We start from the raw sequence: 72,089 nt of genomic DNA on the forward strand, positions 1-72,089 counted from the left end.
GAAGGAATATATTGTTTGAATGATAACCTGCCTTTAATAACACAAAAGACTTATCACTACATATTTTTTAAAATGGTGAAAAATACGTAAAAAATTTGGCATTTAAATTTTGAAACACATCTCGAATTTTCCACGGCCTATGGAGTTTTCTGGTTGTTTATCATTATCCGCAAATTTTTGTGTATCTGTTGTGAGTCATATATTTGCTATAAAAAAAATCTGTTCGTTTTATTGTATTTTTCGACCAGTACTCAGATATGGCACTCTTCTTCACTTGAGGCATCAACAAACTTAATGCTAAAAATGAGTAAGCCCCATCAATCATTGTGTTTACCTACCATTTTGTTTTGAGCCTTGTTACAGCATTCTGGTCTCTTGAACAAAATGCACAATATCTATTGGTTTTATTTGCAATTATTTGTACTAGGCCAGCATCAAAATATTTTGTGAAATAATCGTATTCCTCAGCATCATCAGCCACATCAAACATATCACTAACTCCCGCACCTACACTGTCAAATTTATATGTTTCCGGTTGAAATTCGTCACAGTATCTTCAATGAAAACTTACATTATCCTGGTCACTACTATCACTAGATTCGATTACATTTTTCGTCTATGTTGCTATTTCCTATATTTTCCTCGCCACTTTCAAAATTGTTAGATAATAAGCTTCCAGTAGTACTAGTACCATTGCTATCTTTGTCATTATTATCTTTAACTGCAAATCTTACCTGTTTGTTTGCAGACGTTGATGGTTGATCCATGATAGTTATATAAAACCACTATTCCTGAAGAACAAAAACACACACACAATCTTGATGCAGCAACCTTGTTAGAACATACAAAATCTTGAAAATTTACTATTGGGGTTTACATAGCCCAGCCCCACTTACACAAGGTGCCGATGGATATAAACCAACCAAACTTATTTCAAAAGAATAAAAATGCACATAAATCTCAGAGCAGCAACCTTATTATAGTTCAACGGCCTCATCCGTGACCCTGAGCGCAAGCCCGCACGTGCCATTCGGATCAAATTATTCTCAAAATAAGGTTGAAGGATTGAGACTTTTCTTTGAGCATATAAATTCTCTCTCCGGAGAAACGACTTTCACACGACCTTTCATGTCACAGCAAGTAATAACTTAAGTTTTGGACGAGTCTGTGTTTTGGCAGAATGCAGCCAACGTTGTGTTTGATACGGAAGAACTCTAGAACTGTTACAAAATGTATTATTGGACAGAGCCCAGCCATACTTATGTGAGATGTTGATGGACATAAACCACTGGATGCCCTGACAGGATTCCATTTTTTATATTGCTGATGATGCAAAAATGCAAAGAGATAGAATGTTTACATTGTATTATTTATTAAAAATAATCAGAAAGCAAAACAAAATTGATGATTTTTTGGTTACGATCATATAATTAGTTATATATTATGTTATAATTAGCCCTTTTTTTAGTCAAATTGGTATTTATAAATATGAATAATAAATTATTGTTGTTTTATAATCACTTATTAATGACAAAATGTCACACAACCGGTTTAAAACTGTAAACGTTTATATATGATTGCTGGAATGTGCGGCAGACTAGATAAATTGCTTATATATGACCACCATAGTTAAAGGGTTAAATGGAAAATTTATATTTGTAAAACAAACAAACATATAATGTTTTTAGAATCTAAACAACATAACTTACATGATGAATACTCCTTAAATGTCTTCCTAAATTTGATTTTGATGAAAATGCCTTTTCACAGAACTGGCATGTATGAGGAGCCATACCTAAAGTAAAACAGGTAGAAATGACAAAACATGTTAACAAAAAACAGAAGTTACAAGTCAATAAATGCAAAACTATAATTTAAGACAACAGGAGACATAAATCTCTATTTATAACTGGTATTCAACACATTAAATTGAAAAATGAAATAAAAACTATCAAAACTTAAAGCCCTGCACACAAACATAATATTCATGACTCATAAAATATCTATTAAATATGTAAAAAAAAAAAAATTCTAAGAATGAACAAATTCAAAAAATACATTTAAAAAAGAGAGATCAGGAAATTTCTAAAAATATTAATAAGGTATTTCATATTTAATCTCCCTATACACTATTTTCATAACGTGCCCATTAAAGTAATAAAAAAAAGCAACAAAGATAAAAAATATATTTTAGTATATATATATATTATATATACAGTGCATGGACTTTAAATCTAATAGTAAATTATTTGTACACTTAATTCTTTTAGAGGGCCAATGAATTCAAAATCAGATATATATTTTTAATGGATAAATTTATCCCAAAATGTATAATTTCACAATTTTAATACTTCTAATATAAAAAATTAAAGACAATTTTTCATATATAAAAATAAAATAGTTTGATTATAAATAATTACTGATCTAAATGCAACTTAAATCCAATAATTTGCAGATGTAATCCTCATTCATAAATTTTATCAAACACATCCTTAAATTAAAATATTAAACATCTGAAATTTATCTAAATTAACCAATTTAGGTTCATAATCACTGAGCATACATCAAAAGACCCAAGCAAACATCAACAGATATATTGACACAATAAAGTGTGTATTTAAAAATTAAATGAGCTTACATAAAACAAAATTCATCTACCTAGATTTACAACTATCAGAAAACAGCTACAATTGTTGACGAAAAACAGTGTACAGATTTATTCTTTATCAACCTTAGGTCGAAAACTATTGCGAACATCAATAAAAAGAAATTGAAAGCAAATGCATAAATTTACCATAAACAGAAGAAATTAAGTAAACGTACTGCCTTTTTCAATAAAATGTGTTGAGATAATCTTCCCTTCAATTACTCCTGGAAGATTTCACAGATAGCCCAGGGGGGGCCCAAGAGCGATGCGCAGTGCAGGGAGAAAGTTATGCCACATACGCATGACGTCATGTGGGTGACATCGTTAGTTCTTGGCGTTTGTTTACTTTCGTTGCATCAACAGTTTGATTTGATTTGTGTTGTTAATTTGCTATTATACCTAGGCGGAAGTGGCAAATTGTGCTATAGCGTTGTGTCAGAATTATACACGTTAATACGTTTTTTGGCGGAAAACACTCTTTACAACCAGATAAAATAACTATTCTTTAATGAATTTATGTAGTTTTCATACATAACTGTGATGTAATTTTACATTTATTTTTCATTTTACTGCTATTTTACATTTAAATTGAAAAATTTTTCATTTTAAATCATTTTTTATCATAATCTTCATTTTGTGTATGAGACTTACATCGTAGTGAGATATTTAAACTCATGTCATGTTTACCAATACTGAGTACCTGAATGATTAGTTAATAAATTCGCGTATCCAACTTCAGTCTGGGTTAAGCTTTGCGAACTAAGTAAACTGATACATGCATCACCGTGAGGAAAGAACAATTTCTCGACCTCGCTATGATGCAAACATCGAATGAGTGAGTGACATATTTCTTTCAGTGTTATTTAACTGATGCATACAGGTATGTGTGATGTAATTTAATTGATATAACTTACACATGCTTGAACCTGAAGGAAAACAAATCTGTGTATAATGCTAGAATAAAAATAGCGAAAGAGTAAGTAAGATATTCTGTTCAGTGTTATTTAACTGCTGCATAAGTTTTAATTTTAATTCCATATAACTTGTTTTTAATTATAAGAGAAAGAAAAATAATTCAATATTGAACACATATTTCGAGTATAACAAAAGTATTTTAAGAAACAACCTTATAAAAATACATTAGTAATTAAAAATATTTAATTTGTGTACAGTCTGAATTTAAATTAAGATGTGGTGGTGTATTTAATTATGGCAAAGCACACTAGGGCTATCTGCGTAATAGGTGTTATGCCTTTGTGGAGGACTTTCTCAGGGAAACTGGCTCGTATACACGTTACACATGAGGAAAACCACGAAAACGCCCATGCAGCCAGCCCGTTCGCGGGATTCGGACCGAACTACCAGTGTTCAGCGACTTTACCGCTCGGCCGCTGGTGGGCCGAAACTAAGATGTAGGGCAAGTTTATTATTATTATTATTGTGCGTATATGTGTAAGAAAATGTATTTTTATTGTTCCATTTTTAATGTATGGAAGGAAGAATAGGATGCCAATATCGAAGATTATTTACTAAAGCAAATAATCACGTCAGGATAAATGTTATATAGAAATCTTGGGAGTGTAAAGGATTATAAGAGTACTTTTAGATTATACTGAAAATATATGCACTTCTGCTAAAATCTGAAGTGAATCAGTATGAAGTGACTTTTCACTTTAAAAAGAATGTGATAAGTATACTATTTAAAAGTATAATGACGGATATTAAGAAATTTGTAGAATTTTATGGTATTTAAATATGAATTTGTTAAGTCAAATCTTTTTATGTATATTTTTGCTTGAGATATGTAATTTAAACTGAAAATCACGATCATATATTTCTCATGGAATGTCAAAGTTCATTTGTATTAAAAAAAAGTGCATGAGCAATGAAAATAAACAGAATAATACTTTTTGATTATGTTTTTACGTCTTAGCACTTATGCCATCATGTGTTCTGTTCAACAAGATTTATTTAGTGCAAAGAATACTACGAAAAAATATTCAAAAATACCTTGCTTTGCAATATTTATTTCCCTTAATTAACTTAAATATCGTTTTTCATTTTCTAATGCTTTCCTTTACGAAAAGAATTTAATGTTTACAATTATTTTCAGCATTCGTACGAATTCTGTGCATAAAATAAACATTTTCTTTAACAAAATACTTAATCGGAAAGTATATACCCGGTATTTCCGGTGTATCTACCACATATAAAATGATCATTTTGCTTTAGTTTACATTTTTTCCATTACCAAAATCATGTAGCAGACGCGTCGGCCGATGCGTCTTGTCTCCCGGGTGACGTCACTACCAGCAACCAATGGCACGCTTTTTCCGTTCCTGGCTTAACCTTAGTATATTAAAGAACCTTGAGATAGCCTTTTTCGAAATCGAACCTCCGTATTTTTTGGCAGGAAAATGAAACTCCTTTGGCGCAATCTATGGCGAAATTTTAGACAGGGGGAAGCGTAATGGCAGACCGCACATTGAGTTGAACAGAGTTAAGCGAATTTCGCTTACTGCGCATGCTTGATGGTGTACCTTTGGCGCGGGTAAGGCACCTATATACCAGGCTGAATCATCAGGCATTCGTGATCCCAAGTGGGAGATTTAATGGCGGCTGTGTAGTTACGGTGCAACAATTTTTTGTGTTTTTTTGTGTAAAATGGGCGGATGTGCAGCTATTAATTGTTCAAATCATTCACGGAAAGGTCATACATTGGTAAAATTTCCTAAAAATGAAGAAAGAATAAAAGTATGGGTAAATAATTGCAGAAGAGACAGTTGGAAACCTGGTCCAGGCGCTGAACTTTGTTTAGTAAGTATAATGTTAATTACGCCTTCATTTAGAGTTTATATCTTCTCTGATGTTTATAATGTGCAAGTAAAGTGAAATTCTTGTGTACAATAACCTGAGTATCTGCTAATTTCTGTAATAATAGCTATAATTAAATTAGTCTAGGGTTAATGTACCCGTCGCCAATCATCGCCAATGTGGATGTTTTGAATGTGGAAAAGAAATTTCTCTTCTAATATAAAGCGCAGATTTTGTTTTCCTGTGCTAATTGTGGAATTTATACTAATGTAACATGAAAATCATTAGCATATTGAAATTTATTAAAAAATAGATAATAATTTGGAAAGTCAAGATAAAATCTGAATGTTTGCTAAAGATATATGTAACATTATACTATAGTTGCAATATCGTTGGAATGATATATAATTTTTTTCTTTATTTTATAATCACTGTTGTTAAAAAGTTAGATGAGTTGTTTATGCACGGTGCCCACTACTGTTTCTTGGTTAAAATAACTTCCAGAATTTTGACATTGACATCTGATGTCAGTAGAATAAATTGAATAGTATGAGACAAAATATATATAATCTAATCAATAATTGCAAGTACCATATAGTTATAATCACAGTATTATACAATTTGGCAATGGAGTAAAGATTTAGAAATGAATGCAGAACATTCAAATAAGCACAGAAAACTTGTGAAACTGCATGTGTATTTTTCAAAAATAATTGTAGTGTTTTTAATGCATGTGTAGTGTTTTTAATGCATGTGTAGTGTTTAATGCATGCATAACAATCAAATAAATCTGCCTGTAATGATGAATTTCAAAGGCCAAGCCAAAATCCTTTCATGAATTTGATACTTCTAAAGAATGTGATCTCGTCAAATTAAAGCCTCATGACATTGATAAACAGTTATTACTGATCTGTGTTACAAAACAGATTTTTATACATGATAAATAATATTTTCTGAAGCGTTATTTTGTGTTGTCATCTCTAAATAAAAAATTGCCTACAAATTCAGAAAGCTACTGAACTACGTTCTAGAGTTTTTAATAACTTTAATTGGATATGTCTGTGCAGATGTAATTAAAAAAATTGTCGTTTAAACTGGCCTTGATGCTTTTTAAAATGCATGTTGGCACTGTGCTCCGAAATTAGGGCTATGTTTTGAATGATTAGAGAATTAAAAATTAAATATTTCAATTAGAGCAATAAACATTACTACAATTATAACAAGAATCATAGTCTGATCTAATTATAAATGTATTTATCGGCCTAGTATCTTAAAAGTTGGGTGAAGTGAACTCTTATTTTCTTATCTATTGTAAGAGCACTATAGCAAGAAATATAAAGTTTTATTTTAGTTGTTTTTAATGTTATAGCAAAACACTACTTCATTTAATTTTTGGATAATGTTCTAAAGAACACTTTAAATTATAGGCAAAAAATAAATATTGGATAATTAAATTCTGCCCAAGCTTACAAGATGCTGCTGCTGATATGTTAGACATGGTTTGTTTATTGTTTCAGTTTTTTATAATACTGGGCCTAATTTAATTACCTGCATATTTATTTATTGCCTATCCTTACTTACAGTTCATGCTTGCTGCCTTTGGCACAACCTCACTGTGTGGTTTGTTTTTTGTACTTTTATTTATTTTGTATACTTTTTTTTTATTACTTTATATATTTACAGGATCATTTTGAGGAATCTCAATTTGAGTCACTATGCAAAGATAGAAAAAAACTAAGAAAAACTGCAGTACCAACACTCTTTAGCATTCCAAATCCACCACCTTCTGTAACTGACAAGAGGATAAGAGAAGTAAGATGTCCTAAGCCAAATACTGAAGTGGTAAATTATTTAATATTCTCCAAAAAAATTGTTGAAAAAATCATTGTTATTACAAATATATTAATTCATCCAACCATTGTTTAAAAAAATAATCACAGCATAACATGTTTACTATTTCTTTTTGAATTTAGGAAACTCTACCTGCTTCAAATGAAGAGTTGTTAAAAAAAATAGAATTCCTTGAGTAACAGCTTCAAGAAAAAGATGCAAAATTGACATCATTTTTGTCCGATGAGCAAGTAGGAGCCCTTGCTGTGCAGTCAAAAAGGAACTGGTCAGAAAAGTCCATTATAAAAGGACTGAAGATGCGATTTGCTTTGGGCAAACATGGATATAATTACCTCAGAAGTACTGGATATCCAGCACCATCGTACAGTACCTTGAACAGGAGGATTAGGGAAATAAAAATAAATTTCGGCATTTTAGAAAATTTGTTTTTTTTTCCTCAAGACAAAAGTTCATTGATTGGATGCTCTTGATAGGAACTGCTGCCTTTTAGTTGACGAAATGGAAATAGCTTCATATCAAGATTTTGATACATCGTCTAAGTCATTCATTGGAAATGTTACGTTAGGAAAACCTGCAGTTGCTAAGCATTACACTATTGTAATGCTTAGAGGCCTTAAAACATCATGGAAACAGATTGTTGCCAATGAATTAACAGGGCCTTCAACATCAGGTTCTGACATGAAAGATCTAATTCATAGAACTGTAGTAGCAGCTACAGAAATAGGTTTAACTGTAAGAGCCTCTGTTTCATATATGGGAAGCAATAACAGAGCAATGTGGTCGTCATTGGATGTATCTGTCTCTAGGACAGATAGGAAGACAAATTACAATATTGGAGGACCTGATGTTTTCATTCACAGTATTGCAGATGTACCACATCTCATTAAAAACATGAGAAATGCATTTCTTTCAAGTAGTATTGCAGGTGTACCACATCTCATTAAAAACATGAGAAATGCATTTCTTTCAAGTATTATAATATTACCAGAGGAATTTCGCCGGCAGCATGCTTTGCCATCGAGGATAGTATCTTCAGTGTATGTGAAACGACTCTGGTCAAGTGAGATAGAATCAGATGCTGCCCTGAGATCTCTACATCACTTGAACAGAGTTCATCTCTTCCCAACACACTTTTCCTCGATGAATGTGGCATCTGCTGTGCAATTGTTTTCTGTAAAAACAGCTGCTGCTATTGAAAAAGCAGTTATTTTACACCAAGTTGCCTTACCCGCGCCAAAGGTACACCATCAAGCATGCGCAGTAAGCGAAATTCGCTTAACTCTGTTCAACTCAATGTGCGGTCTGCCATTACGCTTCCCCCTGTCTAAAATTTCGCCATAGATTGCGCCAAAGGAGTTTCATTTTCCCGCCAAAAAATACGGAGGTTCGATTTCGAAAAAGGCTATCTCAAGGTTCTTTAATATACTAAGGTTAGGCCAGGAACGGAAAAAGCGTGCCATTGGTTGCTGGTAGTGACGTCACCCGGGAGACAAGACGCATCGGCCGACGCGTCTGCTACATGATTTTGGTAATGGAAAAAATGTAAACTAAAGCAAAATGATCATTTTATATGTGGTAGATACACCGGAAATACCGGGTATATACTTTCCGATTAAGTATTTTGTTAAAGAAAATGTTTATTTTATGCACAGAATTCGTACGAATGCTGAAAATAATTGTAAACATTAAATTCTTTTCGTAAAGGAAAGCATTAGAAAATGAAAAACGATATTTAAGTTAATTAAGGGAAATAAATATTGCAAAACAAGGTATTTTTGAATATTTTTTCGTAGTATTCTTTGCACTAAATAAATCTTGTTGAACAGAACACATGATGGCATAAGTGCTAAGACGTAAAAACATAATCAAAAAGTATTATTCTGTTTATTTTCATTGCTCATGCACTTTTTTTTAATACAAATGAACTTTGACATTCCATGAGAAATATATGATCGTGATTTTCAGTTTAAATTACATATCTCAAGCAAAAATATACATAAAAAGATTTGACTTAACAAATTCATATTTAAATACCATAAAATTCTACAAATTTCTTAATATCCGTCATTATACTTTTAAATAGTATACTTATCACATTCTTTTTAAAGTGAAAAGTCACTTCATACTGATTCACTTCAGATTTTAGCAGAAGTGCATATATTTTCAGTATAATCTAAAAGTACTCTTATAATCCTTTACACTCCCAAGATTTCTATATAACATTTATCCTGACGTGATTATTTGCTTTAGTAAATAATCTTCGATATTGGCATCCTATTCTTCCTTCCATACATTAAAAATAGAACAATAAAAATACATTTTCTTACACATATACGCACAATAATAATAATAATAAACTTGCCCTACATCTTAGTTTCGGCCCACCAGCGGCCGAGCGGTAAAGTCGCTGAACACTGGTAGTTCGGTCCGAATCCCGCGAACGGGCTGGCTGCATGGGCGTTTTCGTGGTTTTCCTCATGTGTAACGTGTATACGAGCCAGTTTCCCTGAGAAAGTCCTCCACAAAGGCATAACACCTATTACGCAGATAGCCCTAGTGTGCTTTGCCATAATTAAATACACCACCACATCTTAATTTAAATTCAGACTGTACACAAATTAAATATTTTTAATTACTAATGTATTTTTATAAGGTTGTTTCTTAAAATACTTTTGTTATACTCGAAATATGTGTTCAATATTGAATTATTTTTCTTTCTCTTATAATTAAAAACAAGTTATATGGAATTAAAATTAAAACTTATGCAGCAGTTAAATAACACTGAACAGAATATCTTACTTACTCTTTCGCTATTTTTATTCTAGCATTATACACAGATTTGTTTTCCTTCAGGTTCAAGCATGTGTAAGTTATATCAATTAAATTACATCACACATACCTGTATGCATCAGTTAAATAACACTGAAAGAAATATGTCACTCACTCATTCGATGTTTGCATCATAGCGAGGTCGAGAAATTGTTCTTTCCTCACGGTGATGCATGTATCAGTTTACTTAGTTCGCAAAGCTTAACCCAGACTGAAGTTGGATACGCGAATTTATTAACTAATCATTCAGGTACTCAGTATTGGTAAACATGACATGAGTTTAAATATCTCACTACGATGTAAGTCTCATACACAAAATGAAGATTATGATAAAAAATGATTTAAAATGAAAAATTTTTCAATTTAAATGTAAAATAGCAGTAAAATGAAAAATAAATGTAAAATTACATCACAGTTATGTATGAAAACTACATAAATTCATTAAAGAATAGTTATTTTATCTGGTTGTAAAGAGTGTTTTCCGCCAAAAAACGTATTAACGTGTATAATTCTGACACAACGCTATAGCACAATTTGCCACTTCCGCCTAGGTATAATAGCAAATTAACAACACAAATCAAATCAAACTGTTGATGCAACGAAAGTAAACAAACGCCAAGAACTAACGATGTCACCCACATGACGTCATGCGTATGTGGCATAACTTTCTCCCTGCACTGCGCATCGCTCTTGGGCCCCCCCTGGGCTATCTGTGAAATCTTCCAGGAGTAATTGAAGGGAAGATTATCTCAACACATTTTATTGAAAAAGGCAGTACGTTTACTTAATTTCTTCTGTTTATGGTAAATTTATGCATTTGCTTTCAATTTCTTTTTATTGATGTTCGCAATAGTTTTCGACCTAAGGTTGATAAAGAATAAATCTGTACACTGTTTTTCGTCAACAATTGTAGCTGTTTTCTGATAGTTGTAAATCTAGGTAGATGAATTTTGTTTTATGTAAGCTCATTTAATTTTTAAATACACACTTTATTGTGTCAATATATCTGTTGATGTATGCTTGGGTCTTTTGATGTATGCTCAGTGATTATGAACCTAAATTGGTTAATTTAGATAAATTTCAGATGTTTAATATTTTAATTTAAGGATGTGTTTGATAAAATTTATGAATGAGGATTACATCTGCAAATTATTGGATTTAAGTTGCATTTAGATCAGTAATTATTTATAATCAAACTATTTTATTTTTATATATGAAAAATTGTCTTTAATTTTTTATATTAGAAGTATTAAAATTGTGAAATTATACATTTTGGGATAAATTTATCCATTAAAAATATATATCTGATTTTGAATTCATTGGCCCTCTAAAAGAATTAAGTGTACAAATAATTTACTATTAGATTTAAAGTCCATGCACTGTATATATAATATATATATATACTAAAATATATTTTTTATCTTTGTTGCTTTTTTTTATTACTTTAATGGGCACGTTATGAAAATAGTGTATAGGGAGATTAAATATGAAATACCTTATTAATATTTTTAGAAATTTCCTGATCTCTCTTTTTTAAATGTATTTTTTGAATTTGTTCATTCTTAGAATTTTTTTTTTTTACATATTTAATAGATATTTTATGAGTCATGAATATTATGTTTGTGTGCAGGGCTTTAAGTTTTGATAGTTTTTATTTCATTTTTCAATTTAATGTGTTGAATACCAGTTATAAATAGAGATTTATGTCTCCTGTTGTCTTAAATTATAGTTTTGCATTTATGGACTTGTAACTTCTGTTTTTTGTTAACATGTTTTGTCATTTCTACCTGTTTTACTTTAGGTATGGCTCCTCATACATGCCAGTTCTGTGAAAAGGCATTTTCATCAAAATCAAATTTAGGAAGACATTTAAGGAGTATTCATCATGTAAGTTATGTTGTTTAGATTCTAAAAACATTATATGTTTGTTTGTTTTACAAATATAAATTTTCCATTTAACCCTTTAACTATGGTGGTCATATATAAGCAATTTATCTAGTCTGCCGCACATTCCAGCAATCATATATAAACGTTTACAGTTTTAAACCGGTTGTGTGACATTTTGTCATTAATAAGTGATTATAAAACAACAATAATTTATTATTCATATTTATAAATACCAATTTGACTAAAAAAAGGGCTAATTATAACATAATATATAACTAATTATATGATCGTAACCAAAAAATCATCAATTTTGTTTTGCTTTCTGATTATTTTTAATAAATAATACAATGTAAACATTCTATCTCTTTGCATTTTTGCATCATCAGCAATATAAAAAATGGAATCCTGTCAGGGCATCCAGTGGTTTATGTCCATCAACATCTCACATAAGTATGGCTGGGCTCTGTCCAATAATACATTTTGTAACAGTTCTAGAGTTCTTCCGTATCAAACACAACGTTGGCTGCATTCTGCCAAAACACAGACTCGTCCAAAACTTAAGTTATTACTTGCTGTGACATGAAAGGTCGTGTGAAAGTCGTTTCTCCGGAGAGAGAATTTATATGCTCAAAGAAAAGTCTCAATCCTTCAACCTTATTTTGAGAATAATTTGATCCGAATGGCACGTGCGGGCTTGCGCTCAGGGTCACGGATGAGGCCGTTGAACTATAATAAGGTTGCTGCTCTGAGATTTATGTGCATTTTTATTCTTTTGAAATAAGTTTGGTTGGTTTATATCCATCGGCACCTTGTGTAAGTGGGGCTGGGCTATGTAAACCCCAATAGTAAATTTTCAAGATTTTGTATGTTCTAACAAGGTTGCTGCATCAAGATTGTGTGTGTGTTTTTGTTCTTCAGGAATAGTGGTTTTATATAACTATCATGGATCAACCATCAACGTCTGCAAACAAACAGGTAAGATTTGCAGTTAAAGATAATAATGACAAAGATAGCAATGGTACTAGTACTACTGGAAGCTTATTATCTAACAATTTTGAAAGTGGCGAGGAAAATATAGGAAATAGCAACATAGACGAAAAATGTAATCGAATCTAGTGATAGTAGTGACCAGGATAATGTAAGTTTTCATTGAAGATACTGTGACGAATTTCAACCGGAAACATATAAATTTGACAGTGTAGGTGTGGGAGTTAGTGATATGTTTGATGTGGCTGATGATGCTGAGGAATACGATTATTTCACGAATCACCGAAGTCCCGACGAGTCCGGATTAACGACTTTTGACTGTAATACTAAAGCTGTGCCCTGTGCTTTACTTCGCTAATGCATTCTCATTAGATTTACATTTTAATTGCCAAAATTAAAAGTATTTAAAAGGTAGCTGTTGTCATTGATGATAGATTAATTGACTTGTCAAGGGAAACAAACCAAGTCTTCAGTACATAAACAATATATTTTTTATTCTGGGGGGTGAACATTGTTATTAATGGTGATATAATCAAATAAATAACAAAGAATCTGCAAGTGAAACATATTTTACCATTTCTTTGAATTTAGATATTTTTCCGAATATTCCAAGCATTTAAAAGAAATATATTTCACAATATTTTACATATTTTGTAACTGTGAATGTATTCGTAGTTCCGGAAGTTCTGAATATTTGCAGAAACACATATTTCTATCTATGATTTAGCTGGCTTAGTAAGTTAAGAAATAAATTTTTCTTTAATATTAACAAATGATTTTATATTAATAAGAAATTGGTACATTTGTAATTCCCCCCAAAAATTCTTTAAGACTGGCAAATACGTACATAAATTTGATTCCCCCCCAGTATGTGTGACGAGTACGTTCCATTAGACTTAGTGATTATTTTGTAACAGCTCTACTTATTGCCAAAATTGGATCTTTATGCATATATATATATATATAATGCATACTGTGGAAATTATTTTGATTAATTGATAGATGGCGCTAGCGTTGCGTGTTAACGCGATGCGACGTGCCTTCTGAATTTCCATAGACTCTCCACCTGCAGTTCGATAGATGGATGTCTGATGGTTCGCACACTATTTGATTAGGAACTCTTCGGTTCCTATTTGATTTCGATTTTCGATTATGAAAGCATATACATTTATTTGTCAACTGAACCACCATGTTTGATCTATGATCTGTAAATATTGTACATATTAAAAGTTACATTTAAAAAGTGATTGATGTCGATTTATAGATCTTAGAATAGTTTGAAACAGCTGGTGCATTAGGCCGTCAGGAATTGGATTTAGCACGTTGCAAGTGTGCGAAGTCTGCAAAAAAGGTAAGGCTAAACTTTCTGATTTGTAGAGTAACTATGGCGGAAGAGTCTGTTGTTAAATTAAAATCGAAACGCAAAGTTATCAGGACCACCATGTCCAAGGTTCTAAAAAAAATCGAATCGGAGTTGAATAAAGAAGAAATTGATACGTGTACATTAGAAGAAAATTTAGATCAATTAATCATGAAATCAAAAGCTCTGAGTGAGTTAGATGTTCAGATAGAGCGTGACTGGAAATCAGAGGCAGAAGAGTTTGAAGCAGAAATTCTATCTTGTATCGAATACGAAGAGAAAATTCAGTTATGGCAATTCAGAGCAAATAAAAAATTGAAAGAATTGAATAAAGTAACAAATTCGGATAATGAAAACTCTCTTAACGAAACTAATTCTAAAATCGAAAGCAATAAATGTACGTGTCTGCCAAAATTAACCATCGCTAAATTCTATGGAGATTACACCCAGTGGACAAGTTTTTGGAACTCTTTGAAGGTAGCAATCCATGATAATGAATCTTTAACAAAGATTGAAAAATTTAATTATTTAAAATCGTACTTATGCGGCAACGCCGCAAACGCGATAGAAGGCTTTTGCATTTCGGAACCAAATTACGATGAAGTTGTCGAAATACTTAAAAACAGGTTTGGCAGAAAAGATATAATTATAAACTCACACATGCAAAAACTCCTGAATCTTACCCCAGTAACAAAATCCAGTGACACTGTAAAACTTCGCAAACTTTGTGACACTATCTAAACTCAAATACGCAGCTTGAAATCATTAGAAGTCACACCGGATAAATACAGTTATATGTTGATTCCAGCCATAATGAAAACTCTGCCGTCTGATATAACCTTAGAATTCAATCGTAAAACGGATTCGTCATCCTTTTTTAATGTTGACGAATTATTGCACTTTGTTCGTTTAGAATTGGAAAGTCGCGAGAGAAGCCATCTTTTGCTCTCCACTCATAAATCAGAAAGCACTTCCTGTGTTTATAAAGAGAAGGGTGGGAAGGGGAGTATCGTTCATTCCACTTACCAGCTCTTGGCGCCGGTTAAAGAAAACAAAAATACTAATTGCTGTCTGTTTTGTAATACATCCAAACATGTTACTGAAGACTGTGAATCACTGACAGTTGATGAGAAGAGAAATTTATTACGTAAACATTCCCGTTGTTACCTTTGCCTGAAATTAAACCACCGCCTAAAGCAGTGTCGAAGCGATCTCGTCTGCTCCAAGTGCAAAGGTCGACATAACCGTTCAATATGCTTTCGCGCTGAGAAAGAACGAAATGAAAAAAATAAAAGTATAGAAGATTCGCATGTTCTTTCAGCATTCTCACGCAGCAAAATTAAAACTATTTCACTTCAAACTTGTTGCGTAACACTTCGAACAACTACGCAGTCGGTTTTAATTAGAGCTCTACTGGATTCAGGTAGTATGCGTTCCTTCCTAAGAAAAGAAATCGCGGATAAATTGAAGCTTCCTGTTATTCGAACAGAGACTCTTTCGGTATTTACGTTTGGAAATAAAACACCCATTAGAAAAACATTTGACGTTGTTAAGATAAAATTACAGAACAAGGAAACACCGAATTTGAAAATCGAAATTGAAGCTCTCGTGACTGAACAAATTTCAAGTTCTGATTTACCACCTCCTAATCTGGATAGACACATTTTAGGCAAACAGTTAGAAGGTTTACAACTCGCAGACTCTTGGGATTGCAAAGAAAAAATTACTCTTGTGATAGGAGCTGATCATTATTATGATGTAGTAACTGGAAAACTTAAGCGTTTAAACAAACATTTAGTAGCTGCTGAAACGTTATTCGGTTGGTCTCTGCTAGGTTACACTAAAGGTACAACACACACGTCCACAGCCTTTAATATCTTAGTTGAGGAAGATATAATATCTGATCAGATAAAGAAATTTTGGGAGCTTGAAAGTTTAGGTATAAAACCTGAAAATGAATTATCCGACCTATTAGACAATACCATAATGGAAAATTTCGAAACGGAAATTTTATACAGAAATTCTCGTTACAAGGTTAGGCTGCCATGGAAGTCTGATAGAAAATATGAGTTACATGACAATAAAGCGATTGCGCTAAAACGATTTGAGAAACTTGTAAAGCAATTTCAGAATAACCCTGAACTCTTTTATTCGTATCAAACAGTTCTACAAGATTATTTACAACAAAACATCATTGAACCAGTTCCAGACATTGTTGATAGTGAATCTCAAATCACATTTTATTTGCCTCACAGAGAAATCGTTCGTAGTGATCGAACTACTAGTAAACTACGTATCGTATTCGACGCGTCTTCACATGGACCTGGTGAAATCTCGTTAAATGACTGCTTGCATATTGGTCCAAATTTGTATCCTGACATTCTTGAACTTCTGTTGGCCTTCAGGCTTCATCCTGTAGCATTTACAAGTGACATAAAGCAGGCTTTTCTTCAGATAGAAGTAGATGAGAAGGACAGAGATGTAACGCGTTTTCTGTTTACTAAAAACCCATTTGATGATCCACAAAATTTTATAACTTATCGGTTCACACGTGTGTTATTTGGCGTAAATAGCAGCAGTCCATTTTTACTGGCTGCAACCATTAAACACCATTTGAAACAATATGAGAAAACCTACCCTGCCACTTGCGAATTTCTAAATGATCAGATTTATGTAGATGACATCATTGGAGGACACCAAAACGTTGAACTTGCTTTCAATACCAGTTTAGAATGCGTCAGCATTTTTAGAGATGCTAGTATGATTCTACATAAATGGCACACCAATTCTCAAGAACTGCGCGAATTATGGATTAAAGAAGGCACTGAATCCGAGGAATCTCCTCATGTTTCGGAAGCTAGAAATCCTCCATTGAAAGTGTTAGGAGTCGCTTGGGACAACCAAAGTGACATAAATTACTTTGATGTAAAAAATTTGATAACATTTCTATCAAAACAAGTTAATACTAATCGTTTTCTCCTACAAGCAATAGGACGAATTTTTGATCCTATAGGTCTATTATCACCGTTTGTACTTAGAGTCAAAATCTTATTGCAGCAAATTTGGACACTTGCTTTAGATTGGGATGATGAACTACCAGAAAATTTATGTTCTGTATGGAAAACATGGTGCAAAGAAGTTTCCAATTTGTGCGAAATCGGTATTCCACGATATTATTTTTCTGCAATCGGTAATAGTGATGTGGAACGAATTGAACTGCATTGTTTTTCTGACGCTAGTAAAAAGGCGTATGGTACAGTAGCGTATCTGCGTATAATTTCTAGCAATGAACAAATATTTATGGTTTTTGTTGCTTCAAAGACTAGAGTAGCGCCGTTAAAACCACTCACCTTACCTAGGTTGGAACTAATGGGAGCTCTTTTATCAGCCAAATTAGGCACTAGCATCACTAAAATTTTGAAGTTACAACTTTTTTGTTTTTTCTGGACTGATTCGAAAATCACACTTTTCTGGATAAAAGACTGTGCAAAGAAATTTAAGCTTTTCGTTAAAAATCGTATTCAGGAAATACAAAATTTAACATCCCCAGAAAATTGGCATTATTGCCCCGGTAAATGTAATCCCGCTGATTTGGCTTCGAGAGGAGCTAAACTTCCAGATTTGAAAAACAATCCTATCTGGTTTCAAGGACCAGAATGGCTTAGAATGTCGTCTGAGTTGTGGCCTTGACAGAATGAAGAGAAACCTGTCACTGAAGAAGAATTAGAATACCGCAAAAATATTAATGATATTTATGAATTTGTATGCACGGCAGTTGAAGAAAGGGTAATAGACATCTCAAAATATAGTAATTTAAGAAAATTGTTGAGAATAACTGGTTGGATGAAACGATTCATTGGTAAAATTAGGAAAACAAACCATTTGACAGGTCCATTAACGACTGAAGAAATAGTAGATGCCGAAAATTATTGGATTCGATCTGAACAAGAACGTTTTTATTCCAAAGAAATCGAGTCTCTGAAGAGAGCGAATAAAGTCGAAAAGAAATCATCCTTATATCTTTTTAACCCATTTTTAGACCAGAACGGGATACTTAGAGCGGGTGGAAGATTAGAACATTCTAGTTTGTCACATGATGAAAAACATCCGGCAATTCCGGTCAAGAGACTCCTGGCTAACAAATTTGATAGTAGAAAGTGCACATGTTAAAATGATGCATGGAGGAGTAGCAACGATCTTAGCTGAAATTCGAAGTCGCTTTTGGATTCCAAAAGGACGTCAGTTTATCAAGAAAATAATAAACAAGTGTCTTATTTGTAAAAGATATTCATTGAAGTCTGCTGACCAGACCACTTCTCAACTTCCAGAAGACAGAATCAATGAGACACCACCATTCTACGTATCTGGCATAGATTTTGCTGGACTGATTTACGTAAAAAACATCGAAGGAAGTCAAAAAGCCTATGTAACATTATTTACATGCGCTATCACTAGAGCCATACATCTGGAACTTGTACCGAATCTCTCTACAGATTCTTTCTTGATGGCATTCAAAAGATTCACATCTAGGAGAGGCAATTGTCGAGTAATTTATTCGGACAACGCAAAAACTTTTAAAAAGGGAAAAAAAGAACTCGAATATTTCTCTAAACTATTGTCGAATGAGAAATTCCAAGATTTTCTGTCGAATGAAAGAATCAGTTGGAAGTTTATAATAGAACGAGGGGCTTGGTGGGGAGGCTTCTACGAGAGATTAGTAAAATCAGTGAAAGAGTGCTTACGAAAAATTCTCGGTAAAGCTTTACTAACGTTTGAAGAACTGTCAACAGTTTTAGCACAAGTGGAAGCTGTTTTGAATTCTCGTCCTTTGACATATGTGTACAATGACCACAAGGAACCATTGCCACTGAAGCCAGTCAATTTTTTGATCTTTGGAAACAAAGATTCTACATTACCTATCAACTTTAATTCCATTGTTAAAGATGGCTCTACCAAGTTCTCTCTGACTAAAAGAAAGATTTATCAAGATTTAATGGTTAGGCAATTGTGGACTAAATGGAAAAAACAATATTTGATGGATCTTTGGACTGCTCATCAATTAAAAAATCCTAACGTTTATGATGATCTAAAAGTTGATGATCTTGTATTAATTGAAGGCAACAATAAGTGCAAACTTTTGTGGAATTGTGGTAGAGTGATAAACATTTTTCGTGGTCGTGACAACAAAGTTCGTTCTTGTGAACTAAAAACTGCTGATGGAACAATAATAAAACGACCAGTTTAATTATTATATCCTTTGGAACTTTAAAAACATTTTTTTTATTGTTTAATAATATGAATAAGATTGAATATGTTTTTTATGCAATTGTTTATTTTACTAGTTTAATTTCATATGCTTAGATTAAGAATAGTTTAGATTTACTAAAGTAGTGTCAAATTGTATTTGATGATAACATACCTTTTCTCTTAATTTTTAGAATTTAGTATAGTGATTATAATTTGAATATATTTTCTATTCATTTAATATACTTATCAATTGTTTTATAATTATATGTTAAAATACTTATTGGTATAAATTTGATTGCTGTTAGGTTGATGTGAACTCTTGACAGAGTTCAGGTGGGGAGTGTGTGGAAATTATTTTGATTAATTGATAGATGGCGCTAGCGTTGCGTGTTAACGCGATGCGACGTGCCTTCTGAATTTCCATAGACTCTCCACCGGCAGTTCGATAGATGGATGTCTGATGGTTCGCACACTATTTGATTAGGAACTCTTCGGTTCCTATTTGATTTCGATTTTCGATTATGAAAGCATATACATTTATTTGTCAACTGAACCACCATGTTTGATCTATGATCTGTAAATATTGTACATATTAAAAGTTACATTTAAAAAGTGATTGATGTCGATTTATAGATCTTAGAATATTTTGAAACACATACAACATACATGCAAAGTTATGATAGCTGTTAATATATCATAATTGACTAGACATTACGAATACTGTTTCTCTTTCAAGACAACTTCTGTATTTATTTAGAATTTCCATGAATTTCGGTCTTGACGAGTCTTTGACTCGAGGGTCTTTACTCCTACATTATTTCCCCTACTGGGGCAGTCTTGGTACGCATAAATTTTCCTTAAAAAAAGAGCATGTTAACATCTTTAAGAACAGGAGGAAGGCGAGTGTGTCACCATCTATTGATGGTGGAAGTAATAAGCGTCTTGGAGTTTAATAAGCAGGACAAACGTAGTAGAGGTTACCGCAATTGTGAGGATGAAAGTGAAATTGTTGCATAAGAGAAAATGAGTATATCAAGTGTGGTGAACGTAGCGAAGTGGTGAGGAGAGTAATATTATCCATATGGTCACTGGAGGTGAAATTAAAATTGTTTGCAGGTCACGTGGTGCGATATATACAAGTCCTTTGCGGTTTAAGGTTCTGCTGAGGATCGAACCCTGAATGCTATGAGTAGCGAAGTAGTGAGGGGTGACCGCTCGGCTATGAAGCTCTTATTTATTTAGAAAAAATTCTACTGATAAAATACTACACACAGAAATATTTTTAAAATGGTGTTTAAGAATACTGTTGATTTTTCAGAGACACAGTAACAATTTAACTGGTTATAACCTTAACAGAGCAGAGATGTCAAACAGAAAAAGAAATGCTCAAATGCCAAATTAAAATATTTGATCATAAAACAAATGTAATTACAGTTAACTTATTTTCGAACTTGAAGATTGATTATCAAGTATAAGTTAATGTTTAATAAAAGAATTTCATGAAAACAAATTAAATTGGAAGTACAATGGAAATAGTAGATTTTATTTTACCAAAATAGCTTAGTACAATGATTTTGTCAATGTATTCGTTATGTTTATTTATGGGAAATTAACAGAATGTAACCTATGTTATGAATATAAAGGTAATTTTTATTTTTAACTCTTGCTAATTAAATATAAAACATTTACAAAAGTTTGAATATTTGGTGTAAAATTTGATTTTTCATTATTAAGATTAAATGCCCTTTCCACCGATTAGTTTTCTTGATTTAATAAATCTCCTTTTGGTCTTTCTTACACCTTATACGAGTTTCACCCACTTTGGTAATGTATACTGTGTGAGAACTCTGGAAAACTTAAGCGACTTCTCGTTATGTTTTGGAAATTACAACAGAGGTTTGAAATATGTGTTAAAAAACCCTTTTATAGACTCAAACAAATTAACAGAGTGCACAGCATGTTCATACAGAATCAGCCAGCATTTATGGCGTAAATCAAAAGTAACGAAATTAATTCAACTAAGTAAATTTTAGTTAGTCCGAAGGCTACACAGAAAGAAACTGCACAAATTATCTCAGACTTAATATTGTAGTATGATATTCAAATAGATTCTCCCATCTAAAACCTCTTCCTTTCAATACTACTGCTTTCTACCTCATTCGAATACACTCAAAATTAGCATTCTGGCAGGAAAATGGAAAGAAAGAAAGAAAAGCTAATTATCATAAAATAGCTGGTTAATAAAAATGAATGAGAACTCTACAACCTCAATTCACTATTTTAATTTAGCCATTTTCATTTTAATGCAGCCTTTATATCGAAGTATGCATTTGTTTTGGTGTCAATAAACTTAATTCTTTCATTTTTTACCCGATTATGTAACATCACATGCAACAGCTGTAAATATGAAAAACACATGCATATATCCAGCAGCATGTTAATTTCTTTTGAATATATGGTGTCTGTCATCTACAAAAGAAAACTGTAAATTCAGAATACAAGATGTAAACATAGGTCTCCTGTTGGATAATATAAGAAAGTCACACTTTCTGGTATTACTATTATATTTTATTATTTGTAGGACCTAAGGTCCTACAAATAATAAAAAATAATAATTAAAAATTAAACACTGTGTAGAGAGTAAAAAGCATAATGCAGAAACTTGTTGAAAAATTAACATGTATATCACTTTGCCCGAGTGTTATGGTCAGAATTCCATTCTGTATAATAATATATGCATTCGACATTATTAGGTATTGCTAATTAAATTAATATTTAAATACTTCAATGAAATATTAAGAAAATGAGAAAAATTATGAATACTACTTACTATATGATATGATTTTTTTCAAAGTGAGCTAATTAATAAACAAAGAGCAAAATATGTAGTTCCATATTCTTTACACTGAAGTCTACTTCATGCTTATTATATCATCATTAGTTATGAGGGCAGAATATTTGTGGTCTTCACCTTGCAAAATGATGAGGAACATTTTAATAATATAGGAAAATTTCATCTAATGGCCAGTAGCTGAAGTGAATGAAATGAGTATTTTAAATTCACTAGAAATTTAGGGTCGTGTAATGTTTAAATATTTCAAGTTTTGGAAGAAACTATTTAAAATGTCTTTTTTTTGGGGGGGGTTGCTTTAACTGCTTTTGGGCTACAGATTTCAGCCATATAATCTCATAAATAGCATTTAAAGATTAATTTTTTAACCCAGGCAGATCATATTTCCTCATATGAAATTATTGTTCAAAATTTATTCACTGCCTTACTTATTCATTACACACAATATATTCATATACAAATTAATCATATATTAATACAATATTCAAATACTAATATTTAAATCCTTAAAAAATGTTCCTCTATTAAAAGGAAAAATATTTTAAAATGTCCAATTGAGCAGTATTTGTTTTACCTTAAAATATGTCACTATTGTATTATTTTTCAAATTTGTTATTAATACATGAATTAAGTAAACTCGAGTATTATTTAAAATTGAGGATTAGTGATATGGGATGTTTAGAATGTTCAGGGTTTTATGGAAAAGTACTACTGAATGGTAAAAAGGATTATTAAAATTCAAATACAGTGATTCAATGATGTAATATATACACATATAATTAATATGCAGAACAAACGATTATTGTATGAAATGCATGACAGAGCAAGAATGAAAACATACATGAATTTACAATAACATAAGCTGCAAAATAAACAGAATACAAGAAAACTCACATAAATTTACAATAATATGAAACAATTAAGTGTTATTGAGTAATAATATTAGTCAGATTTTTCTTTATAGTTAAATCTTCATTTTCATTGCTCTTTTAATATATCGTGTTGGTGGTTGGCCTGCACGCATTCTTTAAGCGATAATCTCTGTGGCACTTCATCAAACCCTAAATTGTTGAAACAAACATTACCAAATGCTAACTTGTAATGACATTAATACATGCATCATAACAAATACACAATGAATATTAAGAAAATGTTAATGTACCAATATTTCTTGTTTCAGTAGTATCAATTCTTGAAATATCATAAAAGAGGAATTAGACATTTTTGATTAAACATTCAATTATACATCTATCAATTTCAGTGTTATAGTGTGGCACCAGGGTAACTATGCGAGACACAGTAATCCCCTCGAAGATTTCTGATTTACAAAATAATTTTGGCAGTAACTTGTAAAGGGTTAAGAAAATATTATCAAAAAGATACAATTCTTAAGTAATTACGGATATTTTGCAGAAATACTTTGGAACTGTTTGAGCTGGTATTCGTGAGAATCATTAAGTAATTTTTTGAATGCAGAATAGTTTAACTGAGAAACAACAGAATGCAGCCAAATGATATCTCTAAGTATTATTTCATTTCACTTTCTAATGCATGCATAATAGCATTAATTAAGAATTTAATAAAAACATTAAAAATAATTACATGAAGCAAGATCTTTAAAATTTGAAAATTGCATATAATTAAAATCTAGTTTAATATCTGAAATATATTTTTAACTCATCATATTTTCATAAATTTAACTTTACAATCTAAGACTAATTACAATAAAGCATACTTTATGACACAAGAATATGAACTTCCAGATAAAGTGTATCATTTAGTCTGAGATTAAAAACTATGGTAGGAAACATTCTGGAAAACCACATTTAATATGTTTTAAACTATTTTACTTTCCTAGATAATCTCATTAAAATTATTAAATGTTCATCAATCTTTTCGTCAATTTCTGTTACCTGCCAGCGAGGTAGAATGTATTCACCAAGACACAAAGAATATGTATTACATACATGTAAAATATAGAAAATACAGAGGCTTTGCTCTGCGCGAGCATACAACCTATAATTAACTTACCGCAGTTTCAGGATCTTATCCTAGACCAGTACTTTCGAGAACATTCTGCCATATTATATAACCGCTAGTACACATACTGAATACGTGCCATTTTTCGTCAGACTGCTCTCTTCTACCGCTGCTACAACACCTTGCACCTGCTCCTCCCATCTTGTTCTTTCCTTTGTTAAAGCAGATATGACGTAAAGTCTAAATTTAATCTTACTTAGTTTAAATCAATATTGAATATATAATTTTGAGAATTTCATCTAAAGGCAAAATGATCTGCTGAGAGAATTGAATAAAGATGTGGGATCTAAAAAGCTAAATCCTTCTTTGTCGTCATTTTGCAACCTTCTATTCAGCCATAATAATGCCCGGCCTATGATGTAGTTATATTGTCAAGCTTTGGTCATTCCTGTGCCTGCCAAAATATTACATATACACGTATGAAAATTACAGTCAAAAGTCTTTAATTCAGACGTCCATAATCCGGACCTCAAAGCTACAAACTTTCTGCGCATGCGTAAACGCATACCTTTACGAATGCGCATATGCGTTTACTCGCGCGCATAATATGTTTAATGGGTTTAATGTATAACAGAAGCTAAGCTAAAAGTATCTAATTATCTATTTCAGTTAATGTTGCAGATTGCGTTGTTCCTTAATCTTCTAATTGGATCCGGCTTATTATTTTGTGAAGACTGTTAGAGCAATTTTATAAAAGTAAGCTTGAACTTTCGATTATGTCAAAAAGAATTTCCGATTCTGGAGCCGCCAAAGGATCTATAAAGCGAAAGCATGTTTCGATGTCCATCAAACAGAAAGTGGAATTGCTGCAAAAAATGGATAAAGGCATATCCTTTGTTTCTCTAACCGTTCCGAAATCTTTTTATCAATTTTACGCTGCTCTGCGGGGGGGGGGGATGACGTTGCGGCAAGCAATGAACTGGAAGTTGATCTGTCAGCACTATGCTCATCTTCAGGGCAGCAGATGTTTTTATTTTATTCGGCTTATAATTCCTTACTAAATGTAGTATTTCATCTCGATGTACTCCGTCTTTGATATGATTTAAATCAAATTCATCGGCATTATAAATATCACGAATACAGATCAAATAGTTTTCTGGTTGCAATTTTCTAATTTCGACTATGCGTAATGTATGTTTTACGCATGCGCGTGTTGAAAGAAATGTTTAATAAAGTAAACAAATAAATATTAATGTTTTTTCTGTAAGTTTTGATACCTTTTAGATCATAATTGCTCTTTATTTCAGACATTACTGTTTCATATTTTTAATTTTATAATTTCTGCATGCCATCTTACCAGATTTAAATTGATGATCTATAATCCGGAAAAACCGATAATCCGGAATCGCCGAAGTCCCGACGAGTCCGGATTAAAGACTTGACTCTTGATTTGTCTTTTAGAATAAAAGTCTGAAATATTGCCGTGTCTTGCAAAATATCAACTAAATCTGTACACAAGATACGAAATATCAACTAAATCTATACACAAGAATTTTCGATTAAAAATTTCTGTGCAGACCTGATAATCATTATATATACAGTCAAAAGTCGTTAATCCAGACTCGTCGGGACTTCGGCGACTCCGGATTATAGATCATCAGTTTAAATCTCGTAAGATGGCATGCAGAAATTCTAAAATTAAAAATATGAAACCGTAATTTATGAAATAAAGAACAATTATGATCTAAAGGGTATCAAAATTTGCAAAAAGAAAAGCATTTGGTAAGGAATTTATAAGCCAAATAAAATAAAAACATCTGCGCTGAAGATAAGGATAGTGCTGACAGATCAACTTCCAATTCATTACGCGCCCGCCGCGGCGTTCCCCCCGCCGAGCAGCGTGAAATTGATAAACATATTTCTGATTTCAAAACATAATTTCGCTTTAGATCCTTTACATATTAACAAACATATATCGGAAATTCTATTTGATATAATCGAAAGTTTAAGCTTACTTTTATAAAATTGCTCTTACAGTCATGCAAAAAATAATAAGCCGGATCCAATTCGAAAATTAAGGAACAATGCAATCATCAACATTAACTGAAATAGATAATTAGATAATTTTAGCTTATATATCCATTATATATAAAACGCGCACGCGAAAACGTATTCTGCACTTGCGCACACTCATATGCGCAGTCATAAAAGGTCTTACGCGCACGCGTAAACGCCTATGCGCATGTGTCAACGCGGCGCATGCGCAGAAAGGTTTTAGTTTTGAGGTCCGGATTATAGATCATTCCGAATTATGGGTGTCCGAATTAACGACTTTTGACTGTATTGAAAAATCTTAGATCATAACTTGGTCATACACACAAAATATATCATTTTTTATACCAATAAAATAATATGTTGTTCAGTGCTGAATGAATTATTTAACAATAGGAGAGGGTCAATGGTTGTGAAATCACATCATAATAATAAGAGAATTTATAAAAAATGAAATAAGGGGTTTTATTTTTATTTTATTTAAATTTTACTATTTAGTTAAGAATAATTATCCTACTAACTTTAATTCATATATTCAACTCTGAAACACACTTTCTACAACTTATCTTTGTCTACTATAGTTTGTGTAGTCAGCTTGACAGATACAGTCAGCAAATGATGATTGACAGCCATAATTGTTATCTTGTCTTCCTGGTACATGTGCAGTAGACGTACATGTTTTCCTACAACTTGCATGATCACATACATACTTTTTCACTGCAGAAATGTACAATTTTATGAAGAACTAATTTGCAATAATATATAGCACACATGAAAACAAGCCAAGCATACTTTACATTAAAGTGCAATGTTATGTAATCATTGATGAAAATTACATACATCAAAATATACTTTATTGTTGACTTTACTATTACTTTAGGATTATTAAAAATCATCATCAATTCCTACATGCTGTACAATCATCTGCCTTTTAAAAATAGAACATGTTACATTTAATATTTCAACAGGTTTTTCTATTCAATAGATATTTGATAATATAAGGAGTTAAGTAAATGTGAACTAATTATATTTTATTTTTACCAATTCTTTACAGTTATACCACAATTCATTACATTACGAGCTCATTACATTATTTTATATTATATTAACTTCAACCAAAACATTTCAACACATTTGGAAATAAAAGACTCAAGTACCTTGCATCAGTTTTAGCTGTAATAAAATTACGCGGTACATACTAATAACTTTCTTCTTGAAGTTTCTCGAAAATGATGTTTCTTTTCGAAAAAATTAAAACAGTAAGGAAACAAATTATTTCTTAAAACATCTTTCTTAATGCTACATTATATAGAAATTTAGGAAATGTTAATGAACTGTATATGTGTTAAAATACAATATATCACATATTGCACATATAACATATCAAATTTACTGAAATGGGAAAATATATACATACCTGAAAGCAATCTTGCAATAGCATTTGGTTTGAAGCTCGTGCTATCCACTGGAGCATCTGCATTTACGCTGATTTCCTTTACCCATTTTTTGCACTCTTCAATCGAATTTAAACTTGATCGTATCGTTCAACTTTCCAGTTGTTGGAGCAGTACAGGAAAAAAATCTAATTTTACACAGTAATTACTTTACATTGCACACATACTCTACATTACACACCCTACATTTGCTACATTTGCTTAGTTCCAGGGGAAAGTAAGGCTTGACAGGAAAGATAGTTTAAACTTAAAATAAATGTTAGTTAAAATAAATATAAACCCTACATTTGCCGCCAGAATTTGGAAAACTTTGAAGCAGGTCCTACAAACGACCTGTTGTAAAGTTTCTACAATTCTGAACTAACTTTTAAGAGCCTCGTTTACATAAAAAAATCTTATCTCACAAAAGGTAATAAAATTTCTGAGTATACTTAATAAATCTCTCTTCTTACAGCAACTTTTCCTGGACTTCAGCAATCAATCTTGTTCTTTTCCTTCCAGCATCTGGAAGGAATAAGTATCAGTATCTTTCTAAATACATTATAATTTACACTTTCTTGACACTGAATACATTTTTGTTTTTAAATGATTTATTTTCCTTAGTTACTGCTTAATTCACATTCATTCAAGTATTCAAACATTAATTTAACTTTACCCTGGCTCTCCACCATGTGTGGTGTCAAACGGGAATATTCGTGTTTTAGTGTTGCAATACTTCCCCTAAACACAATGATTTGTTAGAATTCAACGACCAAATAGACACACCTTACTGGACATTCTACAACTCGATGAGCTACTTTAACATTCTTAAAATTCAAGTGTAGGTGGAGAACCCTACAAAACACATTCATTCTAACTTCCCCCTCATTCATCTTTAGACATGCAGGCTTTCGCTCTAAAGCATGATTTTATCTACAGTTTAATACTTAAATTTGAATTCATTGCTTTTGAGCATTTACTTTTAGCATCTAAAATTTTATGCTTCTAGACTAAATTCTACTTTTACATAACTTTCAAGTATTTACGTATATTTACAAAATTCTAATACATATGATTTTTACCATAAAATGAATAAGAGAAAAATAAATTTTTACTTTACTCATTCTTCGCCAAGCTGGCGGCACTGAAACTAAAATTCTTATTAATACAAGAATACGAAGTTATTTTCATCTTCGGCCAAATTTTGGCTTTAGCATAACAGAATTAGTCTTTCGACCAACAGAAACTGCTTGTTCTTAGATTTTATACTGAAAGAAAATACTACTTTTGCCTTATCTAAATAAGGTAAAACAAAACTAAGTCTCAACCGAGACACATTGACTTTCGTCAAAACATAGAACTTCGTATTTACGCATAACATTTTGGAACAAAAGAAAACATTTTATAGAAGATTTTAACTTATCTTTGAGTTTTCGATGATTGGAACTCCGTCATTCTTTTCTGGCAGAACTGCTCCCACGTTATAGGTTTCATCGACGTCAGTCTTTTCCTTACGGACCTCCAAGTGTCGTCCACGATAATTTGTCTTTTTCGTCCTCTGCATGCTGGCTGGCCTCTTGGAGTAGTAGTCGTCGGGTTGCTGTCTTTTTCGTTTTTCCCCTGGACGGCTGGTCTTGGTGTCCTCCGGTCTGGAGTCATTCTTGAATTTCTTCTGTTGGTGCTGGTCTTTTCGTTCCTCCTGCTGTCTTTTTATTTTCCGGAACGGCGGCCTTGTTTGCACCTGACTCTCTGGCCCTGGGAGCGTTCTCCTTGATGTATAATTTCTACTGCGATACGTTGTAGGTGTTTTCCTCTTTACCAAGGTTTCCTTACGCGGTGACTTTGCATTCTTGTTTTTCTTAAATGCGGGAGTCTGAAAGTTTTCGTTTTTTCTTTTCGGTACCCTCGCCTGGGTTGTAGAAGGACTAGGTCTCTCTTCAGTTCTCTGCTTCTTGGGTGGTGGAACGGGTGACGTTATTTCTGGACCTTCTACTCTTTTACGCTTGAGTCCTGCAAGAAACTTTTAAGGATTTCAAAATCATTTTCATTATAGTATTTTTTCACCTGGTCTGGACTTGCTTTACAGATTTCCCTTCTCTCGTTCTTAAGGTACAATACGACTCCTTTGATTTCCTGAATTACATAGGGGCCTTCAAATTTTGGAGCTAACTTTGCTGTAAAATTGTCTGGGGCACTTGATAAAGAAAATTTCCGCTTCAATACTTTATCCCCAATTTTAAAATCTGCTTCACGGCGTTTTCTATCGTAATATATATTTTGCCTATTTCTTGCCGTATCCGAGCTTTTAAGCGCCTGGTCAATAAGTTTTTGCACATCTTTCTGTTTAAATTCTTGCTGTCTTTGTTGCACAAAGAATAATTTATCTAAAGGCGTAATTAACTTTCGGCCTAAAAATAATTCTGCTGGAGTTTTTCCCGTAGTATCGTGATTTGCCGTTCTTAAAGCATAAGCTAACTCATTTATGTAGCCATCCCAGCGCTTGTGATGTGTGCTAACGTAACTGCGAATTATTTTTACAATGTTTTTATTAACTCTTTCTGCTATGTTTGCCTATGGTCTATACGGAACCATATTGATATGGCGTATGCCAAGTCCAGTGCATATGTTTTCAAATATATGACTAATGAATTGTTTACCGTTATCGCTAATGACTTTTATCGATGCACCGTATTTTAAAATGTATCTGTGTAAGAATGCATCTGCGACTGTTTTGGCTGACGCGCGTTTAAGTGGAACAATTTCTGTCCATTTTGAAAAATGATCTACAATTACTAAAAAAAAAACGATTTTTATTTAACTCACTCTGGGGGAAAGGACCAAGAAGATCTATGCCTAAAATTTCATTCGGAAATGTAGCGCGAATGCTATTTAAGTACCCGGCCGGGCTGTGATTAATATCATTTATTAACTGACATTGATTGCAGGACCTGACATACGCAATTACTATTTTGTATAATTGCGGGAAATATATCGCCTCGCGTACCCTTTTTAAAGTCTTTCTGACCCCTAAATGACCCGCTGTTTTCGCGTCGTGTAATTCCTTCAAAATGCTTAATCGAAGCGAGGCTGGGATGACTGGTTTGTACTCGAGATTTTCGTTTGTTGTTTTCGTATAAAATAATAAATGATCTATTATTTCATAGTTTTCTGCTCTATTTCTTATCGCATCGATATCTGTGTACTCAAAGCTTTCGGGGTCTTTCAAATATGCATAGATACTTCCAAATTCAGGATCAGCTTTCAGTTCAGCGATAATTGTATCTCTAGAATCTAAAATTTTTGAAGCCAACACAGCGCATTTAAGTTCTTTACCTTCATCGTCCAGTTTTATACGAGAAAGTGCGTCAGCTACATTGTTTTCCTTACCCGGTTTATATTTTATTATTAGATTATATTCTTGGAGTTTTAAAGCCCATCTTATTAACCTGGGCGTTAGTTTTTCCCCGAGTAAAGTCTACCAACAGCTGCATGATCCGAAAAGACTGTTACTGGCGCTTTGCCGAAATAAACTCGAAATTTGTGTACAGCCATTAATACGGCTAATGTTTCTCTCTTTGTAGTTGTATAATTCCTTTGTGTATGATTCAACGTTTTACTAAAAAATGCCAGAGGATGGCTATTTTGCATAAGAACCGCACCCACCGCATAGTCCGACGCATCCGCTGCAATTTCCAGGTTTTCGTCCCCCTCCGGGAATTTAAAAACAGAGGCATTGATGAGCGCTTCTTTTAATCTTTCAAATGCGGTATTTGCTTCCGCTGTCCACATAAATTTACTTTTCTTTCTTTTAATTACTAACAGTGGTTCAACAATATTAGCGAAATCTTTTATGAATGACCGATAGTAAGAACATAACCCAAGGAAAGAAGAAAGTTTCTTGGCGGTGTTGGGAGGTGGGAAATTCTTGATTGCTTTTATTTTTGAATCTTGAGTTTCTATACCCTTTTGCGAAATTTTATAACCCAGATATTTAAGTTCTTTAGTTGCGAACTTGCATTTTGAGGCGTTAATTGTAAGGCCGGCCTCTTTTAATAATTTAAACACTTCTTCTAGATCTTTAATATGTTGTTCCAACGTACTACTCGTTATAATTATATCATCTAGATAGATTAAAGTTGATTTTCCTAGGACAGGCTTTAGAACAATGGCCATAGCTCTCTGGAATGTTGATGGGGCCCCACACAACCCAAAGGGCATGCGTAAAAATGCATAAGTGCCCGATTTTGTTATAAACGCGGTTTTATGTATGTCTTCGGGTCTCATAGCTATTTGATAGTAGCCAGACGTTAAGTCCAAAGTAGTCATGTATCTAGTAGATTTAATGTTTCTAATAATTTCCTCTATAACCGGCAAAGGGTAAACTGGGAATTTAGTAATACTATTCAGTTTTCTGTAATCGATAGCAAACCTCCAAGCCCTTTTATCCGAAGGAGGAAACTCGTTCTTTTTCCTACATAGTACGACTGGACTCGCGTACTCACTATTTATGGGCGTTATTATTTTGTTCTTTAACATTTCCTGAATATGTTCTTCGATGATTAGGTCTTTTTGTTTATCATAACGATACGGTTTAGTCCTACAAGGTTTTTCGGCAGTTAACTGTATTTGATGCGTAAGTATTTGACAGCTACCAGGCCTTTCTGAAACAAGTTTGAAAAATTACTCACCACTTGCTGGATGGCTTGACTTTCATGGTCATTCAAATGGCTAAGGTCAACTTGCGGTTGTTCCACAGGTTCCACCATAGAACTGTCCTGAAAATTCAATTTGGCCCTCGCGGCCCTTAAAAACTCCATACCTAAAATAAGAGGATTTTGCAAATGTTTTACTACAAAAATTAATACTTTGAGGCTTTCCTCTTTTACCTGTATGTTTAATGATAATTTCCCGCTGCGGAGACAGGTTTTTCCTTGCGCCGCTATAATTTTTGTCTTTAAATAATCGTAACCTATAAAAATTCTTTTTGAAGAATGTTTCGCTCATAAAATTACCTTCTGCTCCTATATCGATGAGGGCCTCTACTGGTACATCGCCAACCAGGACTTGTATAATTGGTAGCTGTGAGTTTTTTACGATGACTGTATTTAGATGTCTATTTGAGGGTTTTTCTAAAACTTCCGGGGTCTGAACCCTCCCTTTCACAGGCCCCTCTAGTCGTTTAAAGCTTTCCTTTCAATCTGTGTCTTCTGGGTACGCGGATGCTTATTTTCAAATTTTCGTTTTGGGCCTTGCCCTTCAAGTTTCGATGCGTTAGCTTGATAGTTCTTTCCCCCATATGAGCGATTTCCATTTCTTGTTTCCTCCTTCCTTCTGGTACTTTGAGAATATGTTTCCCCTCTCGCTCTTTCCGCGATTCTGCGATTTTGAAACTTCACCGCCACTTCGAAGAGCTCCTGCAATGTGCTTGGGTTTCTAATTTCGAAGTAGTCTTGAACAGCAGGTAACAATCTTGGTAAGATTATTTCAATAATCTCCGCGTCGGGTTTCCTACCATACAGCATATCCATCAGCTTAATTTTTCGCAGAATAAAGTCCGTCAACTCTTCTATATTCCGTTGATAGAAACTATATAGTTCGGCTTCTAGCCTTTCTCGAACTTTCACTATGGGGAAGGCCTTTAATAACGTTTTTTTGAAATTTTCAAATGTATATGTCTGGCCTCCAAATTCCCCTAATAAAAATTTGCCTATATTCTTCCACCATAGCGCGGCCTGTCGTCTTAGTGCAGATGTGGCGATGGCAACTTTTTGTCTTTCAGGCACAGGGTAGAGCTGAAAGTGAATGTCGAGGCTTTCTAGAAATATCGCCACCGAATTTTTTCCGTCGAAATTGACGTTTGGCTTGATTGGCGCTCTCAACGTCTGGACCAGGTATCCAAATCCTTCCAATTATCTTGCCATTTCTTGTTGTTGTCCCGCGGCTTCCATCCGATTTTCGGCCATTTCAGTTCGACAAGTGTTCGGGCGCCAATGTAGAGTTGCGCGCCTCCAACCTGCACACAACAAAGTGGTGACTGCTGAAACTGGGAATTAGAGAGTCTTGAGAAGGGTTTAAGTCCCTTTTTTATTCAACTTTAGAAATTACAAATGCGTGCTCTTGACGCTCACAAACTACGCCGATCCGGCGGTAAAATAAAAATAAGAAACTAAAGGAGATACTAACAAGTCACTAACTACGAGGCTCTCTAAACGTAACTAACCTCACCGCGTTTTACACTACCGCTGATACTTCAGCAAACTCTGAATATTACGTTGAAATATTAACAATTTGCCTAGGCAAGCACACAGGCCGAAACGCGTGGTTCTTCAATTTCTGACTAACTACCTCCGCGCTCGTGAAGTAAGAAAAGCACACTTCGAACTCGTTTCCTTTCTATTTAACTCAGAATACGTCCGCTGATAATTTGAATCCTTGCGCGTTCTACTAAAAATTTACATACTCTGGCATTGGTAGTTCCAGGGGAAAGTAAGGCTTGACAGGAAAGATAGTTTAAACTTTATATAAATGTTAGTTAAAATAAATATAAACCCTACAAACTAAACAACTACTACGAACTGAGATGTTTTCCTCCTTTTATAAGATTTTAAAAATCACGCGCTAGAATTTTCTAGTACTTTCTCGAAATCAAAAAGAGATATTTATTTATTTAATGCACGCGCTCTTGTATTTTCAATTTTCCGGCTTAGCTTTCTTTTAATCTTCGTCACGCGCTGCACTGCGCGAGAAATAAAACCATTTAATTTATAATTGAACTAACATTAGCTTTTTAAATACCAAATTCGTAACACTGCCCCCTTCCCAAGGACTGCACGTCCCGGGAAGTACAATCCCTGGACAGGAAGGTAAACTTACAACTGTGGCATAAATGCATTAATAAGCATTACATTACAATAATAACATGAACAATAAATGTAATAAACAAAACAAATGAAATCAAATACACATTGAAAAACAAAAAGGACCATGGTCTTATACTATTTACAATTATTTACATTACGTTCTATGGCCATAGTAAGGAGCTAACCTGTCGTAATGAAAGACTTTAGGTTTAGAGTTCGAAGACTTACGGATCCGAACCACGACGTCATTCAGTCTGTTCATGACCGTGTACGGACCATCCCAAGGTGACTGTAATTTCGAACAGAGTCCTTTCCGTCGAGTCGGATTCCACAACCACACCTTGTCTCCTTCGTCTAATTGATGTTCAGTAGCTCTTGTGTCGTATCGCGTCTCCATCTTCTCCGTCGCCAAGTTAACTCGCTCTCGTGCAAAGGTGTGCATCACTTCAAACCGGGCCTGGAGATCTTGAATATATTCCTCAGACGATGAAGGAGCATCCGGAGGGCGACCAAACAAGAGATCACAAGGCAGACGAAGGTCACGACCGAAGAGCATCTGTGATGGGGAATAGCCGGTAGTCTCGTGGACAGTGCGGTAAACCAGTAAAAACAGTGATAATTTCTTGTCCCAATCCTGTTGGTTTCTGGAAACCACTAATGAGAGGTTATTAAGGATGGTTCGATTGAACCTCTCTACCATGCCGTCCGACTGGGGATGTAATGGCGTCGTTTGGGTTTTGTCAATGCCAAGTAATTTGCAGAGTTCTTTGATTACTGCCGACGTAAAATTCCTTCCCTGATCGGAATGTAACTGAAGAGAAACTCCGAAACTGGAAATCCAGTGCTGTACCATCACCTCAGCTATTGTGACAACCTCTTGATCAGGAATGGGATACGCTTCAGGCCACTTGGTGAAGTAATCAATGACAACGAGTATGTACTTGTTGCCATCAGCAGTTCGTGGCAGAGGTCTCAAGATGTCAAAGGCGATACGTTCAAACGGCGCACCTACGTTGTAACGTTGCAGCTTGCCTCGGCTGCGTTTCCTCGGTCCTTTCCGACCTGCACAGGCATCGCATGATCGGCACCACTTTTGTACGTCATCCTTTGATTTATTCCAGTAAAAGCGCTCGCGAACTCTCTGCAAGGTTTTCATTATTCCAAAGTGACGTTCTGTAGGGCTGTTATGTAGTTATTTAAGGACATCAAGAATCCGGGACCTTGGAAGTATCATTTGCTATGGGAACGTCTTCCCATCATCCAATTCGAATTTCTGGTATAAGACGCCGTTTCGAATGTGAAATGAATCCCAGAGTACTCAGTATTGTTTTGTTGTAGGATTACAGATAGAAATGTCCTGCCAGGTAGGTTTTCTGTTTGATGACTCCATTAAATCAATTATGGGTTTAATGTCACGGTCTTCCAGCTGGTCTTTCCTGACTTCTTCATCACTCCACGGGTCTCGATCAGCCGATGTTGATGTTGTAATTTGTCTTGCGACGGGAGTCAGCAGCTCGTATTTCGCTTCCACCCTGGAACAATATCAGCAGCTTTCTGGGCAAGGTCTTCTAGACAGGGCGTCGGCGTTCCCGTGTGATGATCCCTTACGATGACGGATAATGATGTCATATTCTTGGAGTCTCTGTATCCACCTGGCTATTTGACCCTCAGGATTCTTGAAATTTAAAAGCCAGGCCAATGAGGCATGGTCCGTGCGGTGGAGGAGTTTTCTGCCGTATAGATAATTATGGAAATGCTCTACGGCTTTAACTATGGCGAGCAACTCTTTCCTAGTGACACAGTAATTCCTCTCCGGTTTAGACAGGCACTTGCTCCAGTAAGCTACTACACGTTCTTGGCCGTCTATTTCTTGGGACAAAACAGCACCAACACTTTCATTGCTCGCATCCGTGTCGAGAATAAATGGTCTGTCGAGCTGAGAATACGTCAGGAATGGAGCAGATGTTAAAGCTTCCTTTAAGTTGTTAAATGCATCCTCGCATTCTTTTGTCTACAAGAATCTGTGCTTGCTCTCTGTCAGTTTGTGAAGGGGTCTTGCGATGGAAGAAAAGTCCTTCACGAATCTCCTATAGTAGGTGCAAAGCCCTAGGAAGCTTCTCAACTGATGGACATTTTCGGGACGTTTCCAGGATTTAACCGCTGATACCTTTTCAGGATCCGTGCGCACACCTTCTGCAGAGATGACATGTCCCAGGTAAGTCACTTCTTTTCGGAACAATTTGCATTTAGCGGGACTCAGCTTCAGATTGGCCTCTTTCAGTTTCTGAAGCACCTTTCTAAGATTTTTTAGATGCTCTTCAAAACTCTTTCCGACGATGATGATATCGTCCAGGTATATCAGACAGGCTTCGTAGGAAAGACCTTTCAAAACAGTCTCCATAAGGCGTTCGAATGTTGCCGGGGCATTACACAGTCCAAACGGCATCACCTTGAATTGGCAAAGCCCTTAACCCGTACTAAATGCCATCTTTTCTCGGTCTTCAGGGTGTATTTCTACCTGCCAATACCCACTCTTTAAATCAAGCGTTGAGAACCACTTGCTTCCAGAAAGTCTAGAATGTCGTAAATTCTAGGAAGAGGGTAACTGTCTTTCTTCGTAACCTCATTCAACCGGCGATAGTCGACGCAAAATCCTGTTGAGCCGTCTTTCTTTCTAACGAGAACGATAGGAGATGCCCATGGACTCGCTGAAGGCTCGATGACATCGCCTTCTTCCATATCTCTTAAAATTGTTCTCACCTCTTCCTGTTTAGCAAACAGTAGACGCCTTGGATGTTGCTTGATCGGGGGATGATCGCCGCTATCAATTCTATGTTGTGTTAAACTAGTTTGACCCACGTCAGAAGACGAGCAGGAGAAAACAACTTGAAGATCTTTAATGACGCGATCGGCAGCGTTCTTCTCTTCATCGTTTAATTGTGCATTCTGCAATAACTCCGATGTAATACTCTCTGAGGACACGGATTCTGGGATGTTACTCTTTCTTTCAACGCTGGTTACTGGAGTATATGTTGCAACCACTTCACCTTTCTTAATAACTCTCGACTTCTGAGTTACATTTGCTACTCTCACCCGGATAACCGTTCTGGATAGGTCGACGAGTGTGGAGGCTACTAGTACTCCTTTTGAGCTATTACATTTATCGGGATATTCTATGATGCCGTAGCGGAAATTTCTATTTTCGGCTATGGATCCAGGAAGTAAAATCTCGGTTCTTGCGGGTATTGTGATATCATCTTGAACTATAATTTTGTGGATAGATTTCAGTACATCATTATTTCCGAATAGGGCTATGTCCTCAGATGTAGAATGCAATTCTTTATTTTTAAAGTCCAAGGAAAAATTGTATTTCCTTAGAAAGTCCAATCCGAGTATGCAAGATTCAGTGATCTCTGCTACATATGCCGTGTGATGGTAAGCGGCACTTCCAAACGTGATGTTAATGTTTACTTTTCCATCGATGTCGATCTTCTCACCGGGCACAGTCTGTAGGATAACGCAGGGCGGCGTCCAGATAAGTTTGCTTTCCAGTTGCTGAGCCAAATCTTTTCGAATGATGGTAACGTTGGCTCCTGTATCTATCGTCATATTGCAGGGAACTCCATTAATATCTCCTATTACGAAAAGTCCATTAGTGCCGCCTCTCACTGCAGAAATCTGAAGCGCTTTAAACTGGGGCTTTTCATTATCTGGCAACCTCCGCCCCGCGAGATGGCCACTAATTAGTTTCCCTGCTGTTTGTTAGGAGCCGTCTTAACATCCGTACCCTGGGGTATTCGTCGTATGTGCCCTTCAGCACCGCAGTTCCAGCACTTAACGGTCGGTTTCTTCTCACCAATATTCCGTCTCAAGGCGTTCAGTTGTCTAGTTAAATCGTCTAGACGAGCGGTGACTTGATCCCCTGACTCCTGGACTTGAGCAGCTCTGACTGGGTGGCGGTCTCGACGAGTGGCTTGTTGGGCTGCCTCGAATTTCATGGCGTACACTAAAGCGCTTTTCAAATCTTTAACATCCGCCATTCGCAGTGCTTTCTGTATTTCAGGGTCCCGGATGCCATCGATGAAATATTACAGCGACAGGATTTCCCTCGTTTCTCTCGGACACTCCGTAAAGGCGAGGTGGGACAACCTTTCAACATCCGTGGCGAGTTCCTGGAGTGATTCGGTAGGCTGCTGTTGACGCGATTTTAATTGAAGCCTGCTATAGTCTTTTAAACATTTCTCGCCAAAGCGCAGCTTCAGTGCGCCGGATAGAGCTTCGAAGTCAAGTCTTTGGTTTTCGGGAAGCGTCTGCAGGATATCCGCTGCGTCTGCTCTCAGAGAAGCGGCGAGATGACAGGCCTTAGTTTGGGAATCCCATCCATTCGCATCCGCCACGATAGAAAATTGTGTCTTATACACCTGCCAGGAGGTCTTCCCATCATATGTCGATAGCTTCAGAGAGGGACGAGCAGGCAGGAAATTTAAAACCTTCCGGATTGCTCCCTGCCGTCGCTACGAATTTCTTTAAATCATCAACTTCTTTGGTGACCGCAGAAACTCTATCATTAATTTGTTGTTCCACGGCAGAAACTCTCTCTTCTATTTCTACTTTTACCGAAGAAACTTTTTCTTCAATGTTTCCAACTTTATTTTCAACTGCGTCAATTCTGCCTTCCATAACCTCGAATTTGTTTTTTTATTACGCTGGTAATTTCTCTTTTCATCTCTTCTTGTCTTGCTTCAATCTTTTCCTGTCTTGCTTCAATCTTTTCCTGTCCTGCTTCAATCTTTTCCTGATTCGATTTTATCTATTCTTTCATTTCTTCTTTAAACGAGGCAAAGGCTGATATCAACTGTCTTAATTGCTCTTCCATCGCTCTTGTTATTGGCATTCAAACCCCACTCCTGACACCAAAAATTGTTGCGTGCGTACGGGTTCGTTATGAAATGAATGCACAAGTCCGATAAAAAATGAACAAAAATTTATTATTATCACAACAAAAATGCTTAAATTTTCTCAAATTATCATGCAGTATTACAATATCTCACAGTAGTTATCTTTTAACTACTGAAATGTCCAATAGAACGTAATTCAAAACAGCTAAAGAACGCTAATCCGCGAATTCGCTACAATCAAGAAGAGCAGTTTTCTAAACAACAACAATCTAAACAACTACTACGAACTGAGATGTTTTCCTCCTTTTATAAGATTTTAAAAATCACGCGCTAGAATTTTCTAGTACTTTCTCGAAATCAGAAAGAGATATTTATTTATTTAATGCACGCGCTCTTGTATTTTCAATTTTCCGGCTTAGCTTTCTTTTAATATTCGTCACGCGCTGCACTGCGCTAGAAATAAAACCATTTAATTTATAATTGAACTAACATTAGCTTTTTAAATACCAAATTCGTAACACTATGTTTCCAAACTGCCCAGGTCTTTTATGCATACAAATAAAAATATTTCTTTTCTTTTTTTTTATTTTAATATAAGATAAATTTTCCTGATTTCATACACTTCAGATCAAATTAATAAAATAAATTGTTAATTCAAAGTTGAAAACAGCATTCATAAAGTCTGGAGGTTAATGAAATGACAATTCTCTTTCAGTATTGTGAATGTATGGTGTCTAAAACACAGGACTAGTCACCTGGTGAAGTACAGGTGACATAATTTTTAGAATTCAGGAAGTTACTTGATGGCAAAATCTTGAAGATATATAGATTACATTGGGAAACCAGTCAGAACGTTCTCTTCCTTTTTTAAACCTCTTGCTACTGAACAAGAACCAAAATTCCTATGCATATATGACATGCTCTTGTATTGCTTTCTTTATAGATCTTAATAAATTTTAAAACAAATTGCAGTTATATTCCTTTGAAGACTTCAATCTCTTAATTATTATCAAAATGAAATTAAAGATATAAAAAAGGATGCTCATTAATTTTGAAGTTTTAATGTGAAAGATAAATTAAATATTACACTACAGTGAATTATAACTTCTGAAAACTGGCAGTTATTATGCAGCAAGGATGATAAATACTTCAATAGAATAACAAAATGTAGCTCAATGAAGATTCAAGAAAAAGATTAAGAAATGCTCAGGTTTTTCATTACATTGTTCCTTAAGCTAAAAAAATTTTAGAACTACCGCGAGTGATTTGTTTTCTCATAAGCTCAAGATTTGATTATCTCTGAAAACAATCATCTTGCAGAGGTAATTTGGCAGTATCAAATTAAAAATTTTAGTGAATCCAAAGTAAAATGAAATAAGTTTTGTACACACACTGCAGTTAAAAAAAAGTTGTGATTGGATAAAAATGCATTTGAGTTACATATGTGGCATTAAACTGACATTTCAAGTTTAATAATTAAACGCCAAAACAAATTTAGATGGAAAAATCAAAATTTTATGCATGCACACACACACACATGGGGGGTGGTAAAGATGAAATTTATTTGTTTATTTTTATTACCAACAATTTATCTTTGGACTGTAATACATAAGAATTATAACTATCTCTGCCATATTCACTAAATGGAAAAAATGAATAAAAGTTAAGATTAGGATATTTGAATACAGCAAAGAACACGAGGGCTATCTGCCTCCCTAAGAAAAAATGGCTCACATTTACGTTACACACAGGAAAAACCATACAGCCAATACTTTCACCTATGATCAAACTTCCAGCATTCAGCAGTCTTAACTACTCAGCTACGTGTGAGACTAAATCAATAACCAGAATTAATATTTAGATATTCTATCTTGAATCTAAGTATAATATGTAGTGTTCATTAAACATTAAAATGTTTTAGGTAAATCTAATATTTAAAAAAAAAAAAAAAAAAAAAAAAAAAAAAACTTAAATGTTTCATTTACTGATATTTTATGTATGAAATATACGTCTTTTAGAAAAATTTTAATTTCTTAGATAAGGAGAAGTCTTGGGTTAAAAAAATCAGTATGTTGAGGTTCTCCATCCACACATTAATAGTTCAAAGCATATTGAAATCATTAGAAATGGGCTAGCTGTAAAGGTGCTTTTGTGGTTTTTCTGGATCCTAAATAGAATACTAGCCATAAAGGTAATTTTTATCTTTTAGATAGTTAAGTCATCGTGTGCTTTTTCATGATCATTAAATGTTATGTTACAGAAATTTAGGTCAGTTATCTAATTTGTGATTATATTGCTCAAATGTGTAAAGCTTAGTTAAAATTTTGATGTAAGCACAATATCAAGATACCACACTATCTTGAACTTTTAATCATATCTCTAACTTTTAATTATATAAGTCTTTGGAAGTTTTAAGGTATTTATATTTTAAATGTGTGAGTATTAAAATGTATTATGACATATCCATGTCATAATACATTTTAAGCTAATAATGAAATGCAAGAAAGAAATGCATCACACAGAAATTGGATTATTTTTATAATTTAACTCAAACATTAAATCATTATTTAGCATTTTAATGTACATTTTTGAATAAGAAACTTGATTATACACAGATCTAATGCTTTTTTAGAATGAATTATAAATAATTAAGGACATCAGCATCTCCTCAGCTGGAAATGGAACCAAAATTAACGAAACCACAGCACTAACAATTCTGTTATTAAATCAGCTATTAAATAACAAATATAATTACTAATTTTTCAATAATTTAAAGCGTTTATAAAAATATTTCACATTATAATAGAAATGTTTCTCCCTACAAAATGGCAAAAGCATTAAAATTATTGACTAGCTTTTGAACAATTAAGTACTATGTGACGCAGTTAGATTATTTTGAAGCAGGAGGTGTGAAAACTGTGCAATGTTCTCACAGGAACCCTGGACCTCTCGAATATGCATCGGGTATGTTTTCAATTACATCATGAAGACATGTGGAAGGACAGGAGAAAATACTTTATAACTAACTATCTTACAAGTAAATGATCAACAAACATTTTGAAAGGAACAGAATACATCTACAAAGAATATATCAGGACAAACTGGTAATATTTGAGTTGATCTTCATTGCTAAAATAACCTTAAAATACAAGTTCTAGTAACCCAGTAGAATCATTAAATCATTATTTACCATCTTAATGTACATTTTTTAAAAAGAAAATTAACTATACAAAGATCTAATGCTTCCTTAGAATGAATTATAAAAAGCTAAGGATGTCAGCATTTTCTCGCCTAGCACAGGAACCCATAAATTCAAGAAATCAGTGTTACGTACTCTGCTATTAAATCAGTTGCACATTAAAGTTTTAATCTTTAATTTGCACAGATTTAATCAATTTATATACTAATTTTTCAATAACTGGAATAAAATCTTTAAATCTGTTTATTTTTATGGAGTCAATCAACAGTTTATTTTTGTATTTCTTATATCAAGTGCCCAGAAAATATCCAGTATGATCATTATGTATTAGTTTCTATACTATATTAACTTATTAGTCGTATTTTGCTGTTTAACTTGAAGAGTATAACGTTGCGCGCCTCTAACTAGCACGCAACCAAGAGGTGACTGTGAAAGCTTGTATAAACCACAGAGTCTTATAAAGGGTTTAAGTCCCTTTTTATTCAACGTACTAATTTACAATTGCGTTCTCTTGACGCTTACAAACGGTGCCAACTCGGCAGTCAAAATAAAAATAAAAACCTGAAAAGAAATTAAAGACAATATTCTAACTACGAGGCTCTCTCAAATAACTAACGCACCGCGTTTTACAATACGGCTGCTAATTCAGCAGACTTGAAGCTCACTGGAAAAATTGCAACTACTTCCCGCCAAGCACATAGGCCGCAACGCGGGGTTTTTCAAATCTCTATAACTACCTCCGCGCTCGCTAAGTAAGAATAACTCTCTCTCACCGAACTTGTTTCCTTCTATTTAAATCATACTACTTCCGCTGATAATTTGAATGCTTGCGCGTTCTACTCAAATTTACATATTCTGGCATTGGCAGTTCCAGGGGAAAGTAAGGATTGACAGGAAAGATAGTTTAAACTTAAAATAAATGTTAGTTAAAATAAATATAAACCCTACATTTGCCGCTGCCAGAATTTGGAAAACTTGGAAGCAGGTCCTACAAACGACCTGTTGTAAGTTTATCTAATTCTGAACTAACTGGCGAAAACCTCGTTTACACAAAAATAATCTTATGTAACAATTAAAATTCTGTTACTCTGTACAAAGGTTTCTTCTTACAGCAACTTTTCCTGGACTTCATCAATCAATCTTGGTCTTTCCTTCCAGCATCTGGAAGGAATAAGTATCAGTATCTTTCTACATACATTATAATTTACACTTTCTTGACACAATAAATTTTTGTTTTTAACGTTTCGTTTTTCTTAGTTATTGCTTACTTCACATTCATTCAATTTTTCAAGCATTAATTTAACTTTACCCTGGCTCTCCACCGTGTGTGGTGTCAAACGGGAATATTCGTGTTTTAGTCTTACAACACTTCCCCTAACCACCCTGATTTGTTAGAATTCAACAACCAAATAGACACACCTTACTCGACATTCTACAACTCAATGAGCTACTTTAATATTCTTAAAAATTCAAATGTAGGTGGAGAACCCTACAAAACACATTCATTCTAACTTCCCCCTCATTCATCTTTTAAACATGCAGGCTTTCGCTCTAAAGCATGACTTTACAGTTTAATACTTAAATTTTGACTTCATTGCTTTTAAGCATTCACTTTTAGCATCTACAATTTTATGCTTCTAGACTAAATTCTACTTTTACATAACATGCAAATATTTACATACATTTACAAAAGTTTAATACATATGCTTTTTACAATTTACCATAAAATGAATAAGAGAAAATAAATTTTTACTTTACTCATCATTCGCCAAGCTGGCGGCACTGAAACTAAAATTCTTATTAGTACATACAAGAATACGAAGTTATTTTTATCTCCGGCCAAATTTTGGCTTTAACATAACAGAATTAGTCTTTCGACCAACAGAAAATGCTTGTTTTTAGCTTTTACACTTAAAGAAAATAATACTTTTGCCTTAGCTACATAAAGTAAAACAAAACTAAGTCTCAACCGAGACATATTGACTTTCGTCAAAACATAGAACTTCGTACTTATGCATAACATTTCGGAACAAAAGAGAAAAATATTTATAGAAGGTTTTAACTTATCTTTGAGTTTTCGATGCTTGAAACTCCGTCATCCGTTTTTGACAAAATTGATCCCAAGTTAGAGGTGTCATGGATGTCAATCTTCTCCTTGTTGATCTCCAATTGTCGTCCCCGTTGATCTTTCTTTTGCGTCCTCTACATGCTGGCCTCTTGACGGAGTAATCGTCTGGTTGTTGGCTTTTGCGTTTCTGCCTGGGACGGCTGGTCTTGACGTCCTCCGGTCTGGAGTCCTTGAATTTCTTCTGTTCCTCGTACTTCTGTGCTTCCTGTTGGCGTTTCAGTTTCCGGAACGGCGGCCTTGCTGGCACCTGACTCTGTGGCCGTGTGCGCGTTCTTCTTGATGTGTAATTCCTCCTGCCATCCTTTGTAGGTGGTGTTTTTCTTTTTACCACGGTTTCTTTACCCGGTTCATCTGTACTTTTGTTTTTCTTAAACGCCGGAGTTTGATAATCATTTTTTCTTTTTGATACCGACGTCCGGGTTGTAGAAGTGCTAGGTCTCTCTTCAGTTCTCCGTTTCTTGGGTGGTGGAATAGTTGTTGCAGTCTCTGGCCCTTCTATTTCGTTTAGACTTGAGTCCTGCAAGAAACTTTTAAGGATTTCAAAATCATTGGGATTATAGTATTTTTTCACCTGGTCGGGACTTGCTTTACAGATTTCCCCTCTCTCGTTTTTAAGATATAAAACTACCCCTTTGATTTCCTGAATTACATAGGGGCCTTCAAACTTTGGAGCTAGCTTTGCCATAAAATTGTCTGGGGCACTTGATAAAGAAAATTTCCGTTTCAATACTTTATCCCCAACTTTAAAATCTGCTTCACGGCGTTTTCTATCATAATATAACTTCTGCCTATTTCTTGCCGTATCCGAGGTTTTAAGCGCCTGATCAATTAGTTTTTGCACGTCCTTTTGTTTGAATTCCTGCTCTCTTTGTTGCACAAAGAATAATTTATCTAAAGGCGTAATTAACTTTCTGCCTAAAAATAATTCTGCTGGAGTTTTTCCCGTAGTATCATGATGTGCCGTTCTTAAAGCATAAGCTAATTCATTTATGTAGCCATCCCAGCGCTTGTGATGTGTGCTAACGTAACTGCGAATTATTTTTACAATGTTTTTATTAACTCTTTCTGCTATGTTAGCCTGTGGTCTATACGGAACCATTTTGATATGGCGTATATCAAGTCCATTGCATATGTTTTCAAATATTTGACTAATGAATTGTTTTCCGTTATCACTAATGACTTTTATCGGTGCACCGTATTTTAAAATGTATCTGTGTAAGAATGCATCTGCGACTGTTTTGGCTGACGCGCGTTTAAGTGGAACAATTTCTATCCATTTTGAAAAATGATCTACTATTACTAAAAGAAAACGATTTCTATTTAACTCGCTCTGGGGGAAGGGACCAAGGAGATCTATACCTAAAATTTCATTCGGAAATGTAGCGCGAATGCTATTTAAGTACCCGGCCGGGCTGTAATTAATATCATTTATTAACTGACATTGATTGCAGGACCTGATATACGCCGTTACTATTTTGTATAATTGCGGGAAATATACCGCCTCGCGTACCCTTTTTAAAGTCTTTCTGACCCCGAGGTGGCCCGCTGTTTTTTTTTCGTGCAACTCCTTCAAAATGCTTAATCGAAGCGTGGCTGGGATGACTGGCTTATATTCAAGATTTTCGTTTGTTGTTTTCGTATAGAATAATAAATTATCTATTATTTCATAGTTTTTTGCTCTATTTCTTATCGCATCGATATCTGTATGCTCAAAGCCTTCGGGGTCTTTCAAATAAGCATAGATATTTCCAAATTCAGGATCAGCTTTCAGTTCAGTAATAACCGTATCTCTAGAATCTAAAATTTTTGAAGTCAACACAGCGCATTTAAGTTCATTACCTTCCTCGTCCAGTTTTATACGAGAAAGTGCGTCAGCTACATTGTTTTCCTTACCCGGTTTATATTTTATTGTGATATTATATTCTTGGAGTTTTAAAGCCCATCTTATTAACCTGGGCGTTAGGTTTTTTCCCGAGTAAAGTCTACCAACAGCCGCATGATCCGAAAAGACAGTTACTGGCGATTTGCCGAAATAAACTCGAAATTTGTGTACAGCCATTAATACGGCTAATGTTTCTCTTTCTGTAGCTGTATAATTCCTTTGTGTTTGATTCAATGTTTTACTAAAAAATGCCAGCGGATGGTTATTTTGCATAAGAACCGCACCCACCGCATAGTCTGAAGCATCTGCCGCAATTTCCAGGTTTTCGTCCCCCCTCAGGGAATTTTAAAACAGGGGCATTAATAAGCGCTTCTTTTAATCTTTCAAAAGCCGTGTTAGCTTCCGCTGTCCACGTAAATTTACTCTTTTTTCTTTTGATTACTAAGAGTGGTTCAACAATATTAGCGAAATCTTTTATGAAAGATCGATAGTAAGAACATAGTCCAAGGAAAGACGAAAGTTTCTTGGCGGTGTTGGGCGGTGGGAAATTCTTAATAGCTTTTATTTTTGAATCTTGCGTTTCTATACCCTTTTGCGAAATTTTATAACCGAGATATTTAAGTTCTTTAGTTGCGAACTTGCATTTTGAGGCGTTAATTGTAAGACCGGCCTCTTTTAATAATTTAAAAACTTGTTCGAGATCACTAATGTGTTGTTCCAACGTACTACTCGTTATAATTATATCATCTAGATAAATTAAAGTTGATTTTCCTAGGACAGGCTTTAGAACAATGTCCATAGCTCTCTGGAATGTTGACGGGGCCCCACACAACCCAAAAGGCATGCGTAAAAATGCATAAGTGCCCGATTTTGTTATAAACGCGGTTTTATGTATATCTTCGGGTCTCATAGCTATTTGATAGTAGCCAGACGTTAAGTCCAAAGTAGACATATATCTCGTCGATTTGATCTGTCTAATGATCTCGTCTATAACCGGCAAAGGGTAAACTGGGAATTTAGTTATGCTATTTAGTTTTCTATAATCGATAGCAAACCTCCAAGCCCTTTTATCCGAAGGAGGAAACTCGTTCTTTTTCCTACATAGTACGACTGGACTCGCGTATTCACTATTTATGGGCGTTATTATTTTATTCTTTAACATCTCCTGAATATGTTCTTCGATGATTACGTCTTTTTGTTTGTCATAGCGGTAAGGTTTAGTCCTACAAGGTTTTTCGGCATTTAATTGAATCTTGTGAGTTACAATCTGACAGTTTCCCGGCTTTTCTGAAAACAAATGAGAAAAATTACTCACCACTTGCTGTATTGCTTTACTTTCCTGGTCATTCAAATGGCTAAGGTCCAATTCAGGTGTCTCCACCGGTTCCACCACCCTCTGGTCCATCTCCAGCACCACGGAACTATCTTGAAAATTTAATTTGGCCCTCGCGGCCCTTAAAAAGTCCATACCTAAAATAAGAGAGTGTTGGAGGTGTTTCACCACAAAAATTAATACTTTGAGATTTTCCTCTTTTACCTGTACGTTTAATGCTACTTTCCCGATGCAGTGACATGTTTTTCCTTGCGCCGCTATAATTTCCGTATTTCTGGTTTTAAAGAGTCGTATCCTATAAAAATTCTTTTTGAAGAACTTTTCACTCATGAAATTGCCTTCTGCCCCTGTATCGATGAGGGCTTCTACTGGTACATCGCCAACCAGGACTTGTATAATTGGTAGCTGTGAGTTTTTTTACAATGACTGTATTTAGATGTCTATTTGAGGGTTTTTCTAAAACTTCCGGGGTCTGGACTCTCCCTTTCACAGGCCCCTCTAGTCGTTTAAAGCTTTCCTTTCAATCTGTGTCTTCTGGGTACGCGGATGCTTATTTTCAAATTTTCTTTTTGGGCCTTGCCCTTCAAGTTTCGATGCGTTAGCTTGATAGTTCTTTCCCCCATATGAGCGATTTCCATTTCTTGTTTCCTCCTTCCTTCTGGTACTTTGAGAATATGTTTCCCCTCTCGCTCTTTCCGCGATTCTGCGATTTTGAAACTTCACCGCCAATTCGAAAAGTTCCTGCAATGTGTTGGGTTTCTAATTTCAAAGTAGTCTTGGACAGCGGGTAACAATCTTGGTAATATTATTTCAATAATCTCCGCATCGGGTTTTTTCCCATACAACATATCCGTTAGCTTGATTTTTCGTAAAATAAAGTCCGTCAATTGTGCTGTATCCCGTTGATAGAAACTATATAGCTCGGCTTCCAGCCGTGCGCGATCTTACACTATGGGGAAGGCCTTTACTAACGATTTTTTGAAATTTTCAAAAGTATACGTCGGACTTCGAAATTCACCTAGAAGAAATTTGCCTATATTTTTCCACCATAGCGCGGCCTGTCCTCTTAGTGCTGATGTGGCGATAGCAACTTGTTGTCTTTCGGGCACAGGATAGAGCTGAAAGTGGTTTTCTATACCTTCTAAAAATACGGACACCGAATTTTTTCCGTCGAAATAGACGTTTGGCTTGATTGATGCTCTCAAATTCTGGACCAGGTATCCAAATCCTTCTAACTGCGTTGTCATTTCTTGGTGTTGTCCAGCGGCTTCCATCCAGTTTTCGGCCATTTCAGTTCGATAAGTGTTCGGGCGCCAATATAACGTTGCGCGCCTCTAACTAGCACGCAACCAAGAGGTGACTGTGAAAGCTTGTATAAACCACAGAGTCTTATAAAGGGTTTAAGTCCCTTTTTATTCAACGTACTAATTTACAATTGCGTTCTCTTGACGCTTACAAACGGTGCCAACTCGGCAGTCAAAATAAAAATAAAAACCTGAAAAGAAATTAAAGACAATATTCTAACTACGAGGCTCTCTCAAATAACTAACTCACCGCGTTTTACAATACGGCTGCTAATTCAGCAGACTTGAAGCTCACTGGAACAATTGCAACTACTTCCCGCCAAGCACATAGGCCGCAACGCGGGGTTTTTCAAATCTCTATAACTACCTCCGCGCTCGCTAAGTAAGAATAACTCTCTCTCACCGAACTTGTTTCCTTCTATTTAAATCATACTACTTCCGCTGATAATTTGAATGCTTGCGCGTTCTACTCAAATTTACATATTCTGGCATTGGCAGTTCCAGGGGAAAGTAAGGATTGACAGGAAAGATAGTTTAAACTTAAAATAAATGTTAGTTAAAATAAATATAAACCCTACAAGAGAAAAATTAAAAAATTAAAATAAATGATAATTAGCTTTTAGTTGCCTTTCATTTTTTAATTAATCTCAAATCAAACATAGCTCAGTTTGCTTTATAAATGAAGCTAGCTATTCAACAGAAAATTCTTCAACAAAGCATGTGAGTGCTATTTGTCAAAAGGGAGGAGTGCTTTTGTGGAGGACTTTCTAGAGGAAACTGGCTGGTATCCAAGTTACACATTGGGAAATTTGCAAAAATGCTTATGTAGCCAACCCTTTCGATTGGAATAGGTCAAACTATTAGTATTCAGTAACTTTACTGCTTGGCTACTGATGGGATCCAAATCAAACATATGTTTAATTATTAAAATGAGCTATTGAACAGAAAATTCTAAAAGAAACGATAATTACTTATCCAAAACAAAAGTAACATAAATTGATCCAAACCATTTTAATTTGCTAATTAAAGGAGATTTAAAGAGTTTATTTATAATTTGGAACCATGCAATATGATTTCTTAATTCGTTACAAAGTTTAACCATATACAACATGATACACCATTTACTTATTATTAACTAATTGTATGAGGTGCATAGAAATTTGATGAAAATCTCAATTATAAAGTATAATTTATATATCACAATGACAAGTTTACGTAGGTAAGTTGAATCAAGGATATTTTGTTGCATATCTGTTACAATATAAAAACAGGATCAAATTAAATTAAGATAAATTAAAATTATTAAACATTTATTATTATACTTGTTTTGTGTTATAAAAACCTGCTGAAATCGGTGTAGAGTAATAGCTATTCTGATCATTCACAATTTACGAATTTTATTTGAGAAAAGATAACGTAAGTTCAAAATTATAAAAGAACAATTTAACTATGAGTTGTCAGAAAATAAAATTAGGACTAATATTTTGAAACTACATTTGTTCAAAGACTAATAAACCATGCTTCATATCGAAAGGCTTTTGATGATCCTGATAAAAACTTAATTAAAAAAATACTGAAAAATTATTTCAGTGCTACGAATTATTGTTATAGTATTAAGTGATTAAAAAATATTTCAGAGTATACTGCAAATGCTTCTCCTTATAAAATAGCGTATAATACGTTAAAGCATTAAAATTAGTGATTAGCTTATGGAAAATTTCTGTCTGCATACGAACAACAACGAACAAAAAATTTCAGTGAAGAACAAAGAAACTGCGCGAAGATCCCAAAATCACGACAAATTGGCGACATTTGACTTGCTCTTCATTACTATGACAAACATAAAATTCTTCTTCTAGTATCCCGGAGCCAAATCTCTTCATCTGAACGTCATGCGTGATTGACATTCATTATAACCAATGAGAGGGTGCCATTTAGTGAGAGGAGCTAGAAGAGGCCCGGTTAACAACGTGTCCCCTTTCTTTCCAATTCGAAATACGCGAATCCAAGGTCCGTAACCTTGACGCTAATCCACCCTCTTCTTCGTTTTGCTATAGTGTACTAGAAGTTTTGCTATCTCGTTCAATATTTTTCGAACCAAGAATGCATTCCGAGGTGGGACAGCGTTCGAGATAGACGTCTTATCGCTTCGCTCTCCGTTTCCTTGCGTTGCTACCACCCCCGCTACTGTACCGAGTTCATCGACCTCGCCTCACGGGCTCTAGGTTGTTTCTTCGGCTTTCGCCTCGCAAAAGCGTCGCCTTTACTCCACTGCTGCACCCTTCGCTGGATAAAACAGGTCGTATTTTATTCTTTCTTCTGATTTTCTTTATTTACCGTGCTGATAAGGGTACCTTTGGGTACGGCCTCTAGTTAGGCCTTTTCCAACTTATTTACCTCACATGATTAATCAATGTGACTCAACAAACATAACTGTAACTAATAATAACATAAACATGTATAACTCACCTCCAAACTCAGAAAATCCTCACATGATACATCTCGATGAACCCAACCCTCTCCAAATATTAAGTCACAAAATTACTTTATCCAATGACGTCGAAACTACCAGATCCTTGGTGGAAGATATCCAAGATATCCGTAACGACACAAATGTGATTTTGTCCGCTAGTGATAAAAAAGAACTAAACTTTCTCCTTGTTAAAGCCATTAATCAACTGCGTATGCAGGAAGACGAGATGGCCAATGCAAAAATAAACGAATTACAAACCTCTAACGAAAAGCTCGCTAAGCAGTTTGAAGAGATTAAAAACTTCTGCGACATACTTCAATCCACTAGTGGTTTCAAAGAACAAAGAAAAAGAAAATTGCGCCATAGACAAACGGATTCTGACTCCGATGAGGAGCCTTCCCTCAAAACCAGCAATCGATATAAACAATTAGAGAACCAAATAGACGACGTGCATTTGGACAACGAAGATGAATCAGCCACTCAGCTCACTACTAGCCCAAAAGACCAACCAAACAAAAGTGACACCATTCCCGCAAATAGAAAACCAAACTCCAGCCCCCAAACAAGCAGAATTGATAAAGTGCCAATTATTGTCGTAGATGACGTACCAAAAGCGGATGAATTCTTAAAAAACTTAAACAAGCAAACCGGAAAAGAGATAACTGGCACCTTAAAAGGACGCTGCCTTGAAATACAGGCTGCAGACTCTGACTCACATCGATTCATTCGCAAAATAGTCGAAGAAACTAAGCTTAAAGCCCACACCTACTTACTACCCGAAGATAAAGTTTTAAAAGTCATAATAAGAGGCTTACCCATCACCACAGATCCCCAAACCATCACTCAAGAACTTCTTGACAAAGGATTTAAGGTTAACTTTATAAACACTATTAAGAAACAGAAAAGAAAACAAACCAATGCCGCTTTTCTTAGTACATATACCAAAATCAGAAGAAAATAAGGAAGTATTCAAAATCAAACGCATAGGTTATATGAACGTAACAATAGATCCATTACGCAAGAAACCTGGCCCTCCACAATGCTATAGATGCCAGGGATTTTTTCACAGTTCCCTGCTCTGCATCAGAGACTGGGTTTGCGTCCGTTGCGGAGGCAATCACAAACCTATAGAATGCACCCGTAGTCGCGACCAGCCAGCCATATGTTATCACTGCAAAGGTCCTCACCCAGCCAACTTTTCAAATTGCCCAGCCAGACCAAAAAACAAACAAGTTCAGTTCCAACCCAGTCCTCCACCAGCAACCAATCCCTGGACTAACATAAAACAAGACTTTCCTCCGCTGACATCAAACAGTAACGAAAATATCGCTCGAACCTCCATTCAAAACGAAATTCTAACAGAAGAAACTACCAGCACCGCAGAATCCTCCCTGTCAGACCTCTTTGACTTCTCTACGCTAAAAACAATCTGGACAATAGTGATACAAGGACTCAAAAACATTAAAACCAAGAAATCACCTCTTGATAAAATAATCGCAGTAGTCGAAATCATTGAAAAAATAGGAAATCATCTTTAATGCTAATAAATTCAAGAACAGATGCAACATAAAAATCCTCTCTTGGAACGCTAACGGTCTTTACCATAAAAAAGATGAATTATCGAACCTCATTATTGAAATTGAACCTGACGTAATACTCATACAAGAGAATCACATTAAACCAGCACTCAAAGTACTTTATGCTAATTATAACACCTACCGTACTGATCGTGAGACAGGAAGAGGCGGTGGCATCATCACATTTGTTAAAAGAAGCATAAAACAGACTCAAATTCCTAATTCCAGTACCACTTTCGAAAGTAACACAATAGAAATTGTAATAGAATATAAAAAATTCAAAATTTTGAATATATACATTCCACCAAATAATAATCCCAGCGCACAAGAATTGATTCACCTCCTTAATTCTAATACTTCTACCATTGTCGGAGGGGACTTCAACGCCAAACACCCCTGTTGGAACCGAGGACCTGCTAACAAAAAAGGAAATGACATATTTAAGCTCATTCAATCAAATAATTATAACATTCATGCTCCAGACGAGCCCACCCATTACGGGTACAATAGCGCCACCACAATTGACTTCTTCATCTCAAATAACATTACTAACAGATGCAATATCTCTGTATTTTCAGCCCTGTCTTCCGACCACAACCCCATTGTATTTGAAATCCCCATTAATAAATACCTCCCCTCACTTGGCAGAAGTATAGGAGTTACAAATTGGATCAAATACTCTGAAATTCTGAATAACTCCATACAAGGTAACCCATGCATCAACAACACAGAAGATTTAGAACACGAAGTCTCAAAATTTACCAACAGCATCAATTCTGCTTTAAAGGAAGCCACCAATACTTTTTATGTGAACAAGCCTTTCCTTCCCCTGCCTACCGATATAAGAAATAGGATTAAAGAGAAAAACCGGATCCGCAAAAGATGGCAAACCACCAGGGATCCACAACTCAAATACGAACTAAACTATATGCAAAAAGAAATCAACAGACGAATCAAGAACTTCAAAAACCAAAAATGGACCAATTTCCTAAATAACCTTGCTATAGAGGACAATTCCCTATTTGTCATTTCCCGCAAATTCAAGAAACCTTATAAACCTATTCCACCTATCCATGGACCTAGTGGAAGTTCATATACAGAAGAAGATAAAGCTAAATCTTTTGCGGACTATATGGAAAATACATTCACACTTAATCCCACTCCGTACGACAATAACCATATTGAACGGGTCAACCAGGTGGTCAATAACTTCCTTAACACCCCTGGTCCGTACAACTTCATTTTCCTGATTACCCCAACCATCGTTGCCAACACCATCAGCGCCTTACAAACGAAGAAAGCCCCAGGGCACGATGGCATCTCGACCAAAGCACTGAAGCATCTTTCGATCAACGGTCTTACCTGCCTAACTAAAATTATCAACAACATTATCAAATTCGCTCATTTTCCTAACTCATGGAAGCAAGCTATAATAATTGTTTTTGCTAAACTGCAACAAAATCCAACTCTCCCACAGAACTATCGCCCTATCAGTTTACTTAGCCATCTGTCTGAAGTTACTGAGAAAATCCTACTTTTCCACATCCAAAAAATTCACCCTTCCATGAATTTTCTCCCAGAAGAACAATTCGGTTTTCGTAATCATCATAGCATTTGCCACCAACTTCTTAGAGTTATCAACATTATCACTGAAGGCTACAACTGCAAGCTTCCGACCGGTGCTATATTTCTCGATATCGCGAAAGCTTTTGACAGGGTATGGCATCGAGGACTTATTTACAAACTAATCACTCTCAATTTTCCAGATCATTTTATTCGCTTAATAGCCTCTTTTCTCAGCAACAGAACATTCAGAATCAAAATCGGTACTGCATACTCTACCACCAGAGTAATCAATGCTGGTGTCCCACATGGGTCGGCACTTTCGCCGTACCTTTTTAATATTTATACACAAGATATCCCTAAAGACCCTTCTGTTCATCTTGCACTCTTTGCCGATGACACCGCCATACTTACTAAAGCCTGCACTGTCATCGCCGTGAAAAACCAACTCCAAAGCTATCTCATAAAACTGGAAAAATGGCTTACCTTTTGGAGGATTAAAATTAACACTAATAAAACTAAGGCGATAACTTTCCGTAAAGGAAACATGAAATACTATCCTCCACCCCCTGAAATATTTGACGAAGAAATTGACTGGATTAATGAAACCAAATACCTTGGAGTCACCCTTGACCAAAAACTTACCTTCAGAACCCACTTCCGGTCCGTAGTACAAAAATTTAAAATCACCACAGCTACTATGCGACCTCTTCTTGGTAGAAAAAGCAACTTATCTACTACAAACAAATTAATTCTTTATCGCTCCATACTGCGCCCAGCTCTTCTTTATGCAGCACCGATCTGGGGACATGCAGCTAAAACCAATATTAAACAATTACAAATTCTACAAAATAAAATTTTACGAGAAATTATCAATGCTCCTTGGTATATTCCCAACATCTGCATCCACAGAGACCTTCGAATGGACCCACATAGTATCAGGTTCAATGTTCCTTCTAACCTTCTTCGGGAACATGCAAGGACCTGACTCGGAACAGAGAGCTTACTAAAGCTATGTTCAAAACTGTGGGAAGTAAACAGGATACACAAGAAGGGTATACAAAACCCTTTATTTTGCTCTATTTACAATGACTTCCGTACTTCGGAATACACCAACCCGCTACTTGGGGTCAAAACGTAAAATTATAAAAATAAAACTAAACTCTATTTTAACTTTAGAATAATAAACGTGGAAGATTGGCCTTATATTAACAGGAAGCGCATGTAGTACAGAGAACTGTGAACACTACAATACGTTTACAATTTATCAAGAGGATTAAAACCTCTGGCCTGGAAGGCAACAAGCAACTGCGTAACTTCTAAGGTAAGCGGCCTGCTTCGACTCACTGCTTCCTCTCACTCGCTTGGCAAAAAGCCACAACTTAAATACTTGGCGTTCGCCAGACAAACTTTGCATAAAAACCTTAACGCTTATAATTCTGGCCGGAAGTAGAAAATAAGAAGTGATAGTAAAGATTTAAAATAAAATAAACGTTAGTAAAACTTAAGATCCTTACATACTTCCCGCCAGAGTTAATTAGTTTGAAACTGAGGTTTAAAACGACTTTGTTGAAAACTTTTAGCTCTAGAATCTAACGCGACGCCAATCTTTTACAAATATTTTTCGCTAGAAACTAGAAATTTAAAAGAAAGAAATTTGTTTTTACAATAGCAGCTCCCAGGATACACATTTTTTTTCATCTGTACTGCATCTAGACAGGAGCTTTTGTTCAAATCTGGTTCCTTCCAGAGATCTGGAAGGAAAACTAGTTTAATGAAATGTTACACAATGAAATGGCGAGTAACATGTATAATTATATTTCTCTTAACATTCTTATTTCATTCATGACTATTTTAATTATCTCTCCCCGTGCTCTCTGACATGTGTTGTAAAAGAACACCAAACACGAATGTGTTTCTGTCTACGTGTTCCACACTTCCTCCTACAATCAAAACACTAACGTGTTAAAATTCAACATGACAAGACTTCGTAACACACCCTAATTTCAACTCTAAACCCTGAGGTACTATTCTAAAAGTGGCTAACTCTAAAGTGTAGCGTCAGAGAGCCTAACTACATCATTCAACCTTTAACACATATTCACCATCATCTAGTCTTTTTACAATCACACGAATAAAAAAAATTTAACATTCACTTTTACCATATCACGGTATTTCTTAACATTTAAAATAACAGTTCACATTGTATATAAGAATATATCAACATGCCGTTAATTTTACACATTTGAAAATATACATTAGTAGTACATTGTTAACTTCTATTCTTTTCAAAGCAAGTGCCAATTCTTTCTACATTGAAATACTACATTTCAAAAAGTCTTGCAGACTAAAACTTCTTTCTTGCTAGAATGTTTTAAATAAAATTTATACAATAACTTTTTACAATATTTAAGTCTTTATACAACGCTATTATACATCAACTTTAGTTTTACGCGCGAGTAATTGAAAAACATAATACCAAAATCGGTAACAACTCATTTCTCGCCCTTTTGGCGATAAAGGTAGACCTCGCATGAGGTAAAACTTCTTGAAATCTGCCACTTGCAGTAAGAATGTAAGATTAACTTAAATTTGCAAAGTAACATAAAATTTTACTTATCTTTGTGATATTCGGACATCCTTTTCCGGGCCCAGTCCTTAAAGGTATTGCAGATAGTTGTTTGATTTATCCTCCTTCTTGTACGGGCTCGCCCTTCAGTGCCTTCCTCTGGAAGCTTCCTTTTCTCACCAGTTCGGTCACCCTTGAAGACCTTCTTTTTCTCCTCTGCTTGTGGTCTTGGCCGTTTGATGGCAGCTGGTCTTGGCGGAACCGGGAAACTTCTGTCGTGTTCCTGCTTGGACCTCGTTGCTGGCCGTTCAAATTTTCCTTGTAACTTTTCCTCCGCCGCTGGTGGCCCTTCCGCATTTCGTCGACATTTGCTGCGGAGAGTCCTGTCGGATGAGTAGATCTTCCGTTTTAGAGCCGGGTTATAGTTGCCGTCATTTCTCCTGGTTCTCTTCACATACGTCGTCCTTCTCCCTTCTTCATTCTGGGGGTGTTCGTGAACTCTCTTTTCTGGACGGTGGAACGGCTTCTTTTTCTTGCTACCTTCAATTTTTCCGCGGGGAAATTTTCTTTTCACTTGCTCCTGCCTCTTAATGGCTTGCCCTTGTACTTGTCGTTTTTCCACCTCTGGAGCTTGTGCCTGCGGTGTCTGCCGTGCCGGATCCTGCAAAAGATCTGAAAATATTTGCATTTTATTACGATCAAAGTAGGGTTTGATTTGATCAATGTTTGCGGAGCAGGTTTCACCATTTCTGGCTTTTAACACTACTACAGCGTGAGTTATTTTTTCTATAACATATGGTCCTTCAAATCGTGGAAAAAATTTGGCAGTCTTATCTTCTGGTGCTGAAGAAAGTGAATGCTTAATTTTTAAAACTTCATCCCCTACTTTATAAGTTACTCCCCATCGTTTCAAATCATAATAGAGCTTCTGTTTTCTTTGTGCTACTTCAGTATTCTTCTTTGCTTCCTGAATTAGTTTTTCTATATCACCCATTTTAAATTCTGGGGCTCTTTGTTGCACATAAAATAATTTATCTAACGGCGTTATAATCTTTCTGCCTAAAAATAACTCAGCAGGAGTTTTGCCCGTTGTATCATGTTTTGCGGTCCTAAGGGCGAAAGCAAATTCATTGACATAGTTATCCCAGCTTTTGTGAAAATTTTTAACATAACTACGGATAATTTTCACTATATTTCTATTGACCCGTTCTGCTATATTTGATTGCGGCCGATACGGGACCATTTTTAAATGACGTATGCCCAGTTTTTGGCACATGTCTTCAAATATATTACTTACAAATTGAGGACCATTATCCGATATAACTTTTAGGGGCGCCCCGTATTTTAAAATATATTTATTTAAAATAGAATCAGTAACTAATTTCGCGGAGGCTCGTTTTAAGGGAACAATTTCGGTCCATTTACTAAAATGATCAACCATAACAAGGAGATAGCGACTTTTATTTAACTGACTTTTTGGGAAAGGGCCCAATAAATCGATGCCAATTATTTCATTTTGAAATTCGGATTTAATACTATTTAGAAACCCGGCCGGGCGGAAATTAATATAATTAACTGCTTGACATGTTGGGCAGGACTGGACATACGCCTTTGTTAACTTTTGCAGTTCAGGAAAGTAGACTGCCTCGCGTACGCGTTGGATAGTTTTTCGAATACCAGCATGAGAAGCTAAAGGGCTGTCATGGAGCTCTTGCAGGATATTTAATCTAAGACTAGCTGGGATAACAGGTCGAAATTCGTTGTTGGAATTCGTAGTTTTTGTATAAAATAATAGACCATCTATTAGTTCGTAATGGGCCGCCCTATTTCTTATCGCCACAATATCTTGGTGGCTAAAATTTTCAGGATCCTTTAAATACTCATAAATGCTTCCAAACTCAGGATCCTTACCCAGTTCGTTTATTACAGTTTCTCGGGAATTTATTGTACATGCTGTGAGCATTGCCACCTTTACGGTATTACCTTGTTCATCTATTTTAATTCTTGATAGGGCATCTGCTACGATATTTTCCTTTCCGGTTATATGCTTGATTACCAGATTATATTCTTGCAGCTTGAGAGCCCATCTTATTAACCTTGGAAATAAATTTTTCCCTGAGTACAATTTAGTTACCGCCGCATGATCAGAGTACACTGTTATTGGCGCCTTTCCAAAATAGACTCGGGACTTTTGCACTGCTAACAAAACTGCAAGTGCCTCTCTCTCGGTCGCGGAATAGTTTCTTTGTGTTTGATTTAAAGTTCGGCTAAAAAATGCCACGGGCTGCTGATTTTGCGGAAGTACCGCTTCTACTGCATAATCCGAAGCATCCGCTGAAATTTCTAAATTCTCATCCTTTTCAGGAAATTTCAACACAGGGGCTTGCGTTAATGCTTGTTTTAATTTTTCGAAAGCACTATTGGCTTCGGCCGTCCACGAGAATCTTGCCTTTTTCCTTTTTAATTTTAACAATGGCTCAGCGATAGCTGCAAAATCTTTTATAAAGGATCTATAATATGAACAAAGTCCTAGAAAAGAAGAGAGCTTCTTTGCCGTGTTTGGAGTCGGATACTTTTGTACAGCGATTATTTTTGATTCATCTGTCTCGATTCCTTTTTGAGATATTTTGTAACCTAAATATTTTAATTCAGGGGCTGCAAATTTGCACTTTTCGACATTAACTTTTAGACCGGCCTCATTTAATAAAGAAAACACCTGTCTTAAATCCTGTACATTTTGGTCGAGATTATCACTAGTAATAATAATATCGTCTAAATAGATAAATGTGGACTTTCCAAGAACAGGTCTTAACACAATGTCCATGCATCGCTGAAATGTTGCCGGGGCCCCTGAAAGGCCAAACGGCATACGCAAAAATGCATAAGTGCCAGACTTGGTTATAAAAGCAGTCTTAGGCACGTCCTCAGGCCTAATCCCTATTTGAAAATAACCAGTCGTTAAGTCTAAAGTCGTCATAAATTTGGTTGATTTTATGTTCCTTAGAATTTCTTCAATGATCGGTAACGGATATACCGGATATTTAGTTATGGAGTTTAATTTACGGTAATCAATAGCGAATCTCCACCTTTTTGGATGCGTCAAAGGATAGTCATTATTTTTCTTACATAAAACCACCGGGCTAGCATAACTACTTGAGATGGGCGTTATGTTCTTTTTACGTAGCATATCGGTAATATGCCATTCTATAATTTTTTCCTTATTCTTATCATACCGGTATGGTTTTTGGTGAACTGGCATTGCATCTGCGGTGTCAATACTATGGTTAGTAACCTGAGTAAATCCTGGAATATCACTAAATAACGAAGCAAATTCACTTACCACTTGTCGGATTCTTCCTTGCTCGTCATTAGGGAGGTGGTCAAGTTTTAACATCGGCGGTTCAGCCTTTTCTGCACGAACTGGTTTCATTGTCAGCTTAAGGGACGCTTCATTAAAATATAGTGTTGCTTGTGCGTCTGAAAGAAAATCTATTCCTAAGATTATATGTGTTTGCAGATTCTTTACTATAAAAAACATCCCCTTTACTTGTTCGTCCTTGATATGGATATACAGAGGTACTTTACCTATGCACTTACATAGTTCTCCTTGCGCCGCTAACACTGTCGTATTATCCGAATTATATATGCGGTATTTCCGAAAATACTTCCTAAAAAACTCTTCTACCACACAGGAACACTGCGCGCCTGTATCCAGGAGTGCGGTGGCTGGGATATTATTCACCAACACTTCAATCTTCGGAAGAGTCAGATTTTTCACCATTACTGTATTTAACTTGTAGGAAGAGGGGTTTTCGTGACCTTCGGATTTCCGCACCCTCTCGTCAGCAGAAATCCGTTTTAGTTTAAATTATTTTTCATTTCCGTGCTTTCCTTCTTTTTCTACTGGCTTTGAGACTTTTTTCCTGGATTGCTATTGAACTGTCGACGTTCTCCGGCTGTTTTTGAATGCTCGGGTTTCCTTGCCCACTGATTCGCTTTGCCTCCGTAGCCGTGTGCTTGAGTTTGCTGTAGTCTTGGCGCACCAAATTGGTTTCGCTGTTGATATTGGCGTCTTCTTTCGACGTCCGCCGTTCTTCTACTTTCAAACTGGATTGCTAGCTCAAATAACTTTTCCAGTGTAGTCGGATTTCTTAATTCAATAAAGTCTTGCACTTGGGGCAGTAACCTCTGCAAAATCACTTGAATTATTTCAGGATCCGGACGGTTTCCATACAAGAGTTTGAAGACGTGAATTTTCTTAAAATAAAGCTTGAGAGGTTTTCGATTCTTTGTTGATATATACTAAAAAGTTCCGTTTCTAATTTCGCACGATCCCTTACAACAGGGAAGGTCTTGAAATTTTCGTAAGTATAGGTGGGACTTCCTGCTTGACCCAAGAGACTTCTGCCTGTACATTTGAACCAGTTAAGCGCTTGGCCCTTCAAAGCGCTGGTAGCTAAGGTAACTTTTTGAAACTCGTGCACGGGGTAGAGCATGAAGTGGTCATCCAATTTTTCCAAAAAACTGGTTACCGGTGAGTTTTCATTAAATGTTGCTTCTGGTTTCATCGAAGCGCGCATGGTCTGGACGATGTAACCAAATCCTTCCAGGGCGGCAGCTGGCATTTCTGGATTCTGAGCCGTTTCTGCAGGCAGCACAGGTTCTTCTTGAAACTCGGCCATGGTTATTCTTCTTCGTTGGGCGCCACTATCAGGGTCAATGTTCCTTCTAACCTTCTTCGGGAACATGCAAGGACCTGACTCGGAACAGAGAGCTTACTAAAGCTATGTTCAAAACTGTGGGAAGTAAACAGGATACACAAGAAGGGTATACAAAACCCTTTATTTTGCTCTATTTACAATGACTTCCGTACTTCGGAATACACCAACCCGCTACTTGGGGTCAAAACGTAAAAGTATAAAAATAAAACTAAACTCTATTTTAACTTTAGAATAATAAACGTGGAAGATTGGCCTTATATTAACAGGAAGCGTATGTAGTACAGAGAACTGTGAACACTACAATACGTTTACAATTTATCAAGAGGATTAAAACCTCTGGCCTGGAAGGCAACAAGCAACTGCGTAACTTAAGGTAAGCGGCCTGCTTCGACTCACTGCTTCCTCTCACTCGCTTGGCAAAAAGCCACAACTTAAATACTTGGCGTTCGCCAGACAAACTTTGCATAAAAACCTTAACGCTTATAATTCTGGCCGGAAGTAGAAAATAAGAAGTGATAGTAAAGATTTAAAATAAAATAAACGTTAGTAAAACTTTTGAAGATCCTTACAATAGCACAAAAACATCCTTGGGATATCCCGAGGATGTTGCTCGCGGGATATGCGCACATCCTCAGGACATCCCGGAATATCCCGTGAACCTCCTAAACACCTCCTCCCGAGTGCTTAATGTCACATCCTGGGATATCCTCAGGACATCCTAACTAAGTTCCATTGACAGCGTGCGGGATGTTATTAGGATATGAACTCCTACTTACTACATCCTCCGGACATCCCGGAATATCCCACTAATCTCCTAAACACAGCCCATTATATCCTAAAAACATACTATCTATATCCCATCGACAGCGTATGGGATGTTATTAGGATTTAAAGTCCTACTTACTACATCCTCAGGACATCCCGTAATAACCCAGTTTCCTCCTAAACTCATCCTCCCGAGTGCTTAATGTCACATCCCAGTATATCCTTAGGACATCCTATCTAGGTCCCACCGACAGCGTATGGGATGTTATCAGAATTTGAAATACTAGTTACAATATCCCTTTAACCTCTTAAATACATTGTCTCAACTGCTTAATGTTACATCCCAGTATATCCCCAGAAATCTTCTTTATATTCCAGTGAAAGTGTGTGAAGGTGCTGTGATAACCTGAAACTTGCTTATTTTCCACAGACAGTCTCAGGTCCTCCATCTGTGGTTACTATGGAAAAATAAGAAATTTTAAGAATATTTATACAATTTATTTTCTAATTTGAATTTCAATTTATTTAATAATTTGTAAATATATCTAAAACTGAGCAAGAGACTTGAAATGAATTATTAATACAAAATATTATAAGAGAAAATTTTGCTTTAAAATATTAAAAATCTTTCGATCATTTTTAACCATTCAATAGCCCAAAACTGAATTCTTCGATATATTCATAATTAAATTATTCTACAAATTCAGTTAATTTGTATTCAAAATTCAATAATAAAATTAAGCATTTAATAACCTTTAAGTAGGGGACTAAATGTGTGTAAATTTTGAAATTCTAAACTTAAGTCGGTTACGTTGATTGAATCATTATTCATGGCTACAGTATGATTAAACAGTTCATGAGTTCGTCTTGCTATTTGCTGTAATGGAGCGGAAGATTTTCTAATCAATTTTTTTATAGAAGATATATAGCTTTCAAATTTAAATGCACTGTAATTATCTAACGGCCCAAACATTTTTACATCTTCGCAAATATGCAGTAGGCCGTGAACATTATGAGCAATATACTGTTTTCCATAATAAAGCCCAAAATTTACTACGAAGAGTTTTAATAGAGACTGTGCGTATTCATCAATTGCCGTCTGATTCTGTATTTTGCATAAGAGTCTAATCGAAATATGAAGTAGTAAAAAATGATCATGTAGCGTTTTGTTAAATTAAAAAATAATAATAATAAATAAGTGGGCTAGTGTACAGTAAAAATTGACGGTATTCTGTAGCTTTCCAGTATTTAAATTCTTTTAGAGTTGGTTCCTTGGTTTTCTTGCAAATTCAATTGGTACATAAGGCTTTAAAAACTGGTCATTTAAAAAAAAATTAGTTCAACATTTTTATGTGGTAATCGTGCTTGTAAGGTGCCTCCGCCTATCCTAATAGTAATAATTTTTTGTACTACTCCTAAGCACACAAGGGACATAAAGTCTAACGGAATATTTATTAGTCCTATATTTGGAATATTCCTTAAAATGGGATAATCGTTTTGGTAATCGTCGTCAGTCAGTTCTTCTTGAGACATAAAAGTTCATATTTCGAATCACAGTTTGAAATGGAACTTAAAGAATATTTGCTAGCGCGAAAATTCGACACAGTCCTTTTTCATAATTAAATACTACTTCATCTTCTGACGAATCCGATAATATACGTTGATTTATTCTGCTTTAAATCCGTCTTTTAGATATCTGAGATAATTTTTTTTAGTTCTGATCATTTTTGTAGAATAAAGGAAACATTTAGAAACTTACTTTTCACACTCTGTCAATGTAACGCTTGCAAGTCTCTGTCAATGTAACACTCTGTCAATGTAACGTCAGCAAGTCAGTTCGTAACTGAAAGAGAATTTGGAAGGACGGCTATTAACGTTTAGCAGAATAGCTGAATTCTGGAAATCTGAAAGTACGTGTACTTTTCACTTTGTGGGGTTCTTCAAGGATATCACTATTACGGAGCAATTAAAACCGTTGGGGGTGTTCTGCGTACTTTGTTGTGAAGGGATGTGAAGGGATGTTTCCCTTGTAGGGGGATACAAAAGAAGGGAAGGTTTGACACATAAATCTGCCACGTTAACAAAAGAGAAATCTTAGGGCATCGGTTACAGAAAAAGTGCTCAGAGGTGTTACATTCTGAGCGGAGCTCGGTTTCTCAAAAGCAAAGAAAATTTGAGAAGCAGTTTTACGGACAATGATAATGATGGAAACGAAACTTTAAGATTTTCAACTTCAATTGTTATTTATAGTATAAAATAAAGTAATAAAAGTGCTGAGTTTAAAGAACGCGTTTAATTTAAAAATTAAATCATTTTAATTTAAAGTTTGAACATCTATTTAATCCGTTATCTAATTTTGAGTTTTCATAACAACATTTAACTTTGTGTTATATACCTTGAAGAAACGTGTTTACTGCATTTTCTGGATGTTACAAATAAATTAATAAAGCAGCAATTATTGTTAAATTATGAGGAGTCATGTAGCATTGTCGGCATAACGTATAAGACTGCAGAGCGCTGGATATATTTTTTTCGCGCTTTGTTTAGCAAAGACCGAATATTTGTATGGTTAAAGAGGTAGCAAAGTGAGGTTTGAGGAGAGTAAGAACTTAATGTTAGTTCTTCCCATTCTCAAACCTTATTTTCCTATTACAGAGAGGTAAAAAATAAGTTACTTCTTACCTCAGTCGCTTTGAAAGACTAATTCTCATTATTAAAGAACTTACCAGAAAATGAACGAAGAAACTGCAATGAATTTTTTAGCCCAATAAAATTATTCTTCTGTTTATAAATTCAAATTAAAGGAGGTTAAACCTCGTACAGACTAGTTTTTAACTGGGTCTGTAAACTAAAATTTCGTTTGTTAAAAAAAAAAAAAATACTGTTACTTATTACTGCACAGCACTAAACATCATTCATTACTAATATAATAGTGTAACAGATCAAAAAGTATTTTTTTCTTTTGCAGTTTCAAAGTATAGTTATTTCTATGCTAAGAACTATCGATGAATTTAATAGAATACTTTTCTAACTTGATATTTCTGATTAGTGCCTCAGAGACGGGTAAGTGATTATAGTGACTGATTGCCGTACAGAAGGGCTCAAGTTCGAATGCCATATAAGGCATGGATGCACATCATGCCCATCTGCTCATAGGATAAATGTCTTTGTAAAAGATTTTCTGAGTTAACCTGTAACGTAAATAATATTTGTGTTCAAAGATATTAGAAAAGTATCTAAAATAATGTTTACAAAATATATTATGTAGCAATTAGAATTTAATCGTAAACACACTTTCAATATGAAACTCAAAACCGATGAAAACACGTGCCTATAATTTGTAAGAAAGTACTCTGATCAATAGGCACTGTGAAACAACAACAAAAATTTGAAAATATTATTACTTAATACTTACAGCCAAAATATACGAAAACCAGTGTAAGCATAACAATTAAATTTTCATATGCAGAATAGGTAATCCATAGAGTAAGATTTCGATTCTTATAACATGACTTGCGTGTGGTACAAGGTTACTTTAATATTTTCAGATATGAGCTTCCATAAGAAGTAAGTACCGAAGATATCTGAGAAACAACATCCTCAGGAGATCTTCATATATCCCGGGACATTACGACTTGAACAGGACATCTTTAAGATGTTGATTTACGAACTCCTCAGGATATCTGAAAATCAACATCCTGAGGAGATCTTCATATATCCCGGGACATTAAGACTTGAATAGGATATCCTCAGGATGTTGACTTAAGAAGTCCTCAGGATATCTGAGAATCAACATCCTTAGAATATCCTAACTGCTTCCCGGGACATTGCGACTTAAATAGGATATCTTGAGGATGTCTTGTGTTATGGGGGGAACCTATTAAAGAGTATATTAAACGATTAGCGGTTAACTGTTTTTATTCAGTACAAACCCACAGTAATAGCCTTATTAGCACTCTCAGACACTCCCCGCGTCCCAGAGACAAACATCGCTACCCTTGTGATATCCTCCCCACATAGGATTCACAACCTTAATTGACTCATTCACGCAAAACTGACTCTGCGGTTTTACCACCCGCGGCTACATCTTATAACGACACTGAACTTGACACCTCTGCTTTTTCGCCGCCGCTAGTGCGGACCTCACTCTCTTTCTTCCGCCTCCCACACTCCTTTCACCCTTCTCTTTCTCCCCCCTCCCGATCTTTATCAGAAGTCGAGTAAAAAGATGTTTCTACATCTTGACACTCGAGAATAAAATACGATCTGTGTGTGAACCAAGAATGCGATGGAAGCATAACTCAGGTTCCTTGCAATTCTGTTTTTACTAGTGGCACTAAGACGTCGCACTTCGTATTTTGTTTCTCTTGTGTGTACATGTTTTCTTCTGTGAAATAGTTGTTAAAAAATAGTTAATTATGTATGGATTAGTAATTAGGTACTTAAGGTAAAAATATGTATTTAACTATTAGCAATTATGAATTTAAACTCTTACCCATTTAATTATTTAGCACATTCAGTTGTATTTCTCATAATTCGAAACTTTTATCATGTTATTCAATGAGGGGTAGGGCTATGGCGCCCAGGCACCCTGGTGGTTAAGCACCGCAGTTCAATTGTAAAGGTTCCTTGCAGGCTCGTGATTTACACTGGTGTACACAACAAAACGTGTGGTCTGTACTTCTTTCTAAGTTATACATATGCCCACAACAATAAAAAATAAAACGTTTAATTACTTTTCGATCATAACACGCTTCACAAACTACGTAGCATTGTCAAACGTAAATACCGATTTTTAATGTTTCCATCTTTTAGCCACTAGATGGTGTATCACAGCGCTGGAATTGCGGATTGTGAATAAATCAGAAATATCACTTCTTAAAGGAAAAACTGGAAAGTACACCCAACAGGTTGCTAATAAAACCTAAACAAATTCTATTTTTAAAGGCTGTTATGCACATGAATTTAGATTTCGAACTATTTCTTAATGATTTTCTGTACGTAGTAAATTACGAATATCATCTTTATAACATTGAAACAAAAAACTAACAATAGCGAAGTATTTCATTATAAATTTTACATATTTTTAGTGGAAAATACATGCACGGAACAGCTTAAAAACACGTACGTTTCACTGCCGTAATGCAATGTTTTGAAGTTACAAACATGGACGCCGCTTGTTCGGTAGAGTTTCATTCCCCGATAGTGGAGGAAACTGCGCACCCTCCCTCCTTATATTCTAACCTCCTTGGTTTTAACACGGGGTGTATGGGGCAATAATCAAACTATATCTTCTAGTACACTATAGTCAGGGATTGGAGTTTCGATATTCGACCGTTGAACACCGTAGGACGTGTTTTTCAAGGGCTCGTGAGTGAGCACATGTTTCGCTATTCGCACATGTTTAGCTATATTCTTGGTGAGCCCTGCAGTTGCTGGTTCTTATTTGGTGTTCAGTGCGTTAAATTATGCCAAACAACAAAGGATTAGTTGGATTTAAATTCATATAGTGTAGAAGACCCGTGTAGTGACTTAGAAATGGATTCTAAATGACATGGATGATATTCTAAATGACTTGCTGGCTAAAAAAGAGTTTGATCACGTTGATTTCACCAGTGCAGTCAATCTTCTTAAACACTCGTTGCACTTTGCGGAACAACTTCATAGTGCGTGTGAATCTTTTCTTATAGCTAATCCCTGAGTTGACTGCGTGTCTCATCGGATGTAGGTTGAAGGACAAATTAAGGGAATGTAGGCCGAATTCAGCAGTTTGAAAGGTAAGTGGGTAAAAGTTTACAATTGGGTGCCCCTCGGGTTTTTTTGGCGATTCTTTTTTTGACGCCAAGATCGGCACCAGGAAGACACAATTTCAAAATGGCCGTTACACAAAAACAAAATAAGAAGTCAAAGAATTGCCCAAACTCAGTGTCCATGTACACATCGATCTATTTTAACTTGAAAAAACCAAGTTAAAACTATCATGGTAACCAGAAATGAGGTTTCATCACCAAAATTGAACGAAATTTCTGCCAATTGAAAGGGCACCTTATTCTACACTACAGCCGGTAAGTGCGAAAATTATAAAGTACGTATTAATTCTTTTGTTCATTCTAATGTACCAGGCAAAATGTCCCTTTAAGATGCTATTCCGTTAAAACGCACAGTCGGATGCTGGAAAGCGAGGAAGAAGGACTTGTTTTCTGCTCTCTCCTAGCTTTAGTACCGCACCCACTCCTCCACTGTACAGCCAGCGCGAGGGCGCCGGTCAACAACCTGAGCGAACACGGGATGTATGGGGCAATAATCGAACTATATCTTCTAGTGCACTATAGTCAGGGATTGGAGTTTCGATATTCGACCGTTGAACACCGTAGGACGTGTTTTTCAAGGGCTCGTGAACAGTCGCCGCTTTTCGCTTATCTCAGTGGTGCGCAACAAACTTTTTTCGACTGCGACCCCTTTTGTAGAGAGAAAATTTTTGGCGACCACTAGAGATAAATGTTCACAAATACGATGTATATTTCGCGCATTTCTTTCGTTTCATCGAATAAAAACATCATCATATCTGACTCATATTAATTTTATTTATAATTTTAAGAAAATAATTTTTGTATAACACAAAAATCAGTAAATTGCCCTTTAATGAGATGTATGTGGCTGCAAGTTTCTAATTATCTCATCGATGTTTGGATGTATGTTGCTAATTGCAATTCGCGTATCATCTTCAGGGTTTAAACGCGAGCGGTATTTAGTTTTTATTGAAACTAGTTTGTTAAATCCAGTTTCATATAAATACGTTGATGCAAATTGTATTAACACTCTGATGGTCTTGCATAAAACGGGATATTGTTTTTCCACGGATAGCCAAAATTTTCGGCAAGGCTGCGTCTTAAATTGATTTCGAAGAGTTTAATCACTAATTAGATCTATCAATTGCTCTTTCTCAATAATTTGAAGAGTTGAACTGCATATGTCAAAGGAAAATGGATCACGAATCCAACTAAAATCGTTTTCAGGAAAATCCTCGAATCTTCTCGAAAAATTTTCTTTAACTTTTCAATGTGATTGGAAATGATGTTTTTAAATGTAAATATATCTATATTATTTCCCTTGATAAAATCGTTAAAGCAAGGGAACATGTCGGTGTTGTTTTTATTCAGTTCCGCTTGCCAGAGACTAAGCTTATTCTTAAAAGCTTGAATTTTACTGGCTGAAGTTATGATAGTTCAATTCTCACCCTGCAAGCTCAAATTTAAGTCTTTAAGTGTTTCGAAAATATCAACTAAATAGCTCAGCTTCCCTAGCCAAACTTCATTGATATAATAACTTGCCAATCTATGTTTCTTTTCGATTAAAAACACGTACACTTCATTTCTCAAATCAAACATCCGTCGTAGTATTTTCTCACGTGAAAGCCATCTGACTTCGGTGTGTAACAGTAATCTCTCATACGTTGAGCCCATCTCATTGCAAAGTATTGAAAAGAGACGGCTGTTGTGGATGTTGCATTTAATGTAGTTAATTGCACTAACAGCGTCTTGTAATATGTTGTGCAACTCTTCATCCATATCTTTTGCAACAAGAGCTTGCCGATGAATCATACACAGTGATTAAATACCATATGAAGCGCCACCTTCTGAATTAAGCCTCTGAGCCCTTTATTCGAACCTGTTAATGCTGCAGCACCATCAGTACAAACCGCAACACAGTTTGCCCAGGTAAGGGACTTAGTTTCAAAATATTCATTTATTACTTCGAATATTATTTCCCCAGTTGTTTTTCTTCCAAACTTTTGCAACATAAAAACGTTTCTGTTATATCTTCATTAAAAATAAACTTAACGTAAATAATTAATTGTGACATTTTAGTAATATCGGTAGTCTCGTCCAGTTGTAAAGCAAATACAGATGAATTTTGTATGCGTTTTATGACTTCTGACTCGATATTTCGTGACATTTCGGAAATCCGCCGAGACTCGGTATCTCTTGATAATGATATTGTTTTTAGTTCATTTCCATATTTATCGCCATGCATAATTTATGCCATCTTACCTTGCTGCAGGAAGGATAAGGGATTCTCCAATTGTATGGGGTTTCATTGTTTTTCCTATTAGATAAGAAACTTCTAAAGAAGCTCGTAATGCTTTCTGAGGTATTGTTGTAAATTTCTTTAAATGTGCACTTTGAATTTTCAGATTTTTAGTTCGTCTTTGAAAAAAATCGGCATGTTTATTTTGAAGTTCTTTATGTTTAGTTTCCAGGTGCCTTTTCAATTTAGCTGGTTTCATGCTCTCATTTGCTAATTTTTCGTTGCAAATGACACATATCGGGCGTTTTTCATCATCAACAACACAAAATGTAAAACCATACTTAATAAATTCCTCATTGTATTTTCTTATTTTTTTAGATCGGGCATTTAGTTCAGTATTTTGCGATTCCTCATCAGTGTTTGTTCGTTTGTTAGCTGAAGATGTACCTGGTGTTCGTATTACCCATTTATCCATTATGAAGATAGGGTTTAAAATTATTTAAACTAAAATAAATAATATATAAAATTTTATCATTTTTTTCCCGAGAAATTCAATAAAATTAACAGAGATCATTCTCTAATGATAGTACATACCTGATAACAAAGAGTAGCAAAGCCCGATAAAAATATAAAAAATCATAATTACACAACGTCACATGATAAAACTCGAAGATAAACTAAAACAATTGCAGGCCAACTGCTACATGCTACAACTTCATGCGAACACTTCACGTCTTCACTCTGACTATCAGATACACCGCGTACCTGACTATCAGATACACTGCGTACCATCTGATTGGCTGATCACGGAAGCGAATTTTTCCCCTTTCCCTGCGGTTAACGTCTAGTCT

General features: G+C 35.2%; 2 long non-coding RNA genes across 3 annotated transcripts in view; one reads left to right on the plus strand and one right to left on the minus strand.

Annotated features, from left to right (window-relative positions):
- Window positions 1-2,965, minus strand: part of LOC146999269 (uncharacterized) — a 9,537-nt gene extending 6,572 nt beyond the window's left edge. The window contains exons 1-2 of one of the 2 annotated variants that reach the window (XR_015042313.1): window positions 2,824-2,965; window positions 1,710-1,795 (exon numbers count right to left, since the gene is read on the minus strand). This is a non-coding gene — a long non-coding RNA (uncharacterized LOC146999269). Of the gene's footprint in view, window positions 1-1,709; window positions 1,796-2,794 lie in introns of both variants that reach the window. The other variant, XR_015042314.1, reaches the window with a different exon arrangement.
- A 7,819-nt stretch (window positions 2,966-10,784) lies between these two features.
- Window positions 10,785-40,678, plus strand: LOC118182967 (uncharacterized). Its single transcript, XR_015042316.1, has 3 exons — window positions 10,785-10,944; window positions 11,943-12,028; window positions 40,412-40,678. It is a non-coding gene; the product is annotated as an uncharacterized LOC118182967 (long non-coding RNA).
- The last annotated feature ends 31,411 nt before the right edge of the window (window positions 40,679-72,089 follow it).

Source organism: Stegodyphus dumicola, chromosome 1 (genome assembly GCF_044657685.1).
Source record: "Stegodyphus dumicola isolate Sdum_Otavi_A_Nest chromosome 1, ASM4465768v1".
Classification (NCBI taxonomy): domain Eukaryota; kingdom Metazoa; phylum Arthropoda; class Arachnida; order Araneae; family Eresidae; genus Stegodyphus; species Stegodyphus dumicola.